The sequence below is a fragment of the Zophobas morio genome, unplaced genomic scaffold (assembly GCF_036711695.1).
Source record: "Zophobas morio isolate AGI-343-1 ecotype UQ-CSIRO unplaced genomic scaffold, CSIRO_AGI_Zmor_V1 ptg000031l, whole genome shotgun sequence".
NCBI lineage: Eukaryota > Metazoa > Arthropoda > Insecta > Coleoptera > Tenebrionidae > Zophobas > Zophobas morio.
In genome coordinates, this window is record NW_026972136.1 from 86,751 (window position 1) to 147,596 (window position 60,846).

The 60,846-nt window shown below is 32.4% G+C and overlaps 5 protein-coding genes across 9 annotated transcripts; 2 read left to right on the plus strand and 3 right to left on the minus strand.

Moving 5' to 3' along the window:
- The first annotated feature begins 5,966 nt into the window (after positions 1–5,966).
- On the plus strand, positions 5,967–16,475 carry LOC135139572 (uncharacterized). 2 transcript variants are annotated; one of them, XM_064069871.1, is made up of 3 exons: positions 5,967–6,288; positions 15,711–15,879; positions 16,116–16,475. In XM_064069871.1, the coding sequence occupies exons 1-3, from the start codon at positions 6,136–6,138 to the stop codon at positions 16,211–16,213; spliced, it is 420 nt and encodes a 139-aa protein (XP_063925941.1). In that variant the 5' UTR covers positions 5,967–6,135; the 3' UTR covers positions 16,214–16,475. The 2 variants fall into 2 exon arrangements, with proteins under 2 accessions (XP_063925941.1, XP_063925942.1); XM_064069872.1 differs by having other exon boundaries at positions 15,711–15,804.
- On the minus strand, positions 16,403–40,383 carry LOC135139571 (annexin B9). Of its 3 annotated transcripts, none has more exons than XM_064069867.1 (6): positions 40,260–40,383; positions 39,708–39,758; positions 31,867–32,248; positions 23,579–23,905; positions 23,346–23,527; positions 16,403–16,734 (listed from the first exon to the last, which is right to left on the minus strand). In XM_064069867.1, the coding sequence occupies exons 2-6, from the start codon at positions 39,735–39,737 to the stop codon at positions 16,681–16,683; spliced, it is 975 nt and encodes a 324-aa protein (XP_063925937.1). In that variant the 5' UTR covers positions 39,738–39,758; positions 40,260–40,383; the 3' UTR covers positions 16,403–16,680. The 3 variants fall into 3 exon arrangements, with proteins under 3 accessions (XP_063925937.1, XP_063925940.1, XP_063925939.1); XM_064069870.1 differs by having other exon boundaries at positions 16,403–16,901; positions 40,260–40,381; XM_064069869.1 differs by lacking the exon at positions 40,260–40,383 and adding an exon at positions 39,962–39,980.
- Positions 40,384–46,439: 6,056 nt separating this feature from the next.
- Positions 46,440–54,548, minus strand: Pix (pixie). 2 transcript variants are annotated; one of them, XM_064069420.1, is made up of 7 exons: positions 54,443–54,548; positions 54,098–54,345; positions 53,435–54,045; positions 47,607–47,728; positions 47,154–47,554; positions 46,889–47,085; positions 46,440–46,836 (listed from the first exon to the last, which is right to left on the minus strand). In XM_064069420.1, exons 2-7 carry the CDS (start codon positions 54,308–54,310, stop codon positions 46,554–46,556), a joined length of 1,827 nt encoding a protein of 608 aa, XP_063925490.1. In that variant the 5' UTR covers positions 54,311–54,345; positions 54,443–54,548; the 3' UTR covers positions 46,440–46,553. The 2 variants fall into 2 exon arrangements, with proteins under 2 accessions (XP_063925490.1, XP_063925491.1); XM_064069421.1 differs by having other exon boundaries at positions 54,098–54,370; positions 54,443–54,506.
- A 162-nt stretch (positions 54,549–54,710) lies between these two features.
- On the plus strand, positions 54,711–55,326 carry LOC135139257 (prefoldin subunit 1-like). The gene is made up of 3 exons (XM_064069423.1): positions 54,711–54,840; positions 54,892–55,004; positions 55,052–55,326. The coding sequence occupies exons 1-3, from the start codon at positions 54,811–54,813 to the stop codon at positions 55,272–55,274; spliced, it is 366 nt and encodes a 121-aa protein (XP_063925493.1). The 5' UTR covers positions 54,711–54,810; the 3' UTR covers positions 55,275–55,326.
- Positions 55,271–55,732, minus strand: LOC135139258 (DNA-directed RNA polymerase III subunit RPC1-like). The gene is made up of 2 exons (XM_064069424.1): positions 55,564–55,732; positions 55,271–55,516 (listed from the first exon to the last, which is right to left on the minus strand). Exons 1-2 carry the CDS (start codon positions 55,720–55,722, stop codon positions 55,316–55,318), a joined length of 360 nt encoding a protein of 119 aa, XP_063925494.1. The 5' UTR covers positions 55,723–55,732; the 3' UTR covers positions 55,271–55,315.
- Between the last annotated feature and the right edge of the window lie 5,114 nt (positions 55,733–60,846).

Sequence of the window (60,846 nt, forward strand, 5' to 3'; positions counted from 1 at the left end):
TTTTCAACATTTCGCATTTTCGATTTTTTGATTTTACAATTTTGCAATTTTTCGTTTGCTCAACGACCTGATTTTTCAATTTTTAGATTCTTGGTTTTCCAGTTTCCCGAGTTTCGATTTCTTGACTTTTTATTTTTTGATTTTTCGAGTTTTCCATTTTGCAGTGTTTCAATTTTTCTGTTGTGGGATTTCTCAATTTAACATTTTTTCGAATGTTTCTTTTTGATTTTTCGAATTCTCAATTTTTCATTTTTTCGATTGAATTTTCGCTTGCAATTTTTCGATTTTTTAATTTTTCGAATTTCGATTTCTCCATTTTTAGTTTTTAATTTTTTGGAATTTTCAACTTTTCAATTTTTCCTCAATGATCTGATTTTTCAATTTTTAGATTCTCAATTTTTCGTTTTCTCAAATTTTCAAGTTGTCGAATTTTCGATGTTTCGTATTCCAAGTTTTTGATTTCTGGATTTCTCAATTTTCGATTTCTCGATTTCTCAATTTTTAAATTTTTCAGTTCACAATTTTGGAACTTTTCGTTTCCTCGTCTGACTTTACAATTTTTAAATTTCTCGATTCTTCGATATTCCCGTTTCTCAGTTTCTCTATTTTTTGATTCTCGATTTTTGGGTTTCTCGAATTTAAATTTTTTTGATTTTTCGATTTTCCTATTTTTCCATGATTTAATTTTATTCCATTTTTCGGTTTTTTGCTTTTCCTAATTTTTAATTTTTCTTTTTCCGATTTCTCAATCTTTCGTTTTTTCGATTTTAGATTTTTGATTGAGGATTTTTCGAATTTTCGGTGTTTCATATTCCTGTTTCTTGATGTTTCGGTTTTTCGACTTCTTGATTTTTGAAATTTTTTGATTTTCGATTTCTCAATTTTTAGATTTTTCCGATTTTACATTTTTTTGAATTTTCTTTGTTTTCAATTTTTCGATTTTTCTGTTCAGAATTTTGTAATGTTTCGTTTCCTCGATTGTTTGATTTTTCAATTTTTAGATTTTTCGATTTCTCCAATTTTAATTTTTTTGATTTTTGGATTTTTCTATTTTTTCATATTTCAATGTTTCCATTTTTCGATTTCTCAATTTTTTTTTTCAATTTTTTTCTGTTGTGGAATTTCTCAATTTGGCATTTTTTTAATGTTTCATTTTTGATTTTTCGAATTCTCAATTTTTCATTTTTTCGATTGAATTTTCGCTTGTCAATTTTTCGATTTTTTAATTTTTAGAATTTCGATTTCTCGATTTTTAGATTTTCAGTTATTAGATTCTCAATTTTTCGGTTTCCCAAATTTTCAAGTTGTCTTTTTTGGATTGCTCGATTTTTCGGTTATCAATTTTGGATTTTCGCTTGACGATTTTTCGAATTTTCGATGTTTCATATTCCAAGTTTTTGATTTCTCGATTTCTCAATTTTTAGATTTTTCAGTTCACAATTTTGGAACTTTTCGTTTCCTCGTCTGACTTTTCAATTTTTAAATTTCTCGATTCCTCGATATTCCCGTTTCTCAGTTTCTGTATTTTTTGATTCTCGATTTTTGGGTTTCTCGAATTTTAATTTTTTTGATTTTTCCGTTTTTCTATTTTTCCATGATTTAATTTTATTCCATTTTTCGGTTTTTTGCTTTTCCTAATTTTTAATTTTTCTTTTTCCGATTTCTCAATCTTTTGTTTTTTCGATTGCAGGATCTTTCATTTTTGATTTTTCGAAATCTCAATTTTTCATTTTTTCGATTGGTTGATTTTTCGGTTGCCGATTTTGAATTTTTTTAATTTTTCGACTTTTCAGTTTTTCTGTTTCTCATTTGTCGATTTTTCTAATTTTCAATTCCCAATTTTTCAATTTTTCTTGATTTTCAGTTTCTCCATCTCAATTTTCAATTCTTCGAATTCTTAATTTTTTATATTTTCGATTGTTTGATTTTTTGTTTTGTCAATTTTTGCATTTTCAATTTTCGATTTCTCGGTTTTCGTTTTCTCGAATTTTTATTTTTTTGATTTTTCGATTTTTCTATTTTTTTTTTGATGTTTCAATTTTTCCATTTTTTGCTTTTTCTAAATTTTAGTTCTTTTTTCGATTGTAGGATTTCTCGTTTACCATTTCTTCGAATGTTTCAATTTTGATTTTTCAAATTCTCAATTTTTAATTTTTTTCGTTTGTGAATTTTTGGGATTTTCAATTTCTCGCATGTTCAAGTCTGGATTTTGCGACTTTTCGGTTTTCGATTTTTCGAATTTTCAATTCCTCAATTTTTCTTGATTTTCAGTTTCTCAATTTCTCAATTTTCGATTCTTGGAATTCTCAATTTTTTTATATTTTCGATTGCTTGATTTTTCGGTTTGTCGAATTCTTCATTTTCAATTTGTCAATTTCTCAATTTTCGATTTCTCGAATTTTTATTTTTTTGATTTTTCGATTTTTTTAGTTTTCGATGTTTCGATTCTTCCATTTTTTGCTTTTTCTAATTTTTAGTTTTTTATATTTTCGATTGTTTGATTTTTCGGTTTGTCGATTTCTTCATTTTCAATTTGTCAATTTCTCATTTTTCGATTTCTCGAATTTTTATTTTTTTGATTTTTCGATTTTTCTAGTTTTCGATGTTTCGATCCTTCCATTTTCCGTTTTTTGCTTTTTCTAATTTTTAAGTTTTTCTCTTTCGATTTCTCAATTTTTCCTTTTTTCGATTGTAGGATTTTTAATTTACAATTTTTTCGGATGTTTGAATTTTAATTTTTCGAATTCTCAATTTTTCAAGTTTTCGATTGGTTGATTTTTCAGTTGTCGTTTTCTCAATTTTTTTAATTTTTCGAATTTTTAGTGTTCTTTTTTTTTCGTTTTGTCGATTTTTGGAATTTTCCATTTCTCGGTTTAAAAGTCTCAATTTTTCTTGGTTTTCAGTTTCTCAGTTTCTCAATTTTCGATTTTCCAAATTCTCAGTTGTTATTTTTTCAGTGGTTTGATTTTTCGATTTCTCGAATTTTTATTTTTGATTTTTCGATGTTTCAATTTTTCCATTTTTCAATTTTTTGCTTTTCCCAATTTTTAATTTTTCCTTTTTCGATTTCCCAATTTTTCGTTTTTTCGATTGTAGGATTTCTCAATCTGCCATTTTTTGGTTGATTTTTCGGTGGTCGATTTTTCAATTTTTTTGGAACTTTTCGTTTCCTCGTCTACTTTTCAATTTTTAAATTTCTCGATTCCTCGATATTCCCTTTTCTCAGTTTCTCTATTTTTTGGTTCTCAATTTTTGGGTTTCTCGAATCTTAATTTTTTTGATTTTTCGATTTTTCTATTTTTCCATGATTTAATTGTATTCCATTTTTCGATTTTTTGTTTTTCCTAATTTTTAATTTTTCTTTTTCCGATTTCTCAATCTTTCGTGTTTTCGATTGTAGGATTTTTCATTTTTGATTTTTCGAAATCTCAATTTTTCATTTTTTCGATTGGTTGATTTTTCAGTTGTCAATTTTGAATTTTTGAATTTTTCTACTTTTCAGTTTTTCTATTTCTCGTTTGTCGATTTTTCGAATTTTCAATTCCCAATTTTTTAATTTTTCTTGATTTTAAGTTTCTCGATTTCTCAATTTTCGATTCTTCGAATTCTTAATTTTTTATATTTTCGATTGTTTAATTTTTTTGTCAATTTCTTCATTTTCAATTTTTCGATTTCTCAATTTTCGATTTCTCGAATTATTATTTTTTTGATTTTTCCATTTTTCGATTTTTTTGATGTTTAAATTTTTTCATTTTTTGATTTTTCAAATTCTCATTTTTTAATTTTTTCGCTTGGTTGATTTTTCGTTTGTGGATTTTTGAGATTTTCAATTTCTCTCATGTTCAAGTCTGGATTTTGCGACTTTTCGGTGTTTCGATTTTTCGAATTTTCAATTTCTCAATTTTTCTTGATTTTCAGTTTCTCAATTTCTCAATTTTCGATTATTTGAATTTTCGGTTTGTCGATTCCTTCATTTTCAATTTGTCAGTTTCTCAATTTTCGATTTCGCGAATTTTAATTTTTTTTGATTTTTCGATTTTTCTAGTTTTCGATGTTTCGATTCTTACATTTTCCGTTTTTTGCTTGTTTTAAGTTTTCCTTTAGATTTCTCAATTTTTCCTTTTTTCGATTGTAGGATTCTTCAATTTACCATTTTTTCGAATGTTTCAATCTTGATTTTTCGAATTCTCAATTTTTCATGTTTTCGATTAGTATATTTTTCGGTTGTCGTTTTCTCGATATTTTTTAATTTTTCAAATTTTCAATTTTCCTTTTTTTCGTTTGCCGATTTTTGGAATTTTCCATTTCTCGGATTTTAAAGTCTCAATTTCTCTTGATTTTCAGTTTCTCAATTTCTCAATTTTCGATTTCTCGAATTTTTATTTTTGATTTTTCGATGTTTCAATTTTTCCATTTTTCGATTTTTTGCTTTTTCTAATTTTTAATTTTTTTTTTTCGATTTCTCAATTTTTCGTTTTTTCCATTGTAGGATTTCTCAATTTGCCATTTTTTCGATTGGTTGATTTTTCGGTTGTTGATTTTTCGATTTTTTAATTTTTCGAATTTTCGGTTTTTCTTTTCGTTTGTCGATTTTTGAAATTCTCAATTTCTCAAATTTTCAATTTCTTAATTTTTCTTGATTTTCAGTTTCTCGGTTTCCCAAATTTCGATTTTTCGAATTTTTAATGATTTGATTTTTCGATTTTCTCATTTTTCTCAAAAATCGAATTATATTGGGTCTTTATAAATTTTGCAAACAGACACAGTTCATTGTTACAGTGAAATCGTGAATACTTGAACAAATTTTCGAAATTATATTAGATACAGGGTGTCCTAGTTTATCTGTTTCACTCTAAAACACCTCGAGTTATTTGAACAGATAAGAATCGGAAATTTATTTTTTATTTTATCAGTTTTTCCGGAACTGATATCAACTTTTTCTTTTCAAATTGAACATAGAATATTTGAGATATTGGATGGAAATGGAAAAGTTTAGTACGAGTGTAAAATTAAAAAAGTTGCTTTTGTGATTATTCCTGAAAATATAAAAACACGCCCTCTATTTAAGAAAAAATGTCACTTCCGAAAAAACCGTAAGTGATGTATAATGCGCATTCTAGATTTCTTTGTACCAATTAATGTTGCTAAATTATAAACTCTTACTTTTTTTGCTTAATTAAAGACATTAAAATCGAAATACAATGGGACACCCAGTATTGTATTAAAACAAATTTCCTCCAAAACTATTCACAACACAAAAATGATTTTTTTCAAAATAAAATGTTTATTTTAATCAGGAAATAGTTTCAATGTTTTTTGGAAAATTTAAAAATACAAGCAGATCATTCATATAAAGGAAAAACGAATAGGGGTAAGGTGGCACCCTTGTGAAACTCCTAAAATTATATTTGTATATTTGGGCTCAATATTTTATCAGGTTTTTTTTTCCTTAAAAATCCAATTTACGCCTAAAATTGTTTTTAGTTTTTCTATGTATAATAGCTCTTTTTGTACTGGAAATAGCTACAACATTTTTTCTTTTTTCCTCGGATCACGCGACATTCAGCACCTCGCGGCCGCTTGACAGCCCATCTCTCAATACCACGCCGCCCTCCCTCCCATGCAAATCCCGGATTAATTCAGCAAAGGAAACAATTTTTCTCATCCCACCTGTATAAATTTGCAGGTGTAAACACGCTCTCGCATACATCTCGTTTTTCGCGAACAAAGCCAACCTCGTGCCTCCAAATTGGGCCCCCAGCTGGCGGCGGCGCCGCTTTCGTAAGGGATGCTATCAACAGGTAGACTAACAATCGTCAACGTGATTTCATTCATACGAGAAATGTGCAAATCTGAATCGCCGCCGCGAATCTAGCGGGGAGTTTTCTTAGGTCGGTGAGGTAAGAGGGGATAACATATATATAAATGTTCGACAAAAATTAATAGCTCGCTATAGTTTCCACGCCTCTCTTCGGTAAACAAATGTGCATTTAGTCGACTGGAAGCGATTTTGCGGCTCTTCCGACTGGGTTTCCGAAAAGTGAGATGTGTGCGTAGTCCGGCGAGCTTGGAACCGGTGGAGATCGACGCTTTTATTTTTTCGTTTTTCGTTTGGACGATTCGGACTACTTTGAGATGCGAATTGCGGTAGAGGTGGTTTTCGTGACGGGAATTTTCGGAGGTTTCTTCGGTGATTATATTTTTGCGCTGCCGGTGGAGCGGCACGTCATCGCCAACGGGCAGGGGAAGAGCGACGACGAGATGTACAGGTCGTATGTCTCGATTTCGGTAAGTTTTACGCTAAACCTCGTATATTCGCATGGTTTAAACATTGAACAGATTCTTCAAAATTTAAACCTTTTAAATGACCATCTTGCTTAGAAAAAAAATTAAATATATTTGGGTCCTGAAGAAGAATTTTTCTAATATGTGGTTATTTTTTTTTTCAAATTGAATAAAACATTTTTTAAATTGTGTTGAAAAAATAAGAGATCTAATAATAAATTAAGTTTTAAGGAAATTGTTGTTTACGAAACAATATTATTATTTTTACCTAAAATTCAATTTTGAAACTTAAAAAAAAATATTATGTATTAAAAATTTGAAAAAATTTAAAATTGAGAAAATTATTTTAAAATGATTAGAGTTTCGTTTTGATTTTTTTTTACATATGAAACAGCTGCTATATATACAGGGTGAATCACCAACCGTTTGACCCTTGTTTAAGTTTACATTAAAATTATTTTCGACCATACAGAGTGAGTGTTTTGTTTTTGGAACATGGCACACAGCTTAGTTTTTTTAATATACGGGGTGAGTCAATGAAACACCCTATATATTTTTACAGTTTCATTTGTTAATAATACTTTATATATGTTTTTATAAGAATATTACAAAAAAACATAACAAAAAATTTACGGATTGCGTATTCAATTATACATTACTATATTTTAGTTTTTTAAATGGATCATCCTGTATTTTATTAGTGTATCTTACTCTCTCTATTTTTTGTCCTTATTCTTCTAATATGTCGATATGTCTCGTAAAAAAGTAACAGAGGTGTTCTAAACTGAAACTAACTGTAGAAAACTGAAATACTGGTATTTGAAAATTGTAATAATTAAAACATATTTTGTGAACAGTCTGTATATGAAAATGTCATTTCGTTTATACCACAACATAGCGCGTACTTTCTTTATCTCTCCACGAAATGTTGTAACATAGATTTTTAAAATAACCCTACTGTGATTTCTTTTGTGAACCCTTTCATTGCCCAAAAAATTTCAAAAAAATTGGAATAACGTGGCAACGTCGCACGTAATTTCAGAAATAAACTGTGATTGTAAAGACTAGAGAAAGGTCAATTAAAATATAAGAAATTTTATTAAAAAAATTAACAAAAACGTTGGTCGTTGATTTTTTTTCTATTTCTAATAATTAATGAGATATCGAGGAACGTGCGCTTAGTGACTCACCCTGTATAATTCAGATTAGCATGATATGCCGAGAGAGCAACAAAAGAAACGATCAAAGACAGCCATGGAATTTGGAAGATTGTCTTTGATAGAATTTTCGTCTTGAGTTTGAGTTGAAAATGCAACGATCAAAGACAAACCTTGAAAAATACATGGTTGTCTTTGATGGTGTTTTTTTCCAAATATGTTATAGTTTTCATGTTTTTTGTCAAATTTCCCTATGCACTGTTTCATGAACAAAGTAAGCATTTTGTCTTCGAAAAATCGGTTTTATGTTAAAGAACAATTAATATACCGGGTGCCCCAGTGTACTTGGCATGATGTGCCGAGGGAGCAACAAAAACACGATTAAAGACAGCCATGGAACTTTGAAAATTGTCTTTGATAGAATTTTCGTCTTGTTCTACATCAATTTGGAAGTTTGAGTTGAAAATGGAACGATCAAAGACAAACCTTCAGAAATACACGGTTAACTTTGATAGTGTTTTTTTTTATTTTCTGGTCGATATTTTTCTAAAAATGTGGTAGTTTTCATGTAAATATTTTGTCATCAAAAAATCGTTTTTATGTTAAAGAAAAATTAATATACCGGGAGTCCCAGTGTACTTGGTATGATGTTCCGAGAGAGCAACAAAAAACACAATCAAAACAACTATGGAATTTTGAAGATTGTCTTTGATAGGATTTTCGTCTTGTCCTATCGTCAATTTGGAAGTTTGAGTTGAAAATGCAATAATCAAAGACAAACCTTCAGAAATACATGGTTAACTTTGATAGTGTTTTTTTTTTATTTTCTGGTCGGTATTTTTCTAAATCTGTGGTAGTTTTCATGTAAATATTTTGTCTTCAAAAAATCGTTTTTATGTTAAAGAAAAATTAATATACCGGGTGTCCCAGTGTACTTGGTATGATGTGCCGAGAGAGCAACAAAAAACACAATCAAAAACAATTATGCAATTTTGAAGATTGTCTTTGATAAAATTTTCGTCTTGTTCTATCGTCAATTTGGAAGTTTGAGTTGAAAATGGAACGATCAAAGACAAACCTTCAGAAATACATGGTTAACTTTGATAGTGTTTTTTTTTTTATTTTCTGGTCGGTATTTTTCTAAATATGTGGTAGTTTTCATGTAAATATTTTGTCTTCAAAAAATCATTTTTACGTTAAAGAAAAATTAATATACCGGGTGTCCCAGTGTACTTGGTATGATGTGCCGAGAGAGCAACAAAAAACACAATCAAAAACAACAATGCAATTTTGAAGATTGTCTTTGATAGTATTTTCGTCTTGTTCTATCGTCAATTTGGAAGTTTGAGTTGAAAATGCAACAATCAAAGACAAACCTTCAGAAATACATGGTTAACTTTGATAGTGTTTTTTTTTATTTTCTGGTCGATATTTTTCTAAAAATGTGGTAGTTTTCATGTAAATATTTTGTCTTCAAAAAATTGTTTTTACGTTAAAGAAAAATTAATATACCGGGTGTCCCAGTGTACTTGGCATGATGTGCCGAGAGAGCAACAAAAACACGATCAAAAACAACTATGGAATTTTGAAGATTGGCTTTGATAGAATCTTCGTCTTGTTCTATCGTCAATTTGGAAGTTTGAGTTGAAAATGCAACGATCAAAGACAAACCTTCAGAAATACATGGTTAACTTTGATAGTGTTTTTTTTTTATTTTCCGGTCAGTATTTTCCTAAATGTGGTAGTTTTCATGTAAATATTTTGTCTTCAAAAAATCGTTTTTACGTTAAAGAAAAATTAATATACCGGGTGTCCCAGTGTACTTGGTATGATGTGCCGAGAAAGCAACAGAAAACACAATCAAAAACAACTATGAAATTTTGAAGATTGTCTTTGATAGAATTTTCGTCTTGTTCTATCGTCAATTTGGAAGTTTGAGTTGAAAATGCAACGATCAAAGACAAACCTTCAGAAATACATGGTTAACTTTGATAGTGTTTTTTTTTATTTTCCGGTCGGTATTTTTCTAAATATGTGGTAGTTTTCATGTAAATATTTTGTCTTCAAAAAATCGTTTTTACGTTAAAGAAAAATTAATATACCGGGTGTCCCAGTGTACTTGGCGTGATGTGCCAAGAGAGCAATAAAAAACACGATCAAAAACAACTATGGGATTTTGAAGATTGTCTTTGATAGAATCTTCGTCTTGTTCTATCGTCAATTTGGAAGTTTGAGTTGAAAATGCAACGATCAAAGACAAACCTTCAGAAATTCATGGTTAACTTTGATAGTGTTTTTTTTTTATTTTCTGGTCGGTATTTTTCTAAATATGTGGTAGTTTTCATGTAAATATTTTGTCTTCAAAAAATTGTTTTTACGTTAAAGAAAAATTAATATACCGGGTGTCCCAGTGTACTTGGCATGATGTGTCGAGAGAGCAACAAAAAACACGATCAAAAACAACGATGGAATTTTGAAGATTGGCTTTGATAGAATCTTCGTCTTGTTCTATCGTCAATTTGGAAGTCTGAGTTGAAAATGTAACGATCAAAGACAAACCTTCAGAAATTCATGCTTAACTTTGATACTGTTTTTTTTTTTATTTTCTGGTTGGTATTTTTCTAAATATGTGGTACTCATATGTAAATATTTTGACTTGAAAAAATCGTTTTTATGTTAAAGAAGAATTAATATACCGGGTGTCCCAGTATACTTGGCATGATGTGCCGAGAGAGCAACAAAAAAGACGATCAAAGACAACCATGGAACTTTGAAAATTGTCTCTGATGGAATTTTCGTCTTGTTCTACCGTCAATTTGGAAGTTTGAGTTGAAAATGCAAGGATTAAAGACAAACCTTCAGAAATCCATGGTTAACTTTGATAGTGATTTTTTTTTTGCCGGTATTTTTCTAAATGTTAATGAGAGTTAATGAGGTATTTTTTTGTTTAAATGTTTCGGATTATGATGTCATTTGTTTAACTGAGTCATGGCTTGACTCATCAATCAGTAATTGTGAATTTATGCCATCTAGTTATTGTGTGTTTCGTGCCGATCGTAATTTTACATGTAGTAATCGGCAAAGAGGTGGAGGGGTGGTCTTAGCAGTTAGTGACAAATTTCCTGTGTCGAGTGTTGATTTATCAGTTTTCGACGCTTTTCATCTTATTGATATAGTTGCTTGTAAGTTATGTTGTGGACGTAGTTCTTTATTTATTTTTGTGATATATATTCCTCCGGATGTGTCCATTCAAGAATATGAATTATTTTTAGAATGTTTTGAAAATATTGCTGTTGAATTAGATAATATTCTTATAATTGGTGACTTCAATGCTCCTACTTTTTCGAATAATGTAAAAGATTCAAAATCTAATTTAGTATTTAATATGATGTCTTTTTTGAACCTTACACAGTATAACAATATTCGTAACTGTAATAAGGTATTACTGGACTTAGTTTTTACCAATTACGGCAAATGTTTGGTTGAACAGGACACCTGTCCTATTGTGCCAGAAGATCGACACCATCCTGCGCTTAATATTAATTTGGTTTTAAAAACTGGTACCTACGAAAATTTGTCTATGTGTACAGATGTAAAAACTTATAACTTTAAAAAGGCGGACTATGTTTCTTTATATAATGGTCTATTAACCACTAATTGGGATGTCCTGTATGAGTCCACTAATGTGAATAGTGCCTGTGAGACGTTATACAGAATATTGTACTCATTGTTTGATAAACATGTACCATTGTTTAAATGTTCCAAATTCAGTTTCCCGAGTTGGTATACTACTGAACTTAGACAACAAATCATTCTGAAGCATAAAGTGTTTAGAGAAATCAAACGAAAGCCTTCCTGTCATCTTCGAAATCACTTCAGTTCTTTACGTCGTATTGTTAAACAACTCTTGCGTCGGGATTTTAATAACTACATTAAAAATGTTCAGCATGCTTTACTGCGTGATCCTAAATACTTCTGGTCGTATATCAAAGAAAAAAAGGGGCGCTCCAATATTCCCAATAAAGTTCACCTTAACCATAATTTTCATGATAACCCAGCTGATATTGTTAATTGCTTTGCTAAATTCTTTTCTTCGTCTTTTCATAATCCTTCATTGAATAGTTTTGCTCATTCAAGTCAGCTTACAGGTATTAGTAATAGTTGCATTAATGTGGTTATTTCTGAAGATGATGTAAGCAGGGCAATAAAATTACTTAAGGATAGTCAAGTTGCTGGAGATGATCAAGTTCCCAGTTTTCTGGTTAAAGACTGTTCTAATGTTTTCGTTAAGCCCCTAATGCATATCATTAATATAATTTTAAAAACTTCATGCTTTCCGGATAAGTGGAAAACCGCCAAGATTGTGCCCATTTTCAAGAGTGGTGATGTTTCAGCAGTGAGCAATTATAGACCTATTTCGTTGCTGTGCAATTTTTCAAAAATATTTGAACGTATTCTTTTTAATCAGATCTCCTTCCAAACTAAGTTGTTAGTAAATGAGGGCCAACATGGGTTTACCATGGGCAGATCCACTTTAACGAATTTAACTTGCTATTCCCAAGATATATCTCAGGCTTTGGATAACAGAGGTCAATTGGACGTGATGTATGGTGATTTTTCAAAGGCCTTTGACAGAGTCAACCACCAGCTCTTATTAAGAAAGCTGTCGAATATTGGTTTCTCTAATTCTCTCACAAATCTTTTTGAATCTTATTTGACTAAGCGCAACAATTTTGTGGTAGTAAATGGATTTAAGTCCAACAGTTACATCACAGCTGCTGGAGTGCCGCAGGGCTCCACTCTTGGTCCTTTGCTATTCACATTATTTATTAACGATGTGCTAGATTGTATTCGCTACTCAAAAGTTCTCATTTTCGCAGATGATATTAAAATATACCGTGAAATTAGTGGTAATAGTGACTCCTTGCTTCTTCAAAAAGACATAAATAATTTGGTTTCTTGGTCATTGCTCAACTTTTTACCTTTAAATGAGAATAAATCCTTTATTATTTCGTTCACACACAAGCTTAATGTATGCGAGTTTGATTACAAAATCAATCATCACAGCTTACAGAAATGCTCTTCCATTTTGGATTTAGGTGTTTTGTATGATAATAAGTTCAGTTTTGCAGAACATGTGGAGAGCATTACTTCACAAGCTAAAAGATCACTAGGGTTCCTTATTAGAAACTGCAAAGATTTCACTAGCATTCAAGCTTTGAAAACTTTGTTCTATGCTTTGGTGCGCTCTAAATTAGAATACTGTGCGTTAGCTTGGTTTCCTTATTACAACTATCAAGTAGTATGCCTTGAGAACATACAGCGCAGATTTTTAAAGTACCTCTATTTTAAGGAACAGAAAACATGGCCAACGAGAAATTATCCGCAAACAGCTCTACTAGAAAAATTTGATATGAGTTCATTATTTTGTAGACGTGTTACTGGCGTTATCGTCTTTTTATATAAATTATTAAATAATCAAATTGATTGCAGGGCCTTAACTAATTCTTTGTCCTTTCTGGTACCTAGAACTAGCAGCAGGCATTCTGTAACATTATACACTAGCATTGCTAGAACTAATTTTGGGAGAAAAGCACCGATATATCTAATAAGCTATTTTTTAAAAGAAATAGAAATGAATTCCGATTTTGACATTTTTAACACTAGCCTTAAGTCTATAAAAGACACTGTTAGAATTAAGCTTAAGTAGTTTACACTTTACTTTCAGATATGGTTTTCATACTGTTGTATTTTAATTTAAGTTATTTATTTCTTGATGTATATGCCTAGATTTACAGATTGTGTGTTTGATTTTTGATATTGCAGATAAATGTAGGTATTTATTTCGGCTTTAATTTATTCATTCATTCATTTATTTCTATTTTAATTTTATTTAAGTTAAGTTACTGTTCTTATGTTTCATTATATTGAGATCTTTGATTATTTATGCATTTAATTTATTAATTTGTTATTTTCTTTGATTCTGAATTGTTGTCATTGTTTTTATATTCTTTATAATTGTCCTGTAACTGGAATGTGTAGTTCTGTTGGGCAATAAACTTTATTTATTTATTATTTATTTATTTATTTAAATATGTGGTTGTTTTCATGGTTTTTGTTAATATAATTAAGTATACCGGGTGTCCCAGTCTTCTTATTCGATTTTAATATCTCAGTTATGCAAAAAATAAAAGTTGGCAATTTAGCAAGATTAATTAGCACAAATAAATCTATAAAAATATACTTTTATGGAGTATGTTTTTGATAAGTAATTCCGTTAATTTTAAATGACGTCATTCCTACTGAACGGTTTCACTTTATTAGCTCAAATACATATATGTACTCTATTGTATTCGAAAAGAAAAAGCTGATGTCATTTCCAGAAAAACTACTCGTATATTCGGCACAAATATTTCGTTGTGCTAATTAAACATTCTAAATTTCCGACTTATATCTTTTTCAAATAGAGTGAGAGTTATTTTTAGAGTGAAACAAGATAAACTGGGACACCCGGTGTATAAAATAATTTCGAAAATTTGTTCCAGTCTTCATGATTTCATGTAACAATGAAATCAGTGTCAGTTTGCAAAATTTATTCCATTTTTATAATATACATGATGAGACGCCAAAGTTGTACGGTTCTTTGAATATAATTTCGACTATACAGAGGGTTTTGGCTTTGAGGGATAACATTTATTTTTTTATATGGAACGCCCCATATATTTTTACAGATTACATGCGACATTGCCATATTATCTCAGTTTTTTTGATTTTTTTTAACAATGCACGAGTTGAAAATAAACGTAATACATAATGTTATTTTTAAAAACTGCATTAGGTAAACAGATAACAAAAAACATATTAAGACGCAGTAATAAAATACAGAGTGTTCTATTTGGAAAAAACTGATAAATCGAAGCGTAAAAAGTGTAATAGGTAATTTAATGTTGTATAAACACCCTGTACATTAAGGCTCAATTATGTTTACACTATAAAGTAATGTAACACAGATTTTAAACATAAATCCATTGCTAAGAAATAAAAAAAATGGCATTGTGGCAACGTCGCATCGAAATTGTAGTTAAAATATGTAAAAATATAAAAAAAAAAACGACTTTGTGTACGGTTCTCAAAAAGCCATATAACTTCAGTTTTTTTCTTTTGCTATTTCTAATAATGAGAAATTGAAGAGCGCTTAGTGATATATACTGGGTGTTTATTTTTTTCGTTTAAAATTTTAATATTTGGTAGTCGTATATACTATTTTTCCAATGCACTCCACTTCCGACACCCATCTTTCACAGATGAACATTAGTGGCACTTAGAATCAACTGTCTGAAATAACCACTAAATATTTTTTTTTAATAAAGTCATATACTTTTTGGGGTTATACATGTACCATACGTAAAATCAAAATTTCAGGGCTGATGGATGAGCATTTTCAGAGATAATTGATAACATAAATAAATTGTTCTATACTTACCTTAATTGTAGAAACATCCAGTATAAAGGATTATAAAAACATGATATGACTGAAGCACAAGCACATGTTTTATAACCCTAATTTTAAGTATTTCGTCAGAATTGCATTCTTGGATTTTACTTCTTGGAAAGTTATTTTTTTGACGATTTCTCTCGAGAGAGCAATAAAAACATGATCAAAAGCAGCCATGAATTTTTAAAAATTTGTCTTTGATCGTCAAAGTGACCAAAATGCAATCAAAGACAAATCTCTCTGATATCTCTGTACATGGAACCAAAAAAATCATCACATCTTAGGCTAACGATTTTTAGTTTTGTAATATTCGTCGAAAATTTAGTTAGATTTAGTATGAGCTATATATTAGCATTGAGCTCTAGCTTGAAATTGAAACTGCTGACGTAAGTGTCATGAGTAACTAGAGCAGAAATTTAAAAAATCACCCGATGTAATTCAAATAATTTTATTACGAATTGCTCTTTTTTCTTTTTAACGTCATAAAAGTGTACCCAATGTTTAATGAAAAAATTATGTATGAAACAATAACGAGAAAATAAAACTAATGAAACGTTGTCAATCAGCTACCAAAAATACACACAACCAAATGGCATTTCGTTGTTCAACAACCGATTAGCGATAATCACCGCTTCCGTAATGAATGTTTAACGACGACCGTAGAAAAAATTTCAATCAATAAAAATTGTTTTTGTTGCCGTGTCCACGAAACGAGATTGACAATAACATAAAAAGCGACGCAAACGCATAATTACGATTTTTCCTTGTTTCAGAACGATCGAGCGAGTAACAATAACGAAGTAGACGTACTATCTCGAGTACAGCAAGTGTACATCGACACACCCACAACCACCATAGGCAAAAATGGTAAGCAGCCAAAAGCGACAAAGGCCTACTTGCTAGTCAAAACTCTGCGACAGAGAAACAAGAGATACGTCAGTTGTAAGTACCGATCACACATGCCAAGACCGAGAAAAATTGTGACCTGAGTAGGCATTAAAAAAGTAACTTTAGCCATCCAGGACCCAAATTTTCCGCTACGACACGTTACATAACGCAGACTTGCGTCGCTAATAATTGAGGTTATGTAAGGTGTTTGGCACACGCGACTTGTTTAATTGACGTTCGTCAACGCAAATAGTTGTGGGTGTGAAGCCTAACTGTGGCAGTTGTTGCAGATCTCACGCTGTGCCATTTTAAGATATGCAACATGGGTCGCAAACGAACCACCCGATATTTCCACATGATAAGGAGACAGGACGATAACGAGTCGTAAATTGCCATCGTTGGGACTGTTGACTTCGTCGTTGTCGTCGTCCATCGGCTTGCGTCGTAAATTGAGCCGGGTATGACCTCTCGCCTGAGGTCACCGCTGTACCCGGCTTGATCCTGATCTGTGACGTTCCACTCGGACTTAGGTTAAGATCTAACTTATTTATATGTATTATTTATAACTGAAACAGTGTTAACAGTATTTTAAATATAGTTTTAATTTAAGCACCACTTAAGCACATTTATAAACGTTACAAAAATTTTAATCTCGAAACTTCATATACATATAAAAAAAGAAAATGCCCTCACCCTCCTTAACATTAAAACCCTCAGTAAAATAATTAGTAACATCATAAATACTCCATTATAACATTACAAATATAAAGCTCTGAGTTTTAAGGCCACTAAACTAAGGTCTAGAATATAATAAGCTTTAATTGAATATCGAGTTGTGTATCCTGAGCTAGTGACTTAACCAGCTGTTAATGTTACCAACAAGTACTGCAAATCTCCGCCAAGATCTTCCTGCAATACAGAAAACAACACGTTGAGTGCCAATTATTGGGACGATATTGTAAGTGAATGGCAGTATGATGAAGCTATATATAATTATGGTGCGTTTACAGAGAGGTATAGGTGAATTAGTCAACCACGGCCAGGAGGACTCTCTTGTAATCTCCGGAGGTGTCACCCTGGAAAGACAGATCAGTCACTAGAAGGCCATGCACTCAACAAGCGTTAGTCTAAAATACACCAGTCCCAGTTATGAATGAATACGCGGAGTTAGGCTAAAGAAACGTTATTTTGCATACGAGCATACGCAATGATAGACGTTAGCTATTTACACGGTTACGAGGTCCTGACGATCTGAAACTCACAACGGGTTGAACCGCTTTTTTAAAATTCACAACTATAAACAGATGACGTTGTTGTCAATCAATCATCAACTTCCTGGCGCGTGTTTGGACACGGATTGAAGTCTGAAATTCTGTAAACGCCATTGGTTTTAGTATTAATTTCATATACAATAGGACCGAAGTGCAAATATTGACATTGTAAATTTTTATTGCAATGCGTTCTAGTGGTGTCATGTGACTCTGTTCATGTATATTCAGTGCTCCGCGAAAGTGACCCTATCGCCTAATTTAATAAAGCCCTAAATATTTTACACATTAATGTAAGTAGTATGAAAGTTTTTTTTTTTTAATTGTATTAATTAAATTAATTCTTTAATACTACCTACTTCAATGAGTAGCTACGTGATGATGTACTAAGAACATTGTTGTAATTAATGCAATTTAAAAAATATATAGTGTCATATTATATCCATGGAGGTTAGTCACAAGGTTTATAATAATGTATTCAGAGCACTGAACATACGTATTACATGAATTAAAAGACTTTACATCACGGCTGTATAAGTAGATGCCCTTTTTACTCTGCGCCAAATATACAGAATAATTCCAAAGTCATTTCAAACTTAGCAATATGTCACTTAGTAAATATCTTCGCTTCCTTGATTAATTAATTGCATACGTATAAAAGTACTGGAAAACAGAAAATGATAATTGATCTGAATTATTTGCCCTAAAAAACTCCATCACTTTTGCTGTGCTCATGTGACAAGCATAATTTTTCAACGTAATTGTTGATTTTTAAGTCCGTTATTTCACATTAATGGTCATTTTGTGCACTTTGGGATTACTAGAATTTCAAGAATCTCCCCAGAATTTTTAGGATCTTTAGGACTACCAATATCTTTAGTTTATTTACAACGTGGAAAGTCTCTTATCATTCTAATTTAGAGGATCTTTAAGCTCTTTAAAAATATCGGGAGTCTTTAGAATCATTGGACATTTTGAGCACTCTAAAATTATTAGAAGTTGAAAATTTCGAGAAGATAAAAGATCTTTAAGGCTCTGAATTTCTAAGATCTTATCCTCAGGATATTTAAAATTTGTAGGACTTTGTTGCATCTTCCTTATATTTAGAATCTTAGACCTTTCGTTTATTTACAACTTAAAGTTTCTAGAATGTCTGGAGTTTTTAGAATCATTGGACATTTTGGATTCTTCAGGATTACTAAAAGTTTAGAAGGTTTAGAATTTCTAGAATGTCCACGAGCTTTAAGGCTTTATTTTGGGTCTTCCAGGATCTTTAAAAATTTTAGGATTTTGTTGGATCTTTCTTATATTTAGAATTTAGAACTTTAGTTTATTTAAATTTGGAATTTTTCTTATCTTACTAATTTACAGGAGCTTTAAATTCTTTTTTCCGCTATTTTTAAGATTTTGTTGGGTATTTCTTATATAAATTTAGAATCTTAGAACTTGAGTTGAGTCACAATTTAGAATTTCTCTAATTCTCCTAATCTAGAGGATCTATAAGGTCTTTAGAATATCTCGAGTCTTTAGAATTGGACATTTTGGATTATCAAAAATTTTGAATGATTAAAATTTTAGAATCTCTAGGATCTTTAAGGGACTCTAGAATTCCTAGGATCTTTAACATTTTTAGAATTCTGTTGGATCTTTCTTATATTTAAAATTTGAAGACTTTAATTTATTTACACTCACGACTTTCTCCATCTTTCTGATTTATAGGATCTCGAAGGTCTTTAGAATGTCTAGAGTCTTTAGAATCATTGGACATTTTGGACACTATAGGATTACTAGAAGTTTAGAATATTTAGAATTTCTAAAATCTCCAGGATCTTTAAGGCTCTCTAGAATTTCAAGGATCTTTAAATTTTTTAAGATTTTGTTGGATCTTTCTTATATTAAGAATCTTAGAAAGTCAGATTATTTGCAATTTGGGATTTCTCAATTTTTTCTAATTTAGAGGATCTTTAAGGTCTTTATATTCATTGGATTTTTGGACACCAACAGTTCAGATTGTTTGGAGTTTTTAGAATCTCGAGGATATTTAAAGCTCTCTAAAATTTTACTTTTTTTAGGAATTTGTTGGAACTTTCTTATATTTAGAATCTTAGAACATTAGTTTATTTACAATTTGGAATGTTTAGAATTTCAGGATCCCCTAAGTCTCTCTAGAATTTCTGACATCTTTAGGATCCTGAGGATTTTAGGATCTTTGTTGGATCTTTCTTATATGACAATCTTTAGTTTATTTACAATTTGGAATTTGTCCAATCTTTCTAATTTATAGATCTTTAGAATGTCTGGAGTCTCTAGTATTATATACTTTAGGATTACTAGAAGTTTAGGATATTTAGAATTTCCAGGATTTTTAAGGTTTCTAAAATTTCAAGAACCTTTAAAAGTCTCAGCATCTCTAAGTTCTTTAGAATGTCTGGGAGTCTTTAGAATCATTGGACATTTTTGAGATTTTGGGAACTTTAGAATGTTTAGAATTTCTAAGGCGAACTAGAATTTCTAGGATCATTAAGATCCTCAGGATCTTTAAAACTTTTAGGATTTTGTTGGATCTTTCTTATATGACTATTTTCGAACTTTAGTTTATTTACAATTTGGAATTTCCCTAATCTTTCTAATTTATAGGATCTTTAAGGTCTTTAGAATCAGGGGACATTTTGGACACTTCAGGATTACTAGAAGTTTAAAATTTTTAGAATTTCGAGGATCTTTAAGCTCTCTAGAATTTTTAGGATTTTTTTGGACCCTAAAGATCTTCAGAATTTTTAAGATTTGTTGGATATTTCTTATAGATATCAAGAATCTTAGAACTTGAGTTGAATCACAATTTAGAGTTTTTCTAATCTAGAGGATCATTTAAGGTCTTTAAATTTTTTAAACTCTCCAGGATCTTTAAGGTATTCTAGAATTTCTAGAATCTGTAACATTTTTAGGATTTTGTTGGATCTTTCTTATATTTAGAATTTTAGAACTTTAGCTTGTTTACAATCAGAACTTTCTACAATCTTTTTAATTTATAGGATCTTGAAGGTCTTTAGAATGCCTGGAGTTTTTAAAATCATACGAAATTTTGGACTCTATAGGAGTACTAGAAGTTTAGAATATTTAGAATTTCTAAAATCTCCAAGGGCTCTCTGGAATTTCAAGGATCTTTAAAATTTTCGAGACTTGTTGGATCTTTCTTATATTTAGAAGCTTAGAAAATTAGATTATTTATAATTTGGAATTTCTCAAATCTTTCTAATTTAGAGGATCTTTAAGGTCTTGAAAATCATTGGACATTTTGGACACTGTAGGTTTACTAGTAGTTTAGATTGGAGTTTCTAGAATCTCGAGAATCTTTAAACTCCTCTCTGCAATTTCTAGGATCTTTAGGGCCCTCACAATCTCTATTTTTTTTTTAGGAATTTATTGGAACTTTCTTATATTTAAAATTTTAGAACATTAGTTTATTTACAATTTGGAATGTCTCTAGTCTTTCTAATTTATAGGATTTTTAAGGTCTTTAGAATGTCTGGAGTCTTTAGAATCATTTGCCATTTTGGAGACTTTAAGCTCCCTAGAATTTCTAGAATTTTTTTGGATGTTTAAGATTTTGTTGGATATTTCTTATACATATTTAGAGTCTTAGAATTTGAGTTGGATCACCATTTAGAGTTTTTCTAATCTAGAGGACCTTTAAAGACTTTATTCTTTAGTCTTTAGGATCATTGGAAGGTTTAAAATTTCTAGAATCTCCAGGATCTTTAAAGTACTTTAGAATTTCCAGGATCTTTTAACATTTTTTGGATTTTGTTGGATCTTTTTTATATTTAAAATCTTACAACTTTAGCTTATTTACATTCAGGTCTTTCTCTAATCTTTCTAATTTATAGGATCTTGAAGATCTTTAGAATGTCTGAAGTCTTTAGAATCATCGGACATTTTGGACACTTTGGGATTACTAGCAGTTTAAAATATTTAGAATTTATAGAATCCCGAGAATCTTTAATATTTTTAAGGTTTTGTGGAATCTTGCTTATAGTTAAGATCTTAGAACTTGAATTGATTCACAATTTGGAATTTCTATAGTCTTTCTAATCTAGAGGATCTTTAAGGTTTTTAGAATGTTTGGAATCTTTCAAACTTCTAGAATTTTAAGGAACTTTAAGGGTCCGTAGAATTATTAGGATCTTTCAATTTTTTAGGATATTATTGGATCTTTCTTACATTTAGAATCTCACAACTTTAGTTTTATTTACAATCAGGAATTTATCTTATCTTTCTAATTTATTGGATCTTGAATGTATTTAGAATGTAAGTTTTTAGAATCATTGGATATTTTGGACCCATAGGATTACTAGAAGTTCAGAATTTCTAGGATCTTGAAAATCTTTAATTTGGAATTTCTCTAATCTTTCTAATCTAGAGAATTTTTAAGGTCTTTAGAATGTCTGGAGTCTTTAGAATCATTGGACATTTTGGATACTTTTGGATTACTCGAAATTTGGAATGTTTAAAATTTTTACAATCTCCAGCATCTTTAAAATTTTCAAGCTATTGCTGGATCTTTCTTATACGTACGTTTTTGGAATCTCTAAACTTTAGTATATTTATAATTTTGAATTTCTTTCATCTTTCTAATTTATAACTTCTTTAAGATCTTTAGAATGTCTGGGAGTCTTTAGAATCAATGCATATTTTGTGCCCTTTAGAATCACAAGAATTTCTAGAATCTTTAAAATCTGCAATTTAAAGATCCTGGCAGTCCTAAATCTCTTCAAGATCCTCAGGACCTTTAAATGTCTTAGGATTTTGTTGGATATTTTTTTTATATTTAGAATCTTAGAACTTTAGTTTATTTACAATTTGAAATTTCTCGCATCTTTCTAATTTAGAAGATTTTTAAGGTTCTTAGAAAATCTGCAGTCTTTATAATCACTGGACATTTTCGACTGTTTAGGATTACGATTTAATCAAAGAAATGAAAAATATTGCCACAGCTGACCCTAACCTCAAAATTTTTTGATCATCCGCTAAATACTCACACTTGACTTGAAAATGACGTCACTAACTAATAACATTTCTTAGATTTTTATGAAATGGGTCAAAAATTGTTTCTAGCTTACTCTAATTACAGCAATTTTGTATTTTAATAACAAATTTCGGTAACACAACGAGTATAGGCAACCCACTATACACGATTACACTAAAAATAATTTCAAGTCCGTTTATACACATAGAATTATTAAACCGTTATTGCTATTAGGTACTAGTGTTTAGAATAATAACCTGAGAAGTAATAAAGGCGTTCACAAGCTCCTATTTCATACTAATTTTCAAAGTAGTTATGTTTACCGCTGACATTAAATACGTCAATAACGATCCATTTCCATAATTTCGTGATAATCTTGTAAATGCTCTCAAAATAACTTTTTACGGTGGTGCTAGACCCCGTTAGAACCATTATTAAAACATTCATCAGAGCTTTTAATTGTACAAAGTGGATATGCAACCAACTATACTCAAACGCCAATTATTTTTTTATAAAATGATATTTGTAGTTTTTACATCCACAATACAAAGATGTTGACCTTCTATTAGAAACAACATTGTATGCACCTTGACTACGGATTCAAAGAGCTAAATTGGACCAATTTAATATTATAATTACGTAACTGTCATGCTTCGAATGCATACAATGTCGTCTTATGCAACGAAATCTCTTTCAGACTCGCTTGATTTCATATTCATAGTTCAAGGGTCAGCAAGTTTTTTCAAGGTGTTTTAAGATTTTAGACTTGATGTGTGTTTACATAATACACAGCTTTGCCGCTCGTTTCCTTTGTGACATTTACTACAATCAAGCGACGTCATTAGTTCTCGTGTGACAGTCTGACTAAAATTCACATTTCGACAAGGCGGCAAACGCCCACTTGTTACAAACAACAAATTAATTCTGATAATTTCGGTAATTAAAACAGTGAAATGAAATTCGAATTATATAATGGCGCCAGACACCTCCTTTTCGAACAAAATCAACACCTAATTTCCAACGCAATAATTTTTTTTCGTGATTACAAAGCACTTTGTCAGTCAATTAATTTTTTCCATCGTTCAACCTTGCGGCTTGTGCACGAATGTGCACCACCCACAATTCCGGGAGTTAATCACCGCAACCAGTTTAGTCCACGTCAATGAAAACTACTACCGTTAATTGTGTTAATAGTCGTTAATCAAACCCGCTAACCCGATACTTACAGAAATCCAACTCTCCAAAGCCTTCCCGTACTTATCCAAAAAGGCCTGTTTAATATCAGCTAGATCGATCTCCGACCGGGAGACAATAATCCGAATCAAAGTCTTATCATTAGTTCCCAATCCGGCCATGCTGTCGTGGAGGCGTTCCGCAAAGTACCCAACTTTGCTCTTCACGCACTTGACTGAAATCACCACCTTTACCACCCGTAATTCCAAATTCAATCAAACTTTACCGATTCCCAGGAGGCCCTTCTGGATGTTCCCTGAGAACTCCTTCTTGATGGCGGATTCGATATCGTGGCCTGCCAGTCTTTCGTATTCGGCGAAGGTGGCCCTGAGTTGTTGGTAGCTCCGCGTGATGAGAACGGAGTTGAACTGGGACTCTTCGGTGCCCCATTTGCCCTCGCCGGCGGAGATTAAGGCTTCAGCGTCCGCGGTGGCTTGGGCTTCGTTGACGCCTTGGTTCTCGTCGCGGTTCGCTTGGCATAAGGAGACTAGTAGCCGCTTGAAGTGGCCCGAAGTGTCGCCTTTTAGGTCGGACTCGAGGGCTTTTCCGTACACTGGAAGGGAGCAAGGGTTAACTCAGGTGGAAGTCTTTTATTATTTAATTATACGACTCCAAATCTACCAGTTTCGAACACTTGGATAAAACCAAATTTGTTGTCATTAATTAGAAAAATCAGCTGAGAACGCCAACAATTATCTTTAGAACACATTTTAGACACTTTGGGATTACAAATTTGGAATGTTTAGAATTTCCAGGATCCTTTAAGTCTCCCTAGAATTTCTAAGATCTTAGGATCCTCGGGATTTTAAAATTTTTAGGATTTTGTTGGATCTTTCTTATATGATAGAATAGATAGAACTTTAATTTATTTACAATTTTGAATTTCCTAATCTTTCTAATTATTAATTCCTAATCTTTAAGGTCTTTAGAATGTCTCAGAGTCCTTAGAATCACTGGAAATTTTTGACACTTTGCAAAGTTTAAAATGTTTAGAATTTCTAAAATCTCCAGGATCTTTAACGCTATCTAGAATTTCTACGAGCATTAAGACCCTCAGGATCTTTAAACTTTTAGGATTTTGTTGGATCTTTCTTAAATGGCAATCTTAGAATTTTAGTTTATTTACAATTTGGAATTTCCCTAGTCTTTCTAATTTATATGATCTTTAAGATCTTTAGAATGTCTGGAGTCTTTAGAATCATTGGATATTTTGGTCTCCAAGATCTTTCAAGCGATCTAGAATTTCTAGGATCATTAAGACCCTCAGGATCTTTAAAACTTTTAGGATTTTTTTGGATCTTTCTTACATAACAATCTTAGAACTTTAGTTTATTTACAATTTGGGATTTCCCTAATCTTTCTAATTTATAGGATCTTTAAGATCTTTAGAATGTCTGGAGTCCTTAGAATTCTTGGATATTTTGGACACTTTAGGATTATTAGGAGTTTAGAATGTTTAGAATTTCTAAAATCTCTAGAATTTTTAAGGCTATCTAAAATTTCTAGGAGCATTAAGACCCTCAGGATCTTTAAAACTTTTAGGATTTTGTTGAATCTTTCTTAAATGGCAATCTTAGAATTTTAGTTTATTTGGAATTTCCCTAGTCTTTCTAATTTATAAGATCTTTAAGATCTTTAGAATGTCTGGAGTCTTTAGAATCATTGGATATTTTGGACACTTTACGATAATTAGGAGTTTAGAATATTTAGAATTTCTAAAATCTCTAGAATTTTTAAGGTTTCTAAAAATTAAAGAACCTCTAGTAGACTCAGGATCTTTAATTTCTCTAATCTTTATAATTCAGATGATCTTTAAGGTCTTTAGAAAGTCTGGGAGTCTTTAGAATCATTGGACATTTTTGACACTTTGCGAAGTTTAAAATGTTTAGAATTTCTAAAATCTCCAAGATCTTTCAAGCGATCTAGAATTTCTAGGGTCATTAAGACCCTCAGGATCTTTAAAATTTTTAGGATTTTTTTGGATCTTTCTTACATAACAATCTTAGAACTTTAGTTTTTTTACAATTTGTAATTTCTCTAATCTTTCTAATGTATAAGATCTTTAGAATGTCTGGAGTCTTTAGAATCATTGGATATTTTGGACACTTTAGGATTATTAGGAGTTTAGAATGTTTAGAATTTCTAAAATCTCTAGAATTTTTAAGGTTCTAAAAATTAAAGAACCTCTAGCAGACTCAGGATCTTTAATTTCTCTAATCTTTATAATTCAGATGATCTTTAAGGTCTGGAATGTCTGGGAGTCTTTAGAATCATTGGACATTTTTGACACTTTTTGAAGTTTAGAATGTTTAGAATTTCTAAAATCTCCAAGATCTTTCAAGCGATCTAGAATTTCTAGAATCATTAAGACCCACAGAAACTTTTAGGATTTTTTTGGATATTTCTTACATAACAATCTTAGAACTTTAGTTTATTTACAATTCGGAATTTCCCTAATCTTTCTAATTTATAGGGTCTTTAAGATCTTTAGAATGTCTGGAGTCCTTAAAATTCTTGGATATTTTGGACACTTTAGGATTATTGGGAGTTTAGAATGTTTAGAATTTCTAAAATCTCTAGAATTTTTAAGGTTTCTAAAAATTAAAGAACTTCTAGTAGACTCAGGATCTTTAATTTCTCTAATCTTTCTAATTCAGATGATCTTTAAGGTCTTTGGAAAGTCTGGGAGTCTTTAGAATCATTAGACATTTTTGACACTTTTCGAAGTTTAGAATTTCTAAAATCTCCAAGATCTTTCAAGCGATCTAAAAGTTCTCAATAAGACCCTCAGGATCTTTAAAACTTTCAGGATTCTGTTGGATTTTTCTTAAATGGCAATCTCAGAATTTTAGTTTATTTACAATTTGGAATTTCCCTAATCTTTCTAATTTATAGCATCTTCAAGATCTTTAGGATGTCTGCAGTCTTTAGAATCCTTGGATATTTTGGACACTTTAGGATTATTAGGAGTTTAGAATGTTTAGAATTTATAAAATCTCTAGGATTTTTACGGTTTCTAAAAATTCAAGAACATCTAGGAGTCTCAGGATCTTTAATTTCCTTAATCTTTCTAATTCAGATGATCTTTAAGGTCTTTGGAATGTCTGGGAGTCTTTAGAATCATTGGACATTTTTGACACTTTGCGAAGTTTAAAATGTTTAGAATTTCTAAAATCTCCAAGATCTTTCAAGCGATCTAGAATTTCTAGGATCATTAAGACCCTCAGGATCTTTAAAACTTTTAGAATTTTTTTTAATCTTTCTTACATAACAATCTTAGAACTTTAGTTTATTTACAATTTGGAATTTCTCTAATCTTTCTAATTTATAAGATCTTTAGAATGTCTGGAGTCTTTAGAATCATTGGATATTTTGGACACTTTACGATAATTAGGAGTTTAGAATATTTAGAATTTCTAAAATCTCTAGAATTTTTAAGGTTTCTAAAAATTAAAGAACCTCTAGTAGACTCAGGATCTTTAATTTCTCTAATCTTTATAATTCAGATGATCTTTAAGGTCTTTAGAAAGTCTGGGAGTCTTTAGAATCATTGGACATTTTTGAAACTTTGCGAAGTTTAAAATGTTTAGAATTTCTAAAATCTCCAAGATCTTTCAAGCGATCTAGAATTTCTAGGATCATTAAGACCCTCAGGATCTTTAAAACTTTTAGGATTTTTTTGGATCTTTCTTACATAACAATCTTAGAACTTTAGTTTATTTACAATTTGTAATTTCTCTAATCTTTCTAATTTATAAGATCTTTAGAATGTCTGGAGTCTTTAGAATCATTGGATATTTTGGACACTTTAGGATTATTAGGAGTTTAGAATGTTTAGAATTTCTAAAATCTCTAGAATTTTTAAGGTTTCTAAAAATTAAAGAACCTCTAGTAGACTCAGGAACTTTAATTTCCTTAATCTTTCTAATTCAGATGATCTTTAAGGTCTTTGGACATTTTTGACACTTTGCGAAGTTTAAAATGTTTAGAATTTCTAAAATCTCCAAGATCTTTCAAGCGATCTAGAATTTCTAGGATCATTAAGACCCTCAGGATCTTTAAAACTTTTAGGATTTTTTTAAATCTTTCTTACATAACAATCTTAGAACTTTAGTTTATCTACAATTTGGAATTTCCCTAATCTTTCTAATTTATAGGATCTTAAATGTCTTTAGAATGTCTGGAGTCTCAAGAAGCATTGGATATTTTGGACACTTTGGGATTTCTCGAAGTTTAGACTGTTTAGAATTTCTAAATTTTGAGGATTTTTAAGGTTTCTAGAATTTCAAGGACCTTCAGGATTCTCAGGATTTTTAATTTTTCGGATCTTTGTAATTCAGAGGATCTTTAAGTTCTTTAGAATGTCTGGGAGTCTTTAGAATCGTTGGACATTTTTGACACTTTGGGAAGTTTAGAATGTTTAGAATTTCTAAAATTTTGAGGATCTTTTAAGCGATCTAGAATTTCTAGGAGCATTAAGACCCTCAGTGTCTTTAAGAATTTTAGGATTTTATTGGACTTTTCTTATATGATAATGTTAGAACTTTATTTTATTTACAATTTGGAATTTCTCTAATCTTTCTGATTTATAGGGTCTTTAAGATCTTTAGAATGTCTGGAGTCTCTAGAATCATTGGATATTTTGAACACGTTGGATTTCTCGAAGTTTAGACTGTTTAGAATTTCTAAATTTTGAGGATTTTTAAGGTTTCTAGAATTTCAAGAACCTTTAGGAGCCTCAGGATCTTTCTAATTCAGAGAATCTTTCAGTTCTTTATAATGTGTGGGAGTCTTTAGAATCGTTGGACATTTTTGACGCTTTGGGAAGTTTAGAATGTTTAGAATTTCTAAAATCTTGAGGATCTTTAAAGCGATCTAGAATTTCCAGGATCATTAAGACCCTCAGTATCTTTAAAACTTTTAGGATTTTATTGGATTTTTCTTATATGATATGGATAATCTTAGAACTTTATTTTATTTACAATTTGGAATTTCTCTAATCTTTCTGATTTATAGGATCTTTAAGGTCTTTAGAATGTCTGGAGTCTCAAGAAGCATTGGATATTTTGGACACTTTGGGATTTCTCGAAGTTTAGACTGTTTAGAATTTCTAAATTTTGAGGATTTTTAAGGTTTCTAGAATTTCAAGGACCTTCAGGATTCTCAGGATTTTTAATTTTTCGGATCTTTGTAATTCAGAGGATCTTTAAGTTCTTTAGAATGTCTGGGAGTCTTTAGAATCGTTGGACATTTTTGACACTTTGGGAAGTTTAGAATGTTTAGAATTTCTAAAATTTTGAGGATCTTTTAAGCGATCTAGAATTTCTAGGAGCATTAAGACCCTCAGTGTCTTTAAGAATTTTAGGATTTTATTGGACTTTTCTTATATGATAATGTTAGAACTTTATTTTATTTACAATTTGGAATTTCTCTAATCTTTCTGATTTATAGGGTCTTTAAGATCTTTAGAATGTCTGGAGTCTCTAGAATCATTGGATATTTTGGACACTTTAGGATTTCTCGAAGTTTAGACTGTTTAGAGTTTCTAAATTTTGAGGATTTTTAAGGTTTCTAGAATTTCAAGAACCTTTAGGAGTCTCAGGATCTTTAATTTCTCGGATCTTTCTAATTCAGAGGATCTTTAAGTTCTTTATAATATCTGGGAGTCTTAAGAATCGCGGGGCATTTTTGACACTTTGGGAAGTTTAGAATGTTTAGAATTTCTAAAATCTTGAGGATCTTGGATCATTAAGACCCTCAGTATCTTTAAGAATTTTAGGATTTTATTGGACTTTTCTTATATGATAATGTTAGAACTTTATTTTATTTACAACTTGGAATTTCTCTAATCTTTCTGATTTATAGGGTCTTTAAGATCTTTAGAATGTCTGGAGTCTCTAGAATCATTGGATATTTTGGACACTTTGGGATTTCTCGAAGTTTAGACTGTTTAGAATTTCTAAATTTTGAGGATTTTTAAGGTTTCTAGAATTTCAAGAACCTTTAGGAGTCTCAGGATCTTTAATTCCTCGGATCTTTCTAATTCAGAGGATCTTTAAGTCCTTTATAATATCTGGGAGTCTTTAGAATCGTGGGGCATTTTTGACACTTTGGGAAGTTTAGAACGTTTAGAATTTCTAAAATCTGGAAGATCTTTAAAGCGATCTAGAATTTCTAGGATCATTAAGACCCTCAGTATCTTTAAGAATTTTGAGTTTTTATTGGACTTTTCTTATATGATAATGTTTCAATTTTATTTTATTTACAATTTGAAATTTCTCTAATCTTTCTGATTTATAGGATCTTTAAGGTCTTTAGAATGTCTGGAGTTTCTAGAATCATTGGATATTTTGGACACTTTGGGATTTCTCGAAGTTTACACTATTTAGAATTTCTAAATTTTGAGGATTTTTAAGGTTTCTAGAATTTCAAGAACCTTTAGGAGTCTCAGGATCTTTAATTTCTCGGATCGTTCTAATTCAGAGGATCTTTAAGTTTTTTATAATGTCTGGGAGTCTTTAGAATCGTTGGACATTTTTGACACTTTGGGAAGTTTAGAATGTTTAGAATTTCTAAACTCTTGAGGATCTTTAAAGCGATCTAGAATTTCTAGGATCATTAAGACCCTGAGTATCTTTAAAACTTATAGGATTTTATTGGACTTTTCTTATATGATATGGATAATCTTAGAACTTTATTTTAATTACAATTTAGAATTTCTCTACTCTTTCAGATTTATAGGATCTTCAAGGTCTTTAGAATGTCTGAAGTCTCTAAAATCATTGGATATTTTGGACACTTTAGGATAACTAGAAGTTTAGAATGTTTAGAATTTCTAAAATCTCCAGGATTTTTAAGGTTTTTACAATTTCAAGAATCTCAGAATCTTTAATATCTCTAATCTTTTTAATTCAGAGGATCTGTAAGTTGTTTATAATGTCTAATAATATTTAGGATCATTTGACATTTTTGACACTTTGGGATGTTTAGAATGTGTAGAATTTCTAAAATCTCCACGATTTCTAGAAATCAACAACTTCTAGGAGTTTCATGATCTTCATTTCTCTGATCTTTGTAATTCAGAGGATCTTTAAGGTATTTAGAATCTCTCGAGTATTTAGAAACATTGGATATTTTTAACACTTTGGGAAGTCTGGAATATTTAGAATTTCTAAAATCTCCAGGACCTTTAAGGCGATTTAAAATTTCTAGGATCCTTCAGGATCTTTAAGATTTGTAGGATTTTGTTGGAATTTTCTTATATGACAATCTTAGAATTTCATAATTTTTCTAATTTTGGATCTTTAAGGTCTTTACAACGTCTGGAGTCTCTAGAATCATTGGATATTCTGGATACTTTAAGATTACTAGAAGTTTAGATTATTATTTAGAAATTCTAAAATCTCCAGCATTTTTAAGGTTGCTAGAAATTCAAAAACTTCTAGGAGTCTTATGATCTTTCATTTCTCCAATCTTTTTAATTCAGAGCATCTTTAAGGTTCTTAGAATGTCTGGAGTCTCTAGAATCATTGGATATTTTGGACATTTTAAAGTTACTAGGAGTTTAGAATGTTTATAATTTCTAAAATCTCTAGGATTTTTAAGGTTTCTAGAAATGCAAGAACCGCTAGGGGTCTCAGGATCTTTAATTTCCCTAATCTTCCAATTCAGATGTCCTTCAAGATCTTTAGAATGTCTGGGAGTCTTTAGAATCATTGGACATTTTTGATACTTTGAGAAGTTTAGAATGTTTAGAATGTCTAAAATCTCTAGGGTCTTTAAGGCGATCTAGGATTTCTAGGATAATTAGAACCCTCAGGATCTTTAAAATTTTTTGGATTTTGTGCATATTTCCTATATTTGGAACTTAGAACTTTATCTAACAGTTTCTATGGTAATAATCAATACCATAGCATTCATTCTTCCAGACGACTTGTACCGAATTTGTTGTCTTTTTCAAAATTATTCATTCATGTTAAAAACTCTGCTAAGAAATTTATCACTAATTTTCCATTAATACTTGTGTTAAAGTCATTCAACTTATTTTGAATTAATTTATGGTACATTTTGATTTGAATAAAGACATTATTTAAATAAATTGCACTCCTAACAAATATTTAAAATAACAGGGGCTTTTAAAATACGTTACTTTGTCACTGTGAGAATTTTCAACCGACTCTATGATGTGTAACACCCAAAAAAGATGACAATAATTTTGTTTGTTTTACGATATTTCTTTGCACATTTTTTTGGTTGATTGAACTGTTTTCAATAACTTACAACGTGAAAAAAGCTGCAGTTTGATGTATAATACATCTGTATTATCATTTTATCACACAGAAAGCAAACCATTCTCTAGCGAGTCCCGTGACTGGGTCAAGTTCGTTATCCAGTTAAATTGGCGCCGTGTGGTGTTAAGACCCAATTTATGAGTCACTTGCGGCGAAAATTATAAAGGTAGCGAAAATTCCGGCGAACTTCGGCCCAGTTCACCTTTCCCGCTAAAATACTTACTGTTCTCATAAAACTGGGCTATCGTCCTAATGCCATAGTTGGACAGAGTGCACAAAATTTCGATGATGGCTTCTTCGTCGGTGCCCATTCCGCAGACGGCGTCGTGGAGTTCTTTGGCGTAGAACTGAGGTAATGGTGTCATAAGAGCAACGATCACATCTTCGAATTTCCCTCCAAGTTCCTTCTTCAGCTCGGAGATTAAGTCTTTTCCGTAGGAAGTCTTGAAAGTCTCGGCAATTTCAAGTCGTTGGACGATTCCTCTGCGCGCTAGCACGTCGATGATGACCTTCTCGTCGGCTCCGAACCCCTTCATGGCCTTCTTGAGGGTGGCGGTATCCTCGACGGGGTCGAAGGGCTCGGCGGGGTACACGGTGGGAGTACACTGCGAACAAGAACACAATCATTCACAAATCGAAATAGTAGATGGCGCTTGTGGCGAATTTGCCGTTTTTGGCCGCTAGGTGGCGCCAATTCTGACGAATGATTAAAAGCCGAGTTTCTAATATTGACTTTCGGTCCGTGGGTGCGTCTAATTCATTTTTATTTCTCACAATTACGGACGAACTTGTAGTTGTTAGCGACCATCGAAGGTCATTTGCGTCAGAGGCCGGATGAGTCGGTCGAGGCCACGCATAATTTGTATGTAGTGTATCTCGAAAGCAGGAGTTAATTGCTTGAGTTTCCCTTTGACAGGTTTACCAAGCTGGTGATACAGGTCGGAAGTTTAGTACGGCGCCAGGTCTGGCTCTACGTAGGGGAGAAAACAGGTCATCGCTTAATGATTTCGTGGCTCGCCCCTTCACATTTACATCCCTAGCTCACGCCTTTGAAGCTCTTATTTTAGCTCTATGTTTTAGCTTGTCGTTGGCAACGTGTTCAGAGGTGGAGTCGCTGAAAGAGTTTGAGTCGCGACGTTCTTATTTTAACCCTTGGGTCAGTCTAAAAGTGTCTCCCCTGCTAAGAGATCCAGTTTTAGAAACTGGTATTTGTATTATTTGCTCGAGTGTGAATGAAAAATAACGAAGTATAATCAAGAGGCTGAGTTCTTGCCTAAATGACACCAGTAAATTACAAAAAAAAAAAAAAAACTTTTCAGAAATGACCTTTGTAAGTACAATCAGTTTTATGGGAGGTAAAATCAGTTTCTATTTGTGGAGTCGTATCTGTGTACTCGTTTTATAAACTTGAAAGCAAATAATAATCGCGTCAACAATCGTTATCAAGGAACTAACAAAGAATAATAAATGTTGTTTTTAGATTCATTAAAATGAAAAAAATGCAAATTCGAAGGAGTTAAAACTGTTAATATATCTCTCAGACTATTATTGACGTACAAATCTCTCTTAACCGTTAGAATTTAGATATCCGGAATAGCAAAGTTTAATAATAAGTTGAATTAAATACAAAAATGGAGTCACAATTGTTACACTAAAATACCATATTTCACAAAATAGAAGATAACTGGTCTAGCAAAGGTAAAACTATTTTAAAGTGCCGCTTATACAGCTCTATATTGGCCAACCAAGCTTGAAAAACAATTAATCGAACGGGACAATTTTACGATAATTAATTAACAAAATCAACATATTTCGACATGAAAAGATTAGATTTCAATTTTCACACTTTCTGGTAATTAATCAAGCCTGACTTGATGAACTTACAGCTGTGTAAATGTGACTTAAGATAATACAGAAACGGAACTTTGATTGTCAAACTGCCAAAAAGAGATTTGTTTATTTACCTGAATTATTCAAAGTTCAAAAAAATGATTTTGAGGAATGGCATCAGGCAAGATAGAACGTAACTGGCCTAGAAGATGTAAAAATCTTTTAAAGTGCCGCTTATACAGCTCTATATTTGCCAACCAAGCTTGAAAAATAATGAAGCGAATAGGACAAGTCTACGATAATTTACAAAATAAACTTATTTCGACTTGAAAAGACTAGATTTTAATTTTTAAAGTTTCTGGTAATTTTAATCAAGCCCGGCTTGATGACCCTATAGTTGTGTAAACGTGCTTTAAGGATAATACAGAAACGGAACTTTGCTTGCCCAACTGCCAAAAAGAGATTTATTTACTTACATTGGATTATTCTAAGTTCAAAAGTAGTATTTGTAAAGAGGAGACTGATTTTGGCCAATGATATATCCACCATGAAAACGGAGGGCGGGTGGGCGGGGCTAGTACTTCCTAAGATACGAATGATTTTGCAAATCATATACCCTCAAAGCAAATAAAGGGTGGGTGGGTGGGGCTAGTATTTGTAAAGATAAAACTGATTTTGGCCAATGTCATAATCACCATGAAAACGGAGGGCGGGGCTAGTACTTCTTAAGAGGAGGTTTTACCCACACCGAAAGTAGCCCGTGCAATGGGTTATGATTTTTCGTCTCATTGATTTATTAATGATTAAAAATAGTTGAAAATTTAATTGAGTGTTGTCAAAGGATGTGGCATTTTGCCACCGTTCGAATTTTTTAAATCTGATAAGTAACTGTTGCAATAAAAATTAACAAAATCACATAAAATTGGCTTAAAAGAAGCGTTTGTAACTCGGCAATTAAATGACGCCTTCAAAAAATTCAAACGGGGGCAGCAAAATCAATGTTTCGTAACGGTGTATATAAAATTGCGACGTTGTAAATTACAAAATGTTGCTATAAAGCGAAAAAACAGAACGCATGTTTTCGGACAAAATGCAAGCCGATTTCTGGTCGCCCTCACTCGGGTCAGGTGAGGAAAGACGCTAAGCGGGGGCTCACAACTACTCCCACTCTAAAGCGTAAAGCACAGACACGACGAGATCGTATTTTGAAATACTTTTGTCATATTATAATCGGTGGAGTGTTACAAGTCAGGAACAGTCTTAATATCTCCAGTGCTTTAGATTTAATTGAGACACAGCAATTTGATAGCCGGTACAAGTACCTATTCCAGTTGTCAAATAGTTGATATATTCACGATGGAAGCATCGTGAATATATCAACTATTTCAACGGAAAGAAAATAATAATATAAAACAATAATAAAAATATGAACCTTTTTAGCAAAATAGCTACCAAGTGTACTTATTTAAATTTGGAATCCTTTATACAGAGGCACATTAATATCTGCATTCACCGCATTTTAAAATAGACGTTTAGCACGTGTACTTGCTGCGGAAACAAATGTGTGTATATTACAATCTCTGCAATGAATTTTCCTTTACTCTGGTGGAAATGTAACAGGTGATAAAAAAGTTTTCATATTAGAAGATGCCATGAAAATATGTAGTTTTCATGGAAGAAAGAGAAAAACAATGAAAACTATATGAACAAAATAATGAATAGATTACATAATATTAATATTTCAAAGCGGTTAAAAGTACGAATATTCAAAACTTCACCAATTTTGCGTACTCTAAATAATTTATATCCCCACTATCGGCCCGCAGTGCCGATCGCTACAGCCTTGTCTTGCTCGCTTCTCGCTTTCCAGTTGTGTATTATTTTTGATAATTCACACAAATAGTTTTATTGTCAAGGAGACGGACACCTGACCATTATTAGAATTATTATTACTCTTATTTCGAGGATATGGATTTTAAAATCATCAACTGACATTCCGTTAACATTATTCTTCGCGTAATTTTCTCTGCGAAACGTAACATCGGCTGCGAGCCACTGGCCTGCCGGGGTAGAGCAGCGTTTAAATTTCGACCGCCTGGCCCTACGTGATATCTTTGCCAGCATGCCGGCTTTCCTTCCCTCTTCACTTAGGACACGGAGTTCGACGACGGTACCCGAACTAAGTTGAATCTTTCTGCGTACGCTGTGACTAAGATTCACCTCTCCCCTCGAAAATGTTTACGTCCCTCAGAACTCTATGACTTCACAGTCCGAGAAACGAATGAATGGCTTGAGTAAAACCTGCTCTTAAGATATGGTGGATATATCATTGGCCCAAATCAGTCGTACCTTAGGAAGTACTAGCCCCGCCCACCCGCCCTTTATTTGCTTTGAGGATATATGATTTGCCAAAATCAGTGGTATCTTAGGAACTACTAGCCCCGCCCACCCGCCCTCCCTTTTCATGGAGGGTATATCATTGGACAAAATCAGTCTTACTTTTTTTGCCCCTTTCTCTGTATACCTCAATTTTTCTCAATGTGCCCTTCTTTTGACTTCTGTGCCGCACCCCTACTCTTTTTCCCTGTTTTCTCTTAGAATTAATTTTTTTATGAAATCCTCAAAATTGTATATTATATTATTTACCACTCCCACTCTACAGAAGAAAATATACCTAAACCCCGCCCACCCACCCGCCTCCATTTCGGTGATTAATTTTTTCTGCACTGAATAAAAAGTGGGTCTTATACAGAAATAAAATTAATCGCTAGAATGAGTAGAAGGAGGGTGGGCGGGGCTAGTACTTGTCAAGATAAGACTGATTTTGCAAGTCACATAGTTCTAAGAAAATAGAGGGTGGGTGGGTGGGGCTAGCTCTTGTAACTATGATTAGCGCTTTTTTTACAGCCTTATTTCTATCAGTTACCACTCCCACTCTAAGGAACAGATAATAAACCCCACCCACCCACCCGCCTCTATTTCAGTGATTAATGCTACCGAAATTTATTGCAGCAGAAAGGAGACGAAGTTTTTGGCCAATGACATTCCCACCATGAAAACGGCGGGCGGGTGGGCGGGGCTAGTACTTCCTAAGATATGGTGGATATATCATTGGCCAAAATCAGTCTTATCTTTACAAATACTAGCCCCACCCACCCGCCCTTTATTTTCTTAGAGGGTATATGATTTGCCAAAATCAGTCGTATCTTAGCAAATAGAAGCGCCGCTCACCCGCCCTCTATTTTCTTAGAGGGTATATCATTTGTCAAAATCAAACTTTACAAATACTAGCCCCACCCACCCACCCTTTATTTGCTTTGAGGGTATATGATTTCCAAAATCGGTCGTATCTTATTTTAATTTTTACAATTTCTGGTAATTTTAATTAAGCCCGGATTGATGACCCTACAGTTGTGTAAATGTGCCTTAAGGATAGTACAGAAACGGAACTTTGCTTGTCCAACGGCCAAACGGAAATTTGTTTACTTACTTGAATTATTCTAAGTTCAAAGAGAAGACTGATTTTGGCCAATGACATATCCACCATGAAAACGGAGGGCGGGTGGGCTAGTACTTCCAAAAATACGACTGATTTTGGCAAAATCAGTCTTATCTTTACAAATACTAGCTCCACCCATCCGCCTTTTATTTTCTTAGATGATATGTTATTTGCCAAAATTAGTCGTATCTTAGGACGTACTAGCCTCGCCCACCCGCCCTCCGTTTTCATGGTCGGTATATCATTAGCCAAAATCAGTCTCATCTTTACAAATATTATCCCCACCCGCCCGCCCTTTTTTGCTTTGAGGGTATATGATTTGCCAAAATCAGTCGTATCTTAGGAAGTACTAGCCCCGCCCACCCGCCCTCCCTTTTCATGAAGGATATATCATTGGCCAAAATCAGTCTTATCTTTACAAATACTAGCCGCACCCACCCGCCCTTTATTTTCTTAGAGGGTAGATGATTTGCCAAAATCAGTCGTATCTTAGCAAATAGAAGCCCCGCCCACCCGCCCTCTATTTTCTTAGAGGGTATATCATTTGTCAAAATCAGTCTTATCTTTACAAATATTAGCCCCACCCACCCGCCTTTTATTTGGTTTGAAGATGATTTATGATTTCCAAAACCCATCGTATCTTATTTTAATTTTTACAGTTTCTGGTAATTTTAATCAAGCCCAGCTTGATAACCCTATAGTTGTGTAAATGTTCCTTAAGGATAATACAAAACGGAACTTTGCTTGTCCAACGGCCAAAAGGAAATTTGTTTACTTACTTGAATTATTCTAAGTTCAAAAAAATGATTTTGAGGGAAACAATTTTAAAGTGCCGCTTATACAGCTCTATACTGGCCAGCCAAGCTTGAAAAATAATTAACTGAATGGGACAATTGTACAATAATTTACAAAATCAACATATTTCGACACGAAAAGATTAGATTTTAAATTTCAGTTTCCAACCCAGCTTAAAAAATAATTAATCGAACGGGACAAGTTTACGATAATTTACAATTTCGTTGCAAAATCAACATATTCGGCATGAAAAGATTAGATTTTGATTTTCACAGTTTCTGGTAATAAATCAAGCCCGGCTTGACTTGTGTAAATATGACTTAAGATAATACAGAAACGGAACTTTGATTGTCAAACTGCCAAAAGGAGATTTGTTTGCTTATTTGATTATTAAAAATTCAAAAAGATGATTTTAAGAAAAGCCATCCGGTAAGATAGAAGATAACCGGTCTAGTAAAAATAAAAATATTTTAAAGTACCGCTTATACAGCTCTATATTGGCCCGCCTAGCTTGAAAAATAATGAATCGAACGGGACACTTTTACGATAATTAACAAAATCAACATATTTCGACATAAAAACATTAGATTTTAATTTTCACAATTTCTGGTAATTAATCAATCCCGGCTTGATGAACCTACAGTTGTGTAAATTTACCTTAAGGATAATACAAAAATGGAACTTTGCTTCTAAAACTGCCAAAACAATAAATACAAGATGGAGATTATTTTCCACTACGGAAATTTCAAAAAGGCAAAAAATACAAAGTACGTAGTCAATGACCTGAGCTTTATTATATATTCTCTTTGGTGGAAAGATCCCGGTTTGTAACAGACTACTAGATTTCAAAGCAGAAAATACATACATATACTGTTTTTGAAAACAGAAAAACATTTAAAATTTTCATTTCATATGCAAATTAATGATAAGAAAATGCTATATTTAGACATGGTTGCACTTGAAAGTGTGCAAAATTCAAATTCTGTGATCAGTTCGAGTACTCACAACGAAAACTAAACATCGGGAATTCCTTTAGAAAAGCTATTGACTTTTTTTTAAACATATTTTTTTCCCAGGACACTTCAAAAGTTCACAGAAGTGCCGACAAATCAAATACTGACACTCATCGTCATCAAACTTACTGATAAGACTTTACAAGTTTACAAAATAGCAAAAACTCGAATAGAATAAATTTCACACATCCTTCGCACTTTCATTTTTAGTTCCCACGATTTTAAACCCATTTAATTAAGATAGTTGTCTTCGAATTTCGAACAATAAAACTGAATTAATCGACAATTGCAAAAGGCAAATTCCATTACACAACCTCTGGTCATTGAACATCACGCACCCATTACTCAGTCAACGATTAGTAATTTTCATTTTCCACCAACTTTGCTCAACTTGCATCTCCCACTTCTTTCGACCCAGTGCATATGCAATCCTAGATTGCAACAGACGTGGCAATGAAATCACTCAACCCGTTACGTTTTTACAACACAAATATGTACATAGCCCCGAGATTACACACGATTTAAAATATAAACAGCATAATTTCCAAAAATAAAATTTGAGTACAATACAAAAATACCGATTCTCTGCCATCAGAGAGGGATAACGATTACAGTTTGGCGCTGTTTACAAAAACTTCGATGAATGAAGCTGGATGGGAGCCAAAATGGGGTAAACAAAGCGCGGGAGGATAGTTTTAGTGGAAGAGTTGGAAGTTATCGATTGTCCTGGAAAGTGGAGTGGAAAGTGGACTTGGTCGATATTGCATACAACTTGCCGGCGTATTTATAGAGATGTATCGGAACTAATTATAAAGTATAAACCTAATCGAAACACACCCACGGGAAACCGGACTTTATCACGAGGAAATATAAGGTTTATCGAAACCGCAAAACGGGAATAGTGTGATTAAACCAGGAAAAACTTACCTTGAATGGGTAGTACTGCTGTTGGCTCATTTTGGCGTGAAATTCGTGTGACTAGAACAAAACAATATTGTTACACAATGCAGGTACGGCTAACTCGATGTAGCACGGTTGATGTTAAACTGGCCTACAAAAGAATGAGTGTCTGATATTATGCTATAACTCTGACATCATCGCTCGAAATAAACATTTAACACCACACCGTGATTAATATTCCAAGAAGTACATTACTAATTTGAACTCATATTATTACTAACAAAAAATTCGATCAGTTCTCCGACGACCCTGCAGACGAGACTAGCCGTTTATAATTAACTCAATAAATCGGCGGTCTATTTTCGTTACGTCCATGTCATCGCTGACCAAGCATCGATTAAAAACACGCTTATCAATCAATACCGACACAGAATTCCCAAAAAAAGCGATAAGAGGCCTTTTGGTTTTGGGTTCATGACCTCTACGGTGTCATTCGCGGGACCGGTAGATCGCCGGCGATAGCGTAGCAACAGTCGAAGAAAAAAAAACGCGCCCAAATCGTGGCTAAAAGTCGCTTACCTAACGAAAATAAAAGGATGCAGCAGGAATGAAGAGAATAATACTGAGGTCACACCCACTGGACTGGTAAAGAGTGAAAGCCGGTTCGAAGCCGACACCGCTCGCTGCTTGCAGGATGCGGTGTTATGCGCCAGCGTACAGCCAAAATTTTTACTGGCGCTGTAAAAAAGGATTATGAAGGTCAGGATTTTTATTGGTCATGGGGCTATTCGGGACCGGGAAACATTTTCGCGGGAGATGGGGCTGGGGAGGGCTGTTAAGTGGAGAGTGGTATTCCGGGATTTGATGTCAAGGTTTTGTGGGTCTTGAACTGGTTAGACTAGAAAATGACTAAGAGCTATTTACGAAAATTTTGTAATTTCTTCGGGATAAAAAAGTTGTGTTGACGGACAATTTAAAAGTTGCGCGATTTTTGTTTTTCAAAAAATTGACAAATATTTGCTCTGGAATTTTAAATTTATGTCAAGATCAACAAATGATAAAATCGTAAATAAATAAAAACTATCTGTCATCCCCTGCGATAATTTGGTGACGTCATCTAATTTTTTCCATACGTTTCACCGAAGTATGTGATTATTGTGAGGTGACTTCACCTCTAGTTGAGTCATCGACTACAACTTTTAACTTTTCCGATATTAATCGAAATCAGAATTTCCCTTAGAAATTACACAATCGACTTGTTTGAAACTTTGATACTTACAGGAAATTAAATAAATCATTATTTACGCCCTTCAATAAACTGTTGACGTCATCTGAAAAATTAACACAATTTATGCCCAGTCAAAATTGACAACCGTGGACTAATTTGTTAACATTGCTGCCAATAATTCAGAACTGCCAATACAAAAATTTGCTTCAATCATTATTTGCAACATTATTTTGAAAATAAATGGCACGGCCTACTCGATCGTCTGGTATTAGAAGCACATGTTGAGTTGCGAGGTTGTGACCATCTGTCACTTGGACTTTCACCAGTGGCGTATCATTGCATTCTGAAACAGGGGATTCTAAAAAAATATATTTTGAGACTATTGTCTTTGCCATTTCTATTGAAATACTACCTGTTGATTTTGCTTAAAATTTAGCAATTGGTAACAGCTTTCAGTGGATTGACAACGGCTTTTAGTTAGAAAATTGCCAAATTTACGATTAACAAGTGGTGTTTCAATAGAAATGGCAAAGACTATAGGTACGGTTATTACGTTTGTTTAAAAGCATGGATGATGATTAACACTTAGGTTAAGTGTTGCCAACCTGCAACGATGATATTCCTATCGGACTCATTTATTTCTCTTACACTTATACGTTTTAAATAAAATTCTTAAAAATCTGTTTTTTATTAAATGTTTCGTTTTTTTAACGATGTTTATTTTTGTTTTTTGTTATAAACATTTAACAGTTTTAATTAAATAAGCACGATTTTCTATAAACTATCAAGTATATGTTATTTAATAGAGTCAAAGTTTCCTTAAAAATCTCAAAATTTTTAAAATTAGCTGTAGCGTCATCTTTGAACTTGATTAATTTGGTTTCCCTAAAAATCTCAAAAATTTTAAAATTAGCCATCTTTGCACTTCATTAATTTGTATATTGTTCTAAAATTTCAAAATTTCGCTTTAACAAAAACTAACATCAGTCACATCAAACATGTGAAAAACGTAATTAAAAAAAATCAAACCAAAGAACACTTCTGATTTTGGCAAATGACATAGCCTCTGAGAAAATAAAGGGCGGGTGGGCGGGGCTATTATTTGTAAAGATACGACCGATTTTGGCAAATGACATACCAACTAATTAGTAAATAAAGGGGGGGGGAGGATGAGGCTAGTATTTGTAAAAATCAGACTGATTTTGGCAAATCATATACCATCTAAGAAAATAAAAGGCGGATGGGTGGGGCTAGTATTTGTAAAGATAGATAAGACTGATTTTGGAAAATGATATACCCTCTAAGAAAATACAGAAGGGGGATGGGCTGGGCTAGTACTTGCTAAGATTAGACTAATTTTGGCCAATGATATACCCATCATGAAAACGGTGGGCGGGTGGGTGGGGCTAGTACTTGCTAAGATAAGACTGATTTTGGCCAATGATTTACCTTCCATATAAACGGAGGGTGGGTGGGAGGGGCCAGTACTTTCTAAGATACGACTGATTTTGGCAAATCATATACCATCTAAGAAAATAAAAGGCGGATGGGTGGGGCTAGTATTTGTAAAGATAAGACTGATTTTGGAAAATGATATACCCTCTAAGAAAATACAAAAGGGGGATGGGCTGGGCTAGTACTTGCTAAGATTAGACTAATTTTGCCCAATGATATACCCTTCATGAAAAAGGAGGGCGGGTGGGCGGGACTAGTGCTTCCTAAGATACGACTGATTTTGGTAAATCATATACCCTCAAAGGAAATAAAGGGTGGGTGGGGCTAGTATTTGTAAAAATAAAACTGATTTTGGCCAATGACATACCCACCATGAAAACGGTGGGCGGGTGGGTGGGGCTAGTACTTCCTAAGATACGACTAATTTTGGCAAATCATATACCCTCAAAGCAAATAAAGGGAGGGTGGGTGGGGCTAATATTTGTAAAGAGAAGACTGATTTTGGCCAATGACATTCCCATCATGAAAACGGTGGGCGGGTGGGTGGGGCTAGTACTTCCTAAGATACGACTGATTCTGGCAAATAAAATTCAATTTTCATTTTACAGTAAATAAAATAAGTCAGTGAAATGGGGAAAAGACATAGGGGAATTTAGTTTTTTCTACACCCCTTCTTCATTCTAGTGACTACTCTTGATATTGTTTAGTCTTACCTTAGCGCATACTAGCCCCACCCACCCGCCCTCCGTTTTCGTGGTGGGTATATTATTGGCCAAAATCAGTCTTCTCTTTACAAATACTAGCTCCACCCACCCGCCCTTTATTTGCTTTAGGGGTATATGATTTGCCAAAATCAGTCGTACCTTTACAAATACTAGCCCCACCCACCCGCCCATTATTTGCTTTGAGGGTATATGATTTGTCAAAATCAATCGTATCTTAGGAAATATTAGCCCCGCCCACCCACCCTCCGCTTTCATGGTGGGCATATCATTGGCCAAAATCAGTCGTGTCTTTACAAATACTAGCCCCACCCACCCGCCCTTTATTTGCTTTGAGGGTATATGATATGCCAAAATCAATCGTGTCTTAGGAAATATTAGCCCCACCCATCCGCCCTTTATTTGCTTTAGGGGTATATGATTTGCCAAAATCAGTCGTATCTTTACAAATACTAGCCTCACCCACCCGCCCTTTATTTGCTTTAGGGGTATATGATTTGCCAAAGTGAGTCATATCTTTACAAATACTAGCCCCACCCACCCGCCCTTTATTTGCTTTAGGGGTATATGATTTGCCAAAATCAGTCGATTCTTTACAAATACTAGCCCCACCCACCCGCCCATTATTTGCTTTGAGGGTATATGATTTGCCAAAATCAGTCGTATCTTAGGAAATATTAGCCCCGCCCACCCGCCCTCCGCTTTCATGGTGGGCATATCATTGGCCAAAATCAGTCGTGTCTTTACAAATACTAGCCCCACCCACCAGCCCATTATTTGCTTTGAAGGTATATGATTTGCCAAAATCAGTCGTATCTTAGGAAATATTAGCCCCGCCCACCCGCCCTTCGCTTTCATGGTGGGCATATCATTGGCCAAAATCAGTCGAGTCTTTACAAATACTAGCCCCACCCACCTGCCCTTTATTTGTTTCGAGGGTATATGATTTGCCAAAATCAGTCGTATCTTTACAAATACTAGCCCCACTCACCAGCCCATTATTTGCTTTGAAGGTATATGATTTGCCAAAATCAGTCGTATCTTAGGAAATATTAGCCCCGCCCACCCGCCCTTCGCTTTCATGGTGGGCATATCATTGGCCAAAATCAGTCGAGTCTTTACAAACACTAGCCCCACCCACCTGCCCTTTATTTGTTTCGAGGGTATATGATTTGCCAAAATCAGTCGTATCTTAGGAAGTATTAGCCCCGCCCTCTGTTTTCATGGTGGGTATATCATTTGTCAAAATCAGTCTTATCTTTACAAATACTAACCCCGTCCACCCGCCTTAGACTCTAAGAAAATAAAGGGCGGGTGGGCGGGGCTCGTACTTCCTAAGACAGGACTGATTTTGGCAAATGATATACCGTGTAAAAAAATAAAGGGCGGGTGGGTGGGGCTAGTATTTGTACAGATGGAACTGATCTTGGCCAATAATGTACCTTCCATGAAAATGAAGGGCGGGTGGGCGGGGCTAGTATTTGCTACGATAAGACTGAACAATATCAAGAGTAGTCACCAGAATGAAGAAGGGGTGTAGAAAAAACTAAACCCAACCCCCCCCCCCATCTCTTTTCTCCATTTCACTGGCTTATTTTATTTACTATAAAATGGGAATTGAATTCAATTTTGAAAAACGGTAGAATCTAAAATTTAAAACAAAATCAGATGTGGCACTATTTAGACAACAATTTTCAGATTTTTGGGTATTTTTCACAGTTATGACGTCATCAGTGCTTTCGTAAGTTGTACCAACATGAAAATTTTTTTGCACAACATTTAAGCAATCATTTTTGCATTATTAATTTTTTCAATGAAGAATATTTCTATATGCAAGTTATTTGTTGTTGAGGTTATGTGGTTACATTATATCTATTGCATTGCGAATTTTTCTTGGAAATGGACGGCTGATTTATAGACTTATTGATGAGATCATCTCAAAATCATACAATGGATCCTTACTGTCAAATAAGCTCCTAAACGCGAGACTGTTTATTATTTTCATTGGTTTTCTTTAATCTTTTAAAACTGTTTATATTACAATGATTATGTAAACTTGACCTTGGTTGTCTGATTAGACATGCCAACTTCGTTAAAAACCAAAACAATATGCCACTTAGATCTGGATTAGTTCAGTGATCAGCAGATCACATCTGAAATAAATATACCTTGCGAAAAACCTTAATGTCATAAATATTGAAAATAAAAATAGTTCGCCGGGCGAACGTGAACTTCAATAGCTAACTTCCATTCGGTTTAAAAAGTTTTTGGCAACGACATCGTGACAGTTTTTGGTATTTGATATTCTCATAAAGTCGCGAAAGTTCTTTGTCAATTTTATTAAAGTCTATTTTAAAGTGTTTGAAACCATCAAACTTAAAAGGATTTCATTAATAAGTTTTCTGTACCTGAGAATGAGAGATACTTTACCTCTAGTAGGCCATGGAATTTATTTTTAAAATAATGATGTTGGTATTGCACCTGTTTGACACTTATTTGATTTTGATAGTGACTGTCAAACTGAAACTCATAATATAAAGTAGCGGAAGCTCTTTGATTGTCAATTTTACTAACGTATATTTTAAAGTGTTTGAAACCATCAAACCTAAAAGGATTTCATTAATTTTTCTGTACCCGAGAATGAGAAATCCTTTACCTCAAGTAGGTCATGGAATTTGTTTTTAAAATAATGTTGGCATTGCACTTGACTGCAGTGACTGTCAAACTGAAAGGAGCGCAGTGGTGTTGCCAACATAATTTCATTAACATTAAATTTCAGAGCTTTCTAGAGGACTTTTTTATCATATGTGGCGTCACATGAAGGTCACGCCGACTAGTCGGCGACACTCGGCGTTAAAACTAAAATTAAATCGCCTTTTTTCCAGTTCGCGTACCACCGGAAATAAAATACGCAAAACAAACCAACAATTTTACAAACGTACTTCTTGCGAAATTTCTTTTACGACCACTAAAAACTTATCTACGTTTTATATATTTAAACAGTGATACGGGTACCGGCAATTTTCGGAACCACGGAAACTATGCCTTACTCATCGTAAATTACGCAAAAATTAAAAAACTATTACTCAACACCGTTCAATGCCACCGTAACAAACGCAGAAGGTTACAGTTCCAGCCTGCAGCAATCCCGTAAAATTAAAATTAACCAAACAAAAAACCCAGTCAATGAACACTTTCCACGTCGACCTCTTCAACCCAATTAAAATTCTCTCCACCATTCACACCAAGGCCGCTCAAACATTCCATCACATCTGCGAACTTTTCCTCTCCTAATCCATGTCAGTAACACAAACACTCATCCCGTGACTCAAGCCGCAAAAATAACCAACGCAGTGATAATAATCCGTTTATTATCCTTCCACATACATTATATTATTTGTTTATAAAATCAGAACCTTGCCACTGGGCACCACGATCATACACCCGTTACAATAAACAACAAACATTTCAATCCTCCAAGAAGAAATACTGCCCGGACCGCTTCTGCTCCACGTCCTTCACCGACTCCTGCTTGTTTATCCTCGGTCTGAAGTTGTTGGGGTCTCTCCTGAACGTGATCCCCAACAGCTCCAGGAAGCGGTTCATTCCCGCCAGGAGCGTCTGCGGCGAGTTGGCCGTCGTCTTCACCGACGGCGTGCCCTCGAACACGATGACGCGGTCCGCGAGGTACGTGGCCATGATGAAGTCGTGCTCCACCACGAAACCCGTTTTCTTAGCGTGCAGAATAAATCTAAAACCGCATTTTTTAATTGTAATTTCGAGTGAACAAAGTGGAAACACACCTTTTGATTACTTTGGCAGCCATCAGACGCTGCTCGGAATCTAAGTAGGCACTAGGTTCGTCGATGAGGTACACGTCTGCGGGTTTTCCTAGACATAGAGCGAGAGCTACACGTTGGAGTTCACCCCCGGATAGATTCTGGACCTCCTGGTCGATGATGTCGTCGATCTTCAAAGGCTTGGTCACGTCGGCCATGAACTGAAATAGAAAATTCGTAAATGGACTCGTCCAGTTGCTTTACGTCCACTGCGCCACGAATTATTTACCTGGGGGTGGATGTAAGCGTCTCGGATTTTCTCGTGCAGCAGCTGCCGGACTAATCCCTGAGACCTCGGGCTGATCTTCTGCGGCTTGTAGCTTATGTGGAGCTGCGGTAGTTCCCCGGAGCCGTCGTCCGCCTGGAGATTCCCGGCCAGCATGCGAATGAACGTGGTTTTACCGGTCCCGTTTTCGCCCAGCAGGACCAGGATTTCCGAGTCGGAAAACTGGCCTTGGACCACGTGCAGCTGGAAGTTGCCCATCGTCTTGGTCATCGACGGGTACTCGTAGTGGTTCATGCGTTTGATTTCTTCTTCGGTGGCCGATTCGGCCACTTTGAACACGAGGGATTCGTCGCGGAAACGGAGATTTTCGGTGGGGACGAAGCCGTCCAGGAATATGTTAATTCCTGGAATTATATAATTTTTTTCCATGTTCCTTCCAAGGGTTTATTTTTTTACCTTCACGTACGGAGAACGGCATGGTTACGACGCCGTAAGCTCCAGGGACTCCATACAGACAACAAATAAAATCGGATAAATAATCCAAAACACTCAAATCGTGCTCCACAACAATTATGAATCTAGAAAAAAAAAAGAAGATGAATTATTGGTTGCCTATCTATTACACAACAAAAATATCGAAAAAGTTAGGTTATGATTAACATTTATGACAGGCGACGAGTGGTCATCATCACAACGAAGCGGCAAATTGATTAAATTTCAAAGCCAACTTGACGTATGATCTTTATAAAGAAAATAAACGTCAAAGCTAGAATTTAAAAAATACAAGAACTCTCCGGATACAAAATTTTATTTTTATTCCGCGCAACCACTTTTCTACTCATTTACGATTATCAAAAAATTGGTCGAAGGTTATTTCGACAGAACTTCCCCCGCGCCTGAAGTGCAGATAACCAACGAGAAAAATCGAAAAACTGAAAATTCGAAAAATCTAAAATGTTAAAAATCGAAAAATGAAAAACCGAAGTCGAAACATCGGAATATCGAGCAATCGACACATTATAAAATTGAAAAATTAAACAATCAAGAAAATTGAAAATTTACTTTATTTACTTACTTTATTTATTTACTTAAACGGAAAAATCGAGAAATCTAAAAATCGAAAAATTCAAAAACCTGAAACTCAAAGATTAAAAAAATCGAAAAATCGAGAAATCGGAAAATCGACAATTCGAAAAGCCGAAAAATCGAGATAACGAAAAGTCGAAAATTTAATAAATCGAAAAATTGAAAAATCGGAAAATTTAAAAATTTTAAAACTGAAATGAAAAAATACGAAACAGAAAAATCGAAAAATTGGAAAATCGAGAATTCGAAAGCCGAAAAATCAAGATATCGAAAAGTCGAAAATTTAATAAATCGAAAAATTGAAAAATCAAAAACCTGAAAAATTGAAACATTGAAAAGTTTTTGAGAAATCCAGAGATGAGAAAATCAAAAAATCGATTCGTGGAGTGATTGAAAAATCGAAAAATTGAAACATCGAAAAATCCAAAAATTTAAGAAGGCAAAAATCTAAAAATCAAAGATTGAAAAAACGAAAAACCGAGGAGAATTCGACAATTTAAAAATGCGAAAAATTGAAAAATCAGGAAATCGAAAAATTGAAAAATCGAAAACCTGAAAAATTGAAACATGGAAGTCGAGAACTCCAGAAATAAGAATATCAAAAATCTAAAAATCAAAGATTGAAAAATCGAAAAACTGGGAAATCGAAAATTTAAAAATTCGAAAAATTGAAAAAAACTGAAATATCGGAAAATTAAAGAATTGAAAGGAAAACTTACAATCGAAAAATTGAAAAATCAAAAGCTTGAAAAATTTAAACATTAAAATGAGAAATTAAGAAATCGAAAAATTCAAAAATCTAAAAATCAAGGATTGAAAAATCGGAAAACTAAGAAATCGAAAATTTAAAACATCGGAAAATTAAAGAATTGAAAGAAAAAATTTCAATCGAAAAATCAAAAGCCTGAAAAATTGAAGCTTTGAAGCCGAGAAATCGACAAACGGGAAAATCAAAAAATCGAAAAACTAAAAATTTTTAAAAATCTAAAAATCAAAGATTGAAAAATCAAAAAAAATTGAGAAATCGAATAATCAAAAACTGAAACATTGGAATAACGATAAATTGAGAAATCGAAAAATTGAAAATTCGAAAAATCAAAAATTTTAAAAATCGAAAAATGAAAAACCGAAGTCGAAATTTTTTTATTGAAAAATTTCCAAAACTGAAATGTTGCAAAACGGAAAAATCGAGAAATCTAAAACTCTAAAAATTCAAAAACCTGAAACTCAGATTAAAAATCGAAAAATTGAGAAATCGAAAATCGAAAAATTTGAAAAATTGAAAAATTCTAAAACTGAAATGATGAAAAAATAAGAAGTCGAAAAATAGAGAAATCGGAAAGTCGAAAATTTAATAAATCGAAAAATTGAAAAATCAAAAGCCTATAAAAAACTGATAAATCGAAAATTTAAAAATCGGAAAATTTAAAAATTCTAAAACTGAAATGAAAAAATTTGAACTCGAAAAATTGGAAAATCGAAAATTCGAAAAGCCGAAAAACCGGGAAATCGAAAAATTGAAAAATCAAAACCCTGGAAAATTGAAACATGGAGAAGTCGAGATATCCAAAAATAGGAATATTAAAAATCCAAAAATGGAAAATTGAAAAATCGAAAAACTGGGAAATCGAAAATTTAAAAATTTGAAAAATTGAAAAAAATTGAAACATCGAAAATTCGAAAATCCGAAATATCGAAATTTTAATAAATCGAAAAATTGAAAAATCCAAAGCCTGAAAAATTCAAAAATCCAAAAATCTAAAAATCAGGGATTGGAAAATCGAAAAACTTGGAAATCGAAAAATTGGAAAATTGGAAAATCGAAAATTCGAAAATCCGAAAAATCGAAAATTTAATAAATAAAAATCGAAAAACCAAAGCCTGGAAAATCGAAGCGTTGAAGCCGAGAAATCGACAAAGGGGAAAATCAAAAAATCTAAAAATTAAAATTTTTAAAAATCTAAAAATCAAAGATTGAAAAATCAAAAAAACCGAGAAATCGAAAATTTAAAAATTCGAAAAATTGAAAAATCGGACAATTGAAGAACTGAAAAAATAAGACATCGAATAACTGGAAAATCGAAAATTCGGGAAATCGAAAAGTCGAAAACTTGAAAAATTGAAACACTGAAAAATCGAGAAATCCAGAAATGTGAAAATCAAAAATCTAAAAGCAAAGATTGAAAAATTGAAAAATTGGGAAATTCAAAATTCGAAAATACGAAAAATCGAAATTTTAATAAATCGAAAAATTAAACATTTAAAAATTTGAAAAATTGAAACATTGGAAAATTGAATAATTGAAAAAACTTTCATCGAAAAATTTAAAAATTCCAAAACGGAAAAGAAAAAATAAGAAATCGAAAATTCGAAACATCTAGAAATCGAAATCGAAAAATTGAAAAATTAAAAGCCTGAAAATTTGAAAAACTGAAACATTGAAAAGTCGAGAAATCGACAAATGGGTAAATCAAAAAACCGAAAAATCGAAAAATTAAAAAATCGAAAAGCCGAATAATCGAGAAATCGAAAAGTCTAAAATTTAATAAATGAAAAAACTGAAAAATCAAAAGCCTGAAAAATTTAAACATCGAAAAGTCCAGAAATCGACAAATGGGAAATTCAAAAAATCGGAAAATTGAAAAATTTTAAAAATCTAAAAATCAAAGATTGAAAAATCTAAAATTTAAAAATTCGAAAAATTGAAAAGTCGGGGGGAATTGAAGAATTGGATAACTTACAAACGAGAAATTCAAAAATTCTAAACCTGAAATGACCAAAAAATAAGAAATCGAAACATCGAAAAATTGGAAAATCAAAAATTTGAAAAGCCGGAAAATCGAGAAATCGAAAATTTGATACATCAAAAATGAAAAATCAAAAGCCTAAAAAATTAAAATATTGAAATGAGAAATCAGAAATAGAAAAATTGAAACGTCAAAAAATCGAAAAATTCAAAAATCTAAAAATCAAGGATTGAAAAATCGAAAAACTAGAAAATCGAAAATTTAAAAATTCGAAAAACTGAAACATCGGAAAATTGAACAATTGAAAGAAAAATTTACAACCGAAAAATTGAAAAATTCAAAAACTGAAATGAAAATTTAATAATTGAAAAATTGAAATATCAAAAGCCTGAAAAATTGAAACATTGAAAAAACAAAAAACCGAGAAATCGAAAATTTAGACATACTAAAAATTTGAGAAATCGGAAAATTAAAGAATTCAAAAACTTGCAATAGAAAAATTGAAAAATTATAAAACTGAAATGAAAAAATAAGAAATCGAAATATCAAAAAATTGGAAAATCGAAAATTCGAAAAATTGAGAAATCGAAAATTTAATAAACAGAAAAATTGAAAAATCAAAAGTCTGCAAAAAAGGAAAAACTGAAAAATTGAAACATTTGAAAAGTCGAGAAATCGATAAATGGGAGAATAAAAAAATCGAGCTATTTTAAAAATCTGAAAATCAAATATTGAAAAATCGAAAATTTAAAAATTCAAAAATCCAAAAATTAAGAATTGAAAAATTATAATTGAGAAATTGAAAAATTCTAAAACTGAAATGACCAAAAAATAAGAAATTGAAAAATCGATACATCCAGAAATTGAAAAATCGAAAAGTCGAAAGTTTAATAAATCGAAAAACTGAAAAATCAAAAACCTGAAAAATTGAAACATTGAAAAGTCAAGAAATCGCCAAGTGGGAAAATAAAAAAATGGAAAAATTGAAGATTGAAAAATCGAAAATTTAAAAATTTGAAAAATTGAAAAATTCTAAAACTGAAATGACCAAAACATAAAAAATCGAAAAATCGACATATTGAAAAATTGGAAAATCGAAAATTCGAAAATTTAATAAATCGAAAAACTGAAAAATCAAAAACCTGAAAAATTGAAACATTGAAAAGTCTAGAAATCGGCAAATGGAAAAATCAAAAAATTGAAAAGTTCAAAAATCTAAAAATCAAATATCAAAAAACCGGATAATTGAAGAATTGAAAAACTTACAATCGAGAAATTGAAAAATTCTAAAACTGAAATGAAAAAATAAAAAATGGAAATATCGAAAAATGGAAAATTCGAAAAGGCGAAAAATCGAAAATTTAATAAATCGAAAAATTGAAACACTTGAAAAGTGGAGAAATCGACAAATGGGAATATCCAAAAATTGAAAAACCGAGAAATTGAAAAGTCGAAAAACTAAAAAATCGAAAGCCTGAAAAATTTAAACATCGAAAAGACCAGAAATCGACAAACGGGAAATTTAAAAAATCGATTCGTTGGAAAATCGAGAAATCGAAAAATTGAAGAACTGAAAAACTTCCAATCGAGAAATTAAAAGTTCTAAAATTGGAATGAAAAAAATAAGAAATGGAATTATCGAAACATCGAAAAATAAGAAAAAATAAAAACCTGAAAGCCAGAAGTCGAAAAATCAAAAGCCGAAAAATTGAAACATTTGAAAAGTCCAGAAATCGCCAAATGGGAAACTCAAAAAATCGATTCGTTGGAAAATTGAGAAATCGAAAATTTAAAAATTCGAAAAATTGAAGAATTGAAAAACTTGCAATCGAGAAATTGAAAATTCTACAACTGAAATGAAAAAATAAGAAATGGAACTATCGAAACATCGGAAAATTGAAAATTGGAAAAGGCAAAAAATCGAGAAATCGAAAAGTGGAAAATTTCATAAATCGAAAAATCGAAACATTTGAAAAGTTGAGAAATCGACAAATGGAAAAATCAAAAATGCCACTTGTCGAGAAATTGGGAAATTGAAAAATCGTAACGCTGAAACATCCAAAAATTGACAAATCGAAAAATTGTTATCCATATCTAACACAGATTCATAAACAACTATTTTTTCGTACTCTAATGTCGATTACAATAAATAATTAATGGAATCATCTGATAATGAGTCAGACGAACAAAAATTAAGATCAGCTGACATAACCTATAATTTCATAATGACAGGCTGCGCTCTAGCCAATTTAACGGTACATTCCGTGCGAAAAACATATTTCTCTAACCCGAAATAACTCCCTATGTACACTCTGCACATTTATGACAGGCGACGAGTGGTCATCATCGCAACGAAGCGGCAAATTGACCAAATTTCAAAGTCAACTTGACCTTTTTTTTTAATGATCTTAATAAAGAAAATGAAAGTTGAAAAGTGTTAAAACTACTTACTTCTCTGGATGCAACAGGGACCGAATAGTCTGGGCAGCATTAAGCCGCTGCTTAACATCTAAATACGACGACGGCTCATCAAACATAAAAATGTCACCATTCTGAATGCACACCATGGCACAAGCGAACCGCTGCAACTCTCCCCCGGACAGCGCATCGATCGCCCTCTCCCTTATATGCGTCAAGTCCAACATTTCACAAATCTCCTCTTGATTATTCAGCATATTTTTCTTATCCAAAAGCTGCCCCACCGTCCCTGTAACAGCCTTAGGTATCTGATCCACGTACTGCGGCTTAATCAACGCCCTCAAATCATCCTCCAATATCTTAGTAAAGTAATTCTGCAACTCGGACCCCCGGAAATGGCTCAAAATCTCCGTCCAGTCCGGAGGATCGGAATAGCGCCCCAAATTGGGCTTCTGCTTCCCGGCTAAGATCTTCAGCGCCGTGGATTTGCCAATACCATTGGTCCCGACTAACCCCAAGACTTCTCCAGGGCGCGGAATCGGCAACCTGTGCAGCTTGAACGAGTTCTTGCCGTAGCGGTGAGTGGTGTCCCGTTCCAGGTTACTAGGGAGGTTGATGATGGTGATGGCCTCAAACGGGCATTTCTGGATAAACGGGCGCGTTAGTGTTAAACAAGTGGGTGTGAGGAAGTCGTACCTTGACGCAAATACCGCACCCGATGCAGAGTTCTTCGGAAATCGCTGCCATTTTGCTGTTGGGGGTCACCTCGATGCACAGTTTCCCCATCCTGACAACGGGACAGGATTTCTTGCACTCTTGGCGGCATCGCTTCGGCTTGCATTTGTCGGCGTTTACGATCGCAATACGTGTGAGTTTGTCGGTTTCTTCGGTCGCTCTTCGGCGCGACATGTCTTACAATATGTTCACTTTCAATGACACCTAACCTAAAAATGTGGACGAAAATGAGTACTACAAGTGAGGGTGGTTTGGTGGTAACTCAGTGTGAGTGTGTGTGACTAAATTCGGGCTTTATTTACTCACCAATGATTTATTTTTCTGCAAAACAGAGAAATTATGGGCCGCCAGCACGACCAGCCATGAGGAAAAGAAGGGAGCCGGAGTGGCCAACACCGAAAAGCGAAAATCACCAAGCCATCGATTATTTCGACGATTGTAGCAATTTTGGATACGTTTTTGCAACTGCAGAAAAATTTGCACGGATTTTTGTCACCACAGGAATGAATTTATCCAAAATTGACGCTATAATCGTTTTCGAAAAAATTTGATAAAGTTCGTTTGAAATCGACGAGATTGGCTGCCCTGTCTGTCAATGCTATTTTGCTCCAAATTTCCTATTTTAGAATACATGCTCTCATTGCCTTAAAAACAATAAAAAAGTGGTCAAAAAAATGGCAAAAGTGGATATGGAACTGAAGAAGGTAATTTTCCGGCACGTGTGTGGCGCTCCCGCTTACAGATTTGAATTTCAGGCCTTCGCCGAGTTGCAAGAGAAACAAATAGACACAGCTCAGAAGTTACGGATAGCAGATCTACAAATCGAGACGCTCAAACGAAATAAGCAGCACGCCATATTCACAGAGAGGTAAGTGGATAAGAGTAGCCCCCACGATTTTACTGTCGTTTCAACAGGGAGATCGATGCGCTGGAAAGCGGCACCAGGACCTTCGAATCCGTGGGCCGCATGTTCGTGTTGACCCCCATAGAAGAGGTGAAAGACGGCCTGCAGAAGAAGCAAGCCCAATCAGACGACAAGATCAAAGTTCTACAAAACAATAAAACGTATCTAGAAAATAGTTTAAAAGACGCAACGAATAGCTTACGTGAATTGGTACAACAGAAAAAAGAAGCTTAATTTATTTTCTATTTTAATGTAAAAGTTCTTAAATACATAGTTTATTCAGCAATAGCAGTTTCAAATAGTAGGGGTTCTGATTGGGGGTTTTCGTCCACGTGGAGGGGTTTGTGCAGGAGTTTGAATATCTCGGTACCAATGGGGGCGGGCATGCCCATGATGATGTTTTCGGAGACCCCGTTGATCTTGTCCGTTTGTCCGTAGTAGGCTGCGTCGAATAAATGGTCCGCCGTTTTCTCGAACTGTAACGAACAGTTAGTAACAAAATTGTGACTTAATAAATACGTACTGAAGCCAGATTGAGGATTGATTGTTTCATTTTTGAGAGACCGTAGCGTGTGATTCCCAAAACTTCCCCAGTGTGAGTCATCTGGGCCGCCAGTAACATGATATGGCGATAATCGACGCTCATGCCGTGGTTTTCCATCACCATTTTGATTTCAGACATTATAGTTTCCCTATAATTATTAAAACTGAGTTTGATTTTTCGAGACTTCAATTTTTCTATTACCGAATTTTCAATCTTTCAACTTTTAGATTTTTCAATTTTTTCGATTTTCCATTTTCCGATTTTTCAATTTTACGAGTTTCCAAATTTTCAATTATGTTCCTTTTCGAATTTGCGATTGTTTAATTTTTCGAATTTCCATTTTTGGATATTCGAATTTTCAATTTTTTAATTTTCAATTTTTCTATTTCCAAATTTTCGATTTTTCGAATTTCTTTTTTTCGATATCTTGGAGTTTTCCATTTTTTTTTCCTTTTGGATTTTTCGATCTCCGAATTTTCGGTTTTTTGATATAGGAATTTTCAGTCTTTCAACTTCTACATTTATCAATTTTTTTGATTTTCCATTTACCGACTTTTCAATTTTAGTTTTCAAATTTTTAATATTGTTCCGTTTCGAATTTTCGATTTTTCGAGTTTCCATTTTTCGATACATTCGAATTTTCCATTTTTTTTTCTTTTCGATGTTTGTATTTCCGAATTTTCGGTTTTTCGATATCAGAATTTTCAATCTTTCAACTACATTTTCCAACTTTTCGACTTTCCGAAATATTTTTAATTTTTTTCGTTTTTCGATTTTTTGTTTTTTCATAATTTTTTTACTTTTCGGTTTTTCAATTTTTGATTTATTTATCATTGCACAGTTTTTAGACATTTCATCTTGTATTTTTCGAGTTTCCGATATTCGAATTCCCAATTTTTTAATTTTTCGTTTTCCAAATTATTTAATTTGTCGATTCTTCGATATTCGATTTTTCAGTTTTTTGAGTTTCTATTTTAAAATTTTTCCACAATCAACTTTTGCAATTTTTACTTTTCGATTTCTTGCTTATTTAATTCTTCAATTTTTCGATATTTGAATTTTAATTTTTTTTTTTTACAACGATTTCTCGACTTTTCTATTTTTCGACTCCGATTTTTCGATGTTCAAATTTTGAGCTTTTCATTTTTAAATTTTTCGATTTCCGAATTTTCGGGTTTTCATTTTTATTCGATTTGTTTGAGTTTTCGAGACTTCGATTTTTCTATTACCGAATTTTCAATCTTTCAACTTTTGGATTTTTCAATTTTTTCGATTTTCCATTAACGATTTTTCAATTTTCGGAGTTTCCAAATTTTCAATTATGTTCCTTTTGGATTTTTCGACTTTGCGATTGTTTAATTTTTCGAATTTCCATTTTTGGTTATTCGAATTTTCAATTTTTCGATATCCGAAATTTCAATGTTTAAAGTTTTAGATTTTTCAATTTCCCGATTTTTCGACTTTCCGCAAAGTTGTTCCATTTTTTCGATTTACCGATTTTTCGATTTTCCATTTACCGACTTTTCAATTTTAGTTTTCAAATTTTTAATATTGTTCCGTTTCGAATTTTCGATTTTTCGAGTTTCCATTTTTCGATACATTCGAATTTTCCATTTTTTTTTCCTTTCGATGTTTGTATTTCCGAATTTTCGGTTTTTCGATATCAGAATTTTCAATCTTTCAACTACATTTTCCAACTCTTCGACTTTCCGAAATATTTTTAAATTTTTTCGTTTTCCGATTTTTTGTTTTTTCATTATTTTTTTACTTTTCGGTTTTTCAATTTTCGATTTTTGATTTATTCATCATTGCACAGTTTTTAGACATTTCATCTTGTATTTTTCGAGTTTCCGATATTCGAATTCCCAATTTTTTAATTTTTCGTTTTCCAAATTATTTAATTTGTGGATTCTTCGATATTCGAATTTTCAGTTTTTTTTTCTTTTGGATTTATCGATTTTTTGATTTTCTGTTTTTCGTCTGCGAATTTTCAATTTATCAGTTTTTTGAATTCCCATTTTAAAATTTTTCCACAATCGACTTTTCGCTTTCGATTTCTTAGTTATTTTTCATTCTTCAATTTTTCGATATTTGAATTTTCATTTTTTTTTCGACCCAACGATTTCTCGACTTTTCTATTTTTCGACTCCGATTTTTCGATGTTCAAATTTTGAGCTTTTCATTTTTCAATTTTTCGATTTCCGAATTTTCGGGTTTTCGGTTTTTTCATTTTTATTCGATTTGTTTGATTTTTCGAGACTTCGATTTTTCTATTACCGAATTTTCAATCTTTCAACTTTTTCAATCTTTTTGATTTTCCATTTTCCGATTTTTCAATTTTCGGAGTTTTTCCTTTTAGATTTTTCGACTTTGCGAATTTCTATTTTTCTATTTCCGAATTTTCTATTTTTCGAATTTCCATTTTTCGATATCTTGGAGTTTTCCATTTTTTTTCTTTTGGATTTTTCGATTTCCGAGTTTTCGGTCTTTTGACATAGGAATTTTCAATCTTTCAACTTCTACATTTATCAATTTTTTCGATTTTCCATTTACCGACTTTTCAATTTTAGTTTTCAAATTTTTAATATTGTTCCGTTTCGAATTTCCATTTTTCGATACATTCGAATTTTCCATTTTTTTCTTTTCGATATTTGTATTTCCGAATTTTCGGTTTTTCGATATCAGAATTTTCAATCTTTCAACTACATTTTCCAACTCTTCGACTTTCCGAAATATTTTTAAATTTTTTCGTTTTTCGATTTTTTGTTTTTCATTATTTTTTTTTCTTTTCGGTTTTTCAATTTTCGATTTATTTATCATTGCACAGTTTTTAGACATTTCATCTTGTATTTTTCGAGTTTCCGATATTCAAATTCTTAATTTTTTTATTTTTCGTTTTCCAAATTATTTAATTTGTCGATTCTTCGATATTCGAATTTTCAGTTTTTTTTCTTTTCGATTCATCGATTTTTTGATTTTCCATTTTTCGTCTGCGAATTTTCGATTTTTCAGTTTTTTGAGTTTCCATTTTAAAATTTTTCCACAATCGACTTTTCGCATTTTTGCTTTTCGATTTTTCGATTTCTTGGTTATTTAATTCTTCAATTTTTCACTATTTGAATTTTAATTTTTTTTTCGACCTAACGATTTCTCGACTTTTCTATTTTTCGACTCCGATTTTTCGATGTTCAAATTTTGAGCTTTTCATTTTTCAATTTTTCGATTTCCGAATTTTCGGGTTTTCATTTTTATTCGATTTGTTTGAGTTTTCGAGACTTCGATGTTTCTATTACCGAATTTTCAATTTTTCAACTTTTAGATTTTTCAATTTTTTCGATTTTCCATTTTCCAATTTTTCAATTTTAGGAGTTTCCAAATTTTCAATTATGTTCCTTTTCGATTTTTCGACTTTGCGATTGTTTAATTTTTCGAATTTCCATTTTTGGATATTGGAATTTTCAATTTTTCGATATCCGAAATTTCAATGTTTGAAGTTTTAGATTTTTCAATTTCCCGATTTTTCGACTTTCCGTTAAGTTGTTCCATTTTTTCGATTTACCGATTTTTCGATTTTCCATTTACCGACTTTTCAATTTTAGTTTTCAAATTTTTAATATTGTTCCGTTTCGAATTTTCGATTTTTCGAATTTCCATTTTTCGATACATTCGAATTTTCCATTTTTTTTCTTTTCGATGTTTGTATTTCCGAATTTTCGGTTTTTCGATATCAGAATTTTCAATCTTTCAACTACATTTTCCAACTCTTCGACTTTCCGAAATATTTTTAAATTTTTTCGTTTTTCGATTTTTTGTTTTTTATTATTTTTTTTACTTTTCGGTTTTTCAATTTTCGATTTTTGATTTATTTATCATTGCACAGTTTTTAGACATTTCATCTTGTATTTTTCGAGTTTCCGTTATTCGAATTCCCAATTTTTTTATTTTTCGTTTTCCAAATTATTTAATTTGTCGATTCATCGATATTCGAATTTTCAGTTTTTTTTTCTTTTCGATTTATCGATTTTTTGATTTTCTATTTTTCGTCTGCGAATTTTCAATTTTTCAGTTTTTTGAATTCCCATTTTAAAATTTTTCCACAATCGACTTTTCGCTTTCGATTTCTTAGTTATTTTTCATTCTTCAATTTTTCGATATTTGAATTTTCATTTTTTTTTCGACCCAACGATTTCTCGACTTTTCTATTTTTCGACTCCGATTTTTCGATGTTCAAATTTTGAGCTTTTCATTTTCTCGATTTTCCATTTTTTCAATATTTCGAATTTTTTTTTTTTTGAATAAATTAATCGAATTTTCGATTTTTCTGTTTTTGGAATTTTCGAGTTTTCGATTTTCGCATTTTCGGTTTTTCAGTATCCGAATTTTCAATCTTTCAACTTTTGGATGTTTCAATTTTTCGATTTTTCCACTTTCTATTTTTTCAATTTTTCGGATTTTGGATTTTTCAATTTTTCGAAGTTCCATTTTTGATTTCCGAATTTTCGGTTTTTCGATTTTTCATTTTTTTTACTTTTAGATTTTTTGATTTCCTGAATTTTAGATTTTCATATCAGAGTTTTACTTTTAGAATTATCAGTTTCCGGATTTTTCAATTTTTCAACTTTTTGGAAGATTTTTCATTTTCTCGATTTTCCATTTTTTCAATATTTCGATTTTTTTTTTTTTGAATAAATTAATCGAATTTTCGATTTTTCTGTTTTTGGAATTTTCGATTTTTCGATATTCGAATTTTCAATATTTCAATTTTTAGATTTTTTTCAATGTTTCCACTTTGCGGAAGATTTTTCAATTTTTTCAATTTTCCAGCTTTATTATTTTTTAAATTTTCAGTTTTTCAATTTTTTTACTTTTCGATTTTTTGATTTCCTAAATTTTCAATTTTCATATCCGAGTTTTAAATCTTTTTACTTTCAGAATTTTCAGTTTCCTGATTTTTCAATTTTTCAACTTTCCGGAGGATTTTTCAATACATATTTCAAAGTTTTATTTTTTCGAATTTACATTAATCGAATTTTCGATTTTTCTGTTTTTCGAATTTTGGGTTTTTGGATATCCGAATTTTCAATCTTTCAACTTTTAGATTTTCAATTTCCCGTTTCTCAATGTTACCACTTTTTCGATTTTTTTCATTTTTCGATTTCCGAATTTTCGGTTATTCCGATTTTTCGACATTCGAATTTTAATTTTTTTTTACTCTTTTCGGCTTTTCAATTTTCGATTTATCAATTTTACCATTGAACAGTT

Coding starts and splice junctions, on each gene's coding strand:
- LOC135139572 (XM_064069871.1), top strand. CDS start 6,136: ATGCGAATTGCGGTAGAGGTGGTTTTCGTGACGGGAATTTTCGGAGGT. Junction 6,289..15,710: donor GGTCGTATGTCTCGATTTCG/GTAAGTTTTACG, acceptor TCCTTGTTTCAG/AACGATCGAGCGAGTAACAA. Junction 15,880..16,115: donor AAACAAGAGATACGTCAGTT/GTAAGTACCGAT, acceptor CAGTTGTTGCAG/ATCTCACGCTGTGCCATTTT.
- Pix (XM_064069420.1), bottom strand. CDS start 54,310: ATGTCGCGCCGAAGAGCGACCGAAGAAACCGACAAACTCACACGTATT. Junction 54,046..54,097: donor GGTGCGGTATTTGCGTCAAG/GTACGACTTCCT, acceptor CCGTTTATCCAG/AAATGCCCGTTTGAGGCCAT. Junction 47,729..53,434: donor TCCCTGTTGCATCCAGAGAA/GTAAGTAGTTTT, acceptor TTTTTTTTCTAG/ATTCATAATTGTTGTGGAGC.
- LOC135139258 (XM_064069424.1), bottom strand. CDS start 55,722: ATGTCTGAAATCAAAATGGTGATGGAAAACCACGGCATGAGCGTCGAT. Junction 55,517..55,563: donor CAATCCTCAATCTGGCTTCA/GTACGTATTTAT, acceptor TGTTCGTTACAG/TTCGAGAAAACGGCGGACCA.
- LOC135139571 (XM_064069867.1), bottom strand. CDS start 39,737: ATGAGCCAACAGCAGTACTACCCATTCAAG. Junction 23,528..23,578: donor GAAGGGCCTCCTGGGAATCG/GTAAAGTTTGAT, acceptor TGGTGATTTCAG/TCAAGTGCGTGAAGAGCAAA. Junction 16,735..23,345: donor CTTTGGAGAGTTGGATTTCT/GTAAGTATCGGG, acceptor TCTGTATTGCAG/GAAGATCTTGGCGGAGATTT.
- LOC135139257 (XM_064069423.1), top strand. CDS start 54,811: ATGGCAAAAGTGGATATGGAACTGAAGAAG. Junction 54,841..54,891: donor TGGATATGGAACTGAAGAAG/GTAATTTTCCGG, acceptor TTTGAATTTCAG/GCCTTCGCCGAGTTGCAAGA. Junction 55,005..55,051: donor CACGCCATATTCACAGAGAG/GTAAGTGGATAA, acceptor TCGTTTCAACAG/GGAGATCGATGCGCTGGAAA.